At 42.0% G+C, this 72,089-nt stretch overlaps 1 long non-coding RNA gene and 1 pseudogene across 1 annotated transcript; both read left to right on the top strand.

Annotated features, from left to right (window-relative positions):
• Positions 1 to 33,907: 33,907 nt before the first annotated feature.
• LOC116359232 (uncharacterized) lies at positions 33,908 to 45,075 on the top strand. Its single transcript, XR_004206613.1, has 3 exons — positions 33,908 to 34,482; positions 41,082 to 41,165; positions 44,148 to 45,075. It is a non-coding gene; the product is annotated as an uncharacterized LOC116359232 (long non-coding RNA).
• An 8,634-nt stretch (positions 45,076 to 53,709) lies between these two features.
• Positions 53,710 to 56,002, top strand: LOC109876571 (dynein heavy chain 9, axonemal-like; annotated as a pseudogene).
• Positions 56,003 to 72,089: the final 16,087 nt, after the last annotated feature.

Raw genomic sequence — 72,089 nt, 5'->3', positions numbered from 1 at the left:
TGACTATCGTTATGTTTGGAGAAAAAAGGGGGAGGCTTGTCCTCTGGTCTGATGAAACTGTTTGGCCATAATGACCATCGTTATGTTTGGAGAAAAAAGGGGGAGGCTTGCAAGAACACCATCCCAACCGTGAAGCACAGTGGTGGCAGCATCATGTTGTGGGGGTGCTTTCCTGCTGGAGGGACTGGTGCACTTCACAAGATTGATGGCATCATGAGGGTGGAAAATTATGTGGATATTTTGAAGCAACATCTCAAGACATCAGTCAGGAAGTTAAAGCTTGGTCACAAATGGGTCTTCCAAATGGGCAATGACCCCAAGCATATTTCCAAAGTTGTGCCAAAATGGCTTAAGGACAACAAAGTCAAGGTATTGGAGTAGTCATCACAAAGCCCTGACCTCAATCCTATAGAAAATATGTGGTCAGAAATGAAAAAGCGTGTGCGAGCAAGAATGCCTACAAACCTGACTCAATAACACCAGCTCTGTCAGGAGGAATGGGCCAAAATTCACCCAACTTATTGTGGGAAGCTTGTGGAAGGCTACCTGCAACTTTTGACCCAAGTTAAACAATTTAAAGGCAATACTACCAAATACTAATTCAGTGTATGTAAACTTCTGTTCCACTGGGAATGTGATGAAAGAAATAAAAGCTGAAATAAATAATTCTGACATTTCACATCCTTAAAATAAAGTGGTGATCCTAACTGACCTAAGACAGGGAATTTTTACTAAGATTAAATGTCAGGAATTGTGAAAAACTGAGTTTAAATGTATTTGGCTGAGGTGTATGTAAACTTCTGACTTCATCTGTACATGGTTTGTTTGTTCCTTAGGAATATCTAGTTTTTTTCTACATCTTACAAAATACACTACATGACCAAAAGTATGTGGACACCTGCTTTTCGAACATCTCATTTCAAAATCATGGGCATTAAAATGGAGTTGTTCCCCCTTTTGCTGCTATAACATCCTCCACTCTTCTGAGAAGTCTTTCTACTAGATGTTGAAACATTGCTGCAGGGACTTGCTTCTATTCAGCCACAAGAGCATTAGTGAGGTCGGGCACTGATGTTGGCCGATTAGGCCTGGCTCGTAGTCGGCGTTCCAATTAATTCTAAAGATGTTCGATTAGGTTGAGGTCAGGGCTCTGTGCAGGCCAGTTAAGCTCTTCCACACCGATCTCGACAAACCATTTCAGTATGGACCTCGCTTTGTGCACGGGAGCATTGCCATGCTGAAACAGGAAATGGCCTTCCCCAAACTTTTGCCACAAAGTTGGAAGCACAGAATCTTCTAGAATGTCATTATTTGCCATAGCATTAAGATTTCCCTTCAATGAAACTAAGGGGACGAGCCCGAACCATGAAAAACCGCCCCAGACCATTATTCCTCCTCCACCAAACTTTACAGTTGGCACTATGCATTAGGGCAGGTGGCGTTATCCTGGCATCCGCCAAACCCAGATTCGTTCGTCGGACTGCCCGATGGTGAAGCGTGATTCATCACTCCAGAGAACGTGTTTCACTGCTCCAGAGTCCAATGGTGGCGAGCTTTACACCACTCCAGCCAACGCTTGGCATTGTGTTTGGTGATCTTAAGCTTGTGTGCCACTGCTCGGCTATGGAAACCCATTTCCTGAAGCTCCTGACGAACAGTTATTGTGCTTCCAGAGGCAGTTTGGAACTCGGTAGTGAGTGTTGCAACCAAGGACAGACCATTTATACGAGCTTCAGCACTCGGTCGTTCTGTGAGCTTGTGTGGCCTACCTGAGTCGTTGTTGCTCCTAGACCTTTCCACTTCACAACAACTGCACTTACAGTTGACCAGGGCAGCTCTAGCAGCGCAGAAATTTTACGAACTGCCTTGTTCGGATAGGAGGCATCGTAGGATGGTTCCACGTTGAAAGTCACTGAGCTCTTCCTTAAGGCCATTCTACTGCCAATGTTTGTCTATGGAGATTGCAAGGCTGTGTGCTTGATTTTATACAACTGTCAGCAACAGGTGTGGCTGAAATAGCCCGCATCCACTAATTTGAAGGGATTTCCACATACTTTTGTATATACTGTATAGTGTAATATATACAGGATGAAGTGATTCCCTCCACCATTAGTTGGGGTCTTGAATAAATATCTGTTTGTTGGAATATATAGACAGATTTTCCCCCGTTCCCTTTTCTCATTAATTGTGAGTGTATCAAATAATCCTGCTTTTCAAGAACATGGACACATTGATATGCAGCCATGTCAGAAATACTATTGTTCTGACCATGAGATTCTCTACTCACTTTTCCTTTGGTTTGATGGATTTATGACTTTATCATTACTCTCAGTGCTCTGTTTGTTACGTCTACACATATAGTCCAGCCACCCAATCCTGCTTGATTGAAGGGCTTCATTTCCTATGCGGCCATGTAAAGTAGACACCTTGAAATAGCACTGTGACCTTGCCTGATCCACCCCCCCCCCCCCACCCCCCTGACAGACAGACAGACACACCTCACACAGATAGGATTTCTCTGATAGCTTCATCTCACAGTGAGACTTGGGGTGATGTGGTTCTGTACACTGGGCTAATACAGAGTGAAATGTTCATCAACCTAAACTACTCCTGCTGCTGTTATCACGTGTTTCTATGTAACGTATCATTGTCTTTCAACTTCTGTTTTGGCAGAACGCACAGTATGCCACAAAAACTGTGAGTCAGATGTTTCTACAGTAGTCTTCGGGGAAATCTGTGGATAACACTGCAATGGTACACACGTGCACACAAACACACGTGCGCACAAACACACACGTGCCCACAAACACACACACACACGCACGCACACACACATGTACACAGGCATGCCCAAACACACACACACACACACACACACACACACACACACACACACACACACACACACACACACACACACACACACACACAAATGTACACAGGCACGCCCAAACACACAACACACACAAGCAGGTTGACATTTATTGTCATGAGTCTTGCCCTGGAGGCAGGACTGAGTTATTTTCCCTAGATGTGCCAGCTGCAAAGTTAATATTGTAAAAATTTACGAAAAAACAATGTGTCTATAGGGTTAGGCATTTGGGTTAGCAGAGTGGTTAGGGTTAGGCATTAGGTTTATCAAGAGTGGTTCGGGTTAGGCATTAGGGTTAGCAGAGTGGTTAGGGTTAGGCATTAGGGTTAGCAGAGTGGTTAGGGTTGGGCATTAGGGTTAGCAGAGTGGTTAGGCATTAGGTTTAGCAGAGTGGTTAGGGCTAGGCATTAGGGTTAGCAGAGTGGTTAGGCATTAGGGTTAGCAGAGTGGTTAGGCATTAGGGTTAGCAGAGTGGTTAGGGTTAGGCATTAGGGTTAGCAGAGTGGTTAGGGTTAGTCATTAGGGTTAACAGAGTGGTTAGGGCTAGGCATTAGGGTTAGCAGAGTGGTTAGTGTTAGGCATAGGGTTAGCAGAGTGGTTAGTGTTAGGCATTAGGGTTAGCAGAGTGGTTAGGGCTAGGAATTAGGGTTAGCAGAGTGGTTAGGGTTAGTCATTAGGCATTAGGGTTAGCAGAGTGGTTAGGGTTAGGCATTAGGGTTAGCAGAGTGGTTCGGGTTAGGCATTAGGTTTAGCAGAGTGGCTAGGGTTAGTCATTAGGGTTAGCAGAGTGGTTAGGGTTAGTCATTAGGGTTAGCAGAGTGGTTTGGGTTAGGCATTAGGGTTAGCAGAGTGGTTAGGGTTAGGCATTAGGGTTAGCAGAGTGGTTCGGGTTAGGCATTAGGTTTAGCAGAGTGGTTCGGGTTAGGTTAAAATCAGATTTTATGACTTTGTGGCTGTGCCAGCTAGACACCACTCTGCAGTGCTGCCTCCAGAACAACATTCATGATGAAAAACACTAACCTGCCACACACACATCCTGACCCATCCCGTAAAATGGCTCCAGTAGTGTTGTCAGGTGACATTGTTGGCATACTGCTTCCTGAGCCAGAGGGGACAGAAGTGGAGCGGTGCACTAGAGGGATGAGTGGCCCGCCTGGTGTCGTCTACCTGTCTGATTTACTGTTCTGCTGCATTTGAAGTGAGACAGGAGGAATTCACTCCACTGCTGTCTCCCTGTGATCACGGCTGCTAGATCACAGCTCAGGTGAGGCCCCTCACAGAGCACATCAACTACTGTCTCTGTCAGACTGACCTGGGTCTCTCACTGCCGCTGGACACTGCCGTGTGTGTGTCTGGTGTCTGTGTGTGTGTGTGTGTGTCTCTGTCAGACTGACCTGGGTCTCTCACTGCCGCTGGACACTGCCGTGTGTGTGTCTGGTGTCTGTGTGTGTGTGTGTGTCTGTGTGTGTGTGTGAGTGTGTGTGTGTGTGTGTGTGTGTGTGTGTGTGTGTGTGTGTGTGTGTGTGTGTGTGTGTGTGTGTGTGTGTGTGTGTGTGTGTGTGTGTGTGTGTGTCAGACTGACCTGGGTCTCTCACTGCCGCTGGACATTGCCGTGTGTTTGTCTGGTGTCTGTGTGTGTGTGTGTGTGTGTGTCTGGTGTGTGTCTCTGTCAGACACCTGGGTCTCTCACTGCCGCTGGACACTGCCGTGTGTGTCTCTGGTGTGTGTCTGTGTGTGTGTCTGGTGTGTGTGTGTGTGTGTGTCTGGTGTGTGTGTGTGTGTGTGTGTCTCTGTGTGTGTCTCTGTGTGTGTGTCTGTGTGTCTGGTGTGTGTCTGTGTGTGTGTGTGTGTCTCTGTGTGTGTGTCTGTGTGTGTCTCTGTGTGTGTGTCTGTGTGTCTGGTGTGTGTCTGTGTGTCTGGTGTGTGTCTGTGTGTGTGTGTGTGTGTTAATCCACAAATCCATGAATTAGAACGCACACACCAGACACACACAAGCACATTAGGATATCTAGTCCAAAGAGCCAAAACAACAGTCCAGATGTGAATTGAAACACCATAGCGGAGCTGTAAAAGGTGAGTGTGTGTCGTGAGAGAGCAGCCTGGAGCGTTTAGTACTGTAGTGTTTTAACCTGCTGTGAACTGGGAGACCAGACAGAGGGGGAGAGCCTGGCGTCAGCCATGTTTCTCTCTGTTGTCAGACCTGTTCTCTTCAGCACTAGAGACACAAGCCAATACATGCTGCTACATCTATAAGTCTTTCAGAATGAACTTTTCTTTCCACTTGGAGCTGTGTGAATTTCCCTTTTGAACGATTAGCTACATAGTTAACAACACTTCCAAAACAATGTTCTTAGTGTACCTACAACGTTATGGAATTTGGATATGGGATAGCATTACCTGTTCTGAGAACAAAGTATTTTACGGGATTCGATTTATAATATGTTTCATCTTATTGCAAAACACAAATGAAATCCTTCAGAATATTAACAGATGTGCCTAAATGATGTTCTGAAGGACCTCAAAGCTGCTATTTCTCATAAAGATGTTTTTTAATAGAAATATACATAATCATATATCATTTCATTGGTGAATCTTTTCCTAAAATGTATCTTCACTCCAAGAAGTATGTTGACATCCATCATCACATTGTTAAATCTGCCAACGTATTTTTACAACCTGTTTCTAACAAACACATCGTAACATGACTCCTTGACTCTTCCGGAGCATTCACACACATTTGGCAATGCATTAGACAGCCAATCAAATCAATCACCAATGGACATCTGTTTCCAGACAGCCTGATCTGGGCCACAGTTTGGTTGATTTGAGTCAATCAACAGACACATGGGTCAAAGCCTGCAATCTCTTCAGTCTCCCTCCAAACAGCCACACAGAGAGACGCCTGAGCTGTCTAAACCAGGATATCAGATCAGCTAATGGCTAATAGACACGATATTTCCTAGTGGGCTGGATGAAAGGCTGTGATTGCAGGGAGAGCATTTCCATTTTTGTCTCTGAGCAGGGATTTCAGCCACACTGATTCAGAGCCATTAGATACTGAGAGAAAACAGAACACAATCAACAACATCTCTAAAACTTTCACAGGAAATGAACATCTAACTGACTAACTGATTGGGAATAAGATGCTGGAGTAACAGAGCTGAGCTCTCTTAACAACTTTAATAGCAAAGAACGGTGAATAAATTCTGCTTTACGGTAACCAATCAACTGAATGTCCTGTGGATTGTTGGATCATCAGCATTCCTATCGGAGTCATTGTATCTATTTGCATCACAAATATGATGTAGGGGACAGGGTACATAAGATTATTAGCATATGTGACCTATTCAATACCATTCATCATGACGTAGTTGCTTGTTTGATGCATTTGCATGATGCAGAATCTTGCTTTATTGTTCTTAACAGATAATCCCCCAAACACTAAAAGGACATACAGACCAGATGTCTGTCTGTCTGTCTGTCTGTCTGTCTGTCTGTCTGTCTGTCTGTCTGTCTGTCTGTCTGTCTGTCTGTCTGTCTGTCTGTCTGTCTGTCTGTCTGTCTGTCTGTCTGTCTGTCTGTCTGTCTGTCTGTCTGTCTGTCTGTCTGTCTGTCTGTCTGTCTGTCTGTCTGTCTGTCTGTCTGTCTGTCTGTCTGTCTGTCTGTCTGTCTGTCTGTCTGTCTGTCTGTCTGTCTGTCTGTCTGTCTGTCTGTCCTGTCTGTCTGTCTGTCTGTCTGTCTGTCTGTCTGTCTGTCTGTCTGTCTGTCTGTCTGTCTGTCTGTCTGTCTGTCTGTCTGTCTGTCTGTCTGTCTGTCTGTCTGTCTGTCTGTCTGTCTGTCTGTCTGTCTGTCTGTCTGTCTGTCTTCTGTCTGTCTGTCTGTCTGTCTGTCTGTCCTGTCTGTCTGTCTGTCTGTCTGTCTGTCTGTCTGTCTGTCTGTCTGTCTGTCTGTCTGTCTGTCTGTCTGTCTGTCTGTCTGTCCTGTCTGTCTGTCTGTCTGTCTGTCTGTCTGTCTGTCTGTCTGTCTGTCTGTCTGTCTGTCTGTCTGTCTGTCTGTCTGTCTGTCTGTCTGTCAGATTGGAAATTGCCAAGGTGAAACATTTGGGATTAACTGGGATTGACTGTGAGATTGATTAAGAAATGCAAACACAGTCTTGTAAAAATGGTGGCATAAAGGTGATGCCATAATAACTTAAGGTGGAATTAAGTGATTGCTTTAAGGTAATTTCTTTTGGAGGTCTGTATGTAGGAAATGAGTCTAGAGGGGTGAATTCTTCTTTAATATGGCATGTTTCATCCTAAATCCTAATCATACTACACTGTTGCTACTACAGAATAACACAAGAAAAGTATCTTCCAGTTGTGAGGGGGACTTTATAATTATCTTACAATACTTTCTTACTGCTGTGGGTCTATGATGGGTTAGTAAAGTGTGTACATGCAGGTAGAGACCGATTACAGACATCTCTGCTGCTTGTCGTTTGGTGTCACCACCACAAAGTGTTACACTACTGCCTCCGCTGGAACTTATTTCCATACAGGTTTCTAAGCAACAAGATGTTTAGTTTGCTTTGTTGTTGTGTTGGACTTTTCCAGTTCATAATGTACACGTCTGGAATGCTGTTTCAGCCAATCAGCATCCAGGATCCAAATGAGGTTTTCTATGTATTCTAAATCTGTATTTGTTACTCCACCCTACACGTCCTCCATACTGGACTCTCTCTAGCAGTGGTGGAAAAAGTACCCCATTTTTAAAAAGTGAAAGTCACCCAGTAAAATACTAGTTGAGTAAAAGTCTAAAGTAAATGTAATTGGTAAAATATATTTAAGTATCAAAAGTAAAAGTATAAATCTACAACAACAACAAAAATTCCTTACATAAAGCAAACCAAACGGCACCACATTCTTGTTTTTTTTATTTACAGACAGGCAGGTGCATGGTCCAACACTTACATTTTATATTTTTTATTCCAAAGTATTTTTACTGAAGTACTTTACATCACTGCGAGAGAGTGACAGTATATGTAGACCCTGGGATGAATTGGTAACAAAGGTATTTTGGGTGTACCATAAAATAGCCTGTCATACCAAAACAGGATTGAAAGCTGATGATTTGCTTGCCCTGTAACATTGTTAGAGAGAACAGCTTGGCCCCTGCCTGGGCAGGCAGCTAGTTGGACATACTCTTAGGATCTGCTCCTCAGGAGACCAATAGACACTTTATGTGGGGATTTGAGACACTGACTTTATAGCTCTACTGTACAAAATACACTGTAAAACATTCATACAATATCCACTCACAGCACCGAGAAGGAGTTGGTTTTCTAATTAACACCACTGTACCCCAAAAATAAACTAATTTAACTGAGTGACACCAAGAAGTTGATTCACGGTTGGGATGGTGTTCTTCGGCTTGCAAGCCTCCCCCTTTTTCCTCCAAACATAACGATGGTCATTATGGCCAAACAGTTCTATTTTTGTTTCATCAGACCAGAGAACACTTCTCCAAAAAGTACGATCTTTGTCCCCATGTGAAGTTGCAAACCGTAGTCAGACTTTTTTTATGGTGGTTTTGGAGCAGTGGCTTCTTCCTTGCTGAGCGGCCTTTCAGGTTATGTCGATATAGGACTCGTTTTACTGTGGATACTTCTGTACTTGTCTCCTCCAGTCTGTTCATCTCTAGGAGACAGAACGCGTCTCCTTCCTGAGAGGTATGACGGCTGCATGGTCCCATGGTGTTTATACTTGCGTACTATTGTTTGTACAGATGAACATGGAACCTTCAGGCATTTGGAAATTGCTCCCAAGGATGAACCAGACTTGTGGTGGTCTACAATTTTTTTCTGAGGTCTTTTTTCTGAGGCTGATTTCTTTAGATTTTCCCATGATATCAAGAAATGAGGCACTGAGTTTGAAGTTAGGCCTTGAAATACATCCACGGGTACACCTCCAATTGACTCAAATTATGTCAATTAGCCTATCAAAAGCTTCTAAAGCAATGACACCACTTTCTGGAATTTTCCAAGTTGTTTAAAGGCACAGTCAACTTAGTGTATGTAAACTTCTGACCCACTGGAATTGTGATACAGTGAATTATAAGTGAAATAATCTGCCTGTAGACAATTGTTGGAAAAATTACTTGTGTCATGCACAAAGTAGATGTCCTATCTGACTCGCCAAAACTATAGTTTGTTAACAAGAAATTTGTGGAGTGGTTGAAAAACGAGTTTTAATGACTCCAACCTAAGTGTACGTAAACTTCCGACTTCAACTGTATATACCAAAGCAGTTTCTTAGGAATATTTTGAAGCGAATTTGGAACAGTTTACTGATTCTAAATCTACTATGTGATATCTGTCCTATAGTATTTATGATAATATACACTACCATTCAAAAGTTTGGGGTCACTTACAAATGTCCTTGTTTTCCATGAAAACATACATGAAATTAGATGCAAAATGAATAGGAAATATAGTCAAGACGTTGACAAGGTTGTAAATAATGACTTTTTAATTGAAATAATAGTGTCCTTCAAACTTTGCTTTCGTCAAAGAATCCTCCATTTGGAGCAATTACAGCCTTACAGCCTTACAGCCTTACAGCCTTACAGCCTTGCAGACCTTGGCATTCTAGTTGTCAATTCTTTGAGGTAATCTGAAGAGATTTCACCCCATGCTTCCTGAAGCACCTCCCACAAGTTGGATTGGCTTGATGGGCACTTCTTATGTACCATACGATCAAGCTGCTCCCACAACAGCTCAATAGGGTTGAGATCCAGTGACTGCTGGCCACTCCATTATAGACAGGATACCAGCTGACTGCTTCTTCCCTAAATAGTTGTTGCATAGTTTGGAGCTGTGCTTTGGGTCATTGTCCTGTTGTAGGAGGAAATTGGCTCCAATTAAGCGCTGTCCACAGGGTATGGCGTTGCGAAATGGAGTGACAGGCTTCCTTCTTCAAGATCCCTTTTACCCCGTACAAATCTCCCACATTACCACCACCAAAGCACCCCCAGACCATCACATTGCCTCCACCATGCTTGACAGATGGCGTCAAGCACTCTTCCAGCATTTTATTTATTTATTCTGCGTCTCACGAAAGTTCTTCTTTGTGATCTGAACACCTCAAACTTAGACTTGTCTGTTCATAACATTTTTTTCCAGACTTCCTCTGTCCAGTGTCTGTGTTCTTTTGCCCATCTTAATCTTTTCTTTTTATTGCTCAGTCAGCGATATGGCTTTTTCTTCTTTCTATCGCCTCTGTTTTGTGGGTACTATTTAATGAAGCTGCCAGTTGAGGACTTGTGAGGAGTTTGTTTCTCAGACTAGACACTCTAATGTACTTGTCCTCTTTCTCAGTTGTGCTTTCTATTCTGGTTAGAGCTAGTTTTCACTGTTCTGTAAAGGGAGTAGTACACAGCGTCAGTTTCTTGGCAATTTCTTGCATGGAATAGCCTTCATATCTCAGAACAAGAATAGACTGACGAGATTCAGAAGACAATTATGTGTTTCTGGCCATTTTGAGCCTGTAATTGAACCCACAAATGCTGATGCTCCAGATACTCAACTAGTCTAAAGAAGGCCAGTTTTATTGCTTCTTTAATCAGAACGACAGTTTTCAGCTGTGCTAACATAATTGCAAAAGGGTTTTCTAATGATCAATTAGCCTTTTAAAATGCTAAACTTGGATTAGTTAACACAACGTGCCATTGGAACACAGGAGTGATGGTTACTGATAATGGGCCTCTATACGCCTATGTAGATATTCCATTAAATGCATCCATTATATGCCGTTTCCAGCTACAATAGTCATTTATAACATTAACGATGTCTACCCTGTATTTCTGATCAATTTTATGTTATTTTAAATTGACAAAAAAGGTGCTTTTCTTTCAAAAACAAGGACATTTCTAAGCAACCCCAAACTTTTGAATGGTAGTGTACATGCATGGTCTGAGATGGAAAGCATATAGAACAGAGTCAAATAGAATAGAGAAGCCAACAGTAGAATAGAGTAGAATATAATAGAGTAGTGTAGAATAAAGTAGAGGAGAGGAGAATAGAGTAAAATAGAGTAGACCCTTGTAGAGCAGAGTAGAATAGAATAGAGCAGAATAGAGTAGAATAGAGTAGACCATAGTAGAGCAGAGTAGAATAGAGTAGAATAGAGTAGACCATAGTAGAGTAGAGTAGAGCAGAGCAGAGTAGAATAGAGTAGAGCAGAGCAGAGAAGAATAGAGTAGAATACAGTAGAATAGAGCAGAGTAGAATAGAACAGAGTAGAATAGAGTAGAGTAGAGTAGAATAGAACAGATTAGAGTAGAATAGATTAGAGTAGAATAGAGTAGAGTAGAGTAGAACAGATTAGAGTAGAATAGATTAGAGTAGAATAGAGCAGAGTAGAATAGAGCAGAGTGCAGTGTGGGGCGGCATATATATTTCTCATGTCATTGCTTACATGTATGCAGAAATAAGACCTTATAGATGCCAAGTCTTGGTCATGATATGGTTTCAGTTTTTTTTATGGACTAGTAACCAGACGGTTGCAAGATCAAATCCCCCAGTTGACAAGGTAAAAATCTGTTTTTCCGCCCCTGAACAAGGCAGTTAACCAACTGTTCTTAGGCCGTCATTGTAAATAAGAATTTGTTCTTAACTGACTTGCCTAGTTAAATAAAGGACAAATTAAAAAGAGCAGAGTAGAATACAGTAGAATAGAGCAGATTACAGTGGAATCGTGCAGATTACAGTAGATTAGAATAACAGATACACATTTGTGAGAGGAGCATCAACAGTGTTGACGGCTTCCCTTCCTTTTCCCTCTCTGTTCCCATAGGGAAGTAAAGCCGATAGATGACTGCTGTGAGATAGATAACCCTACAGTGACTTTGCATTAACATGTGTCAGATAAGAGACTTTCAAGTGTCTGGTGAGAACTAAATAATTAGCTATTGCCGCCCTTTAGCATTTGAATGGGCCCTTTAACTCTGAAAGCTCTCATTGTTTTGAGTAACGGCTCGGGCCCTATACCCTCAGTATCAGCTAAGTCTCCTATTGAAGAGGGAATCAGAAGAGAAACGTTTAAATGAAGGATAAGAGGTCCTGGTCTCTTTGTAGGTCAAGAGGCAGCGAGACCTGTTTTGTTGCCCATCACTAGATTGTCATTTCAATGGATTACTGAAGGGGTAAACAAAGTCATGCTGATAGCATCCTCACATCATGAATAAGATCAAATGTGTCTCACAAGTGCACAGAAGTTCTTTCCCCAAACCCTCATCATTGATCCCAGAATAGCAAGATAGGCTATCACATGAAGTCAATGACAATCCAAAATGAAGTGTCAACGCACTAGAGTCAACAGCACCCTGGAGTCAACACTCTAAGCAAGCTAATGAAGTGGAGGATGTGTCGAGGTGCTTCCACCCAGCACTGGATCTAATGCAATTCAATTCAATAGACAATACTATAGAGTCAACACACACTAAACAACAGTCATCAAGCAAATGAAATGGAGGAAGTATCAAGGACAAGGTGCTTCTACACATCACTAGGTCTACGAAGGCTCCAGCAATACTGTCCTGTATAAGGAGGCAGCCATGACCAGACAACTGTAAAGAATACCAACAGACAGCCATGTCCAGACAACTGTAAAGAATACCAACAGACAGCCATGTCTAGACAACTGTAAAGAATACCAACAGACAGCCATGTCCAGACTAGTGTAAAGAATACCAACAGCCATGTCCAGACAACTGTAAAGAATACCAACAGCCATGTCCAGACAACTGTAAAGAGTACCAACAGCCATGTCCAGACAACTGTAAAGAGTACCAACAGACAGCCATGTCTAGACAACTGTAAAGAATACCAACAGCCATGTCCAGACTAGTGTAAAGAATACCAACAGACAGCCATGTCCAGACTAGTGTAAAGAATACCAACAGACAGCCATATCTAGACAACTGTAAAGAATACCAACAGACAGCCATGTCTAGACAACTGTAAAGAATACCAACAGCCATGTCCAGACTAGTGTAAAGAATATCAACAGACAGCCATGTCCAGACTAGTGTAAAGAATACCAACAGACAGCCATGTCCAGACTAGTGTAAAGAATACCAACAGACAGCCATGTCCAGACTAGTGTAAAGAATACCAACAGACAGCCATGTCCAGACTAGTGTAAAGAATACCAACAGACAGCCATGTCCAGACAACTGTAAAGAATACCAACAGCCATGTCCAGACAACTGTAAAGAATACCAACAGACAGCCATGTCTAGACAACTGTAAAGAATACCAACAGACAGCCATGTCTAGACAACTGTAAAGAATACCAACAGACAGCCATGTCCAGACAACTGTAAAGAATACCAACAGACAGCCATGTCTAGACAACTGTAAAGAATACCAACAGACAGCCATGTCTAGACAACTGTTAAGAATACCAACAGACAGCCATGTCTAGACAACTGTAAAGAATACCAACAGCCATGTCCAGACTAGTGTAAAGAATACCAACAGACAGGCTTGTTTGCGCATCGTAGTTGAAGTCATTTAACAACATCACATTACTAGATTGCTGGATCATCATGGTTCGGTCATCCTGACCGTGATAACCAATCACATCACACCTGCTGGCATGGTTCTGTGAGCAGATGGTCTACAAATGAGACGACAGGCGTACAGGCCTGTACAATAGCTTTTAATAGGTACCTGAGCAGTCATACAGCCATCTGTACAGCCTGGGGTCCTACAGGGTATTTCAAACATGTACATGGACAGAGACTGTGGGCGAATCCCAAATGGCACCCCATTCCCTATATAGTGCACTACATTTGACCAGGGTCTATAGGGTACCCATAGGGCTCTGATCAAAAGGAGTGCACAATATAGGGACTCGGGTGGAATTTGTAACGCAGCCTGACAGATTGACAGATAGTGTAACTTTTAATGCTGACCCTCACTCTGAGGCAAAAATATGACAGTATTTACAGTATAGCTACTATAAATCAATGAGGTTATGTCAGTTAATTGTTTTCTGCAGTGCAGGGCCATACACAGATTAGGTGGATTTCTTTTTCCTAAAGTGTTAATCCCTAAATCTGTACAGGAGGTCAACGACAGGGCCAAGGCTGTTTGGGAGGTTTTGGAGTATAGTGTGTCCCTGTCGAGGGTGGTGTGGTTGATCATCTGTTCATAGAAACACTCAGAAAAAAGGGTTCCAAAATGGTTCTTTGGCTGTCCCCATAGAACCAATTTTGGTTACAGATAGAACTATTTTTGGTTACACGTAGAACCCTTTTGAGTTCCATGTAGAACCCTCTGTGGAAAGGGGCGTTCTACATGGAACCAAAAAGGGTCCTTCAAAAGGTTCTCCTATGGGGACAGTCGGAGAACATTTTTAGGTTCTAGATAGCACCTTTTTTTCTAAGAGTTTAGTTTGGTGACAACGTCAGATGGCGGATAATGCGGATAGCTTTAGCTGTACTGGACATGCTGCTTCCTTTTCCCCACAAATAATGAACTAGTGGCTGTGGTGTTTAGCTGACTAGAGAGAGCAACAGCTCCCTGAAGACAGAGACGGGGAGAGAATAAAAAGGTGGAAGACAAAATCAAAAGTCAGACTGATAAGTTCCCTGTAACCAAGGACATAAAAAATGCCAGCAGAGCCACATACCTCAGCTGATCTTATCATAGCCAAACCCTTATGTAAACCTATATCATTGAGTCATAGGTACAGATACAGGAACTGCAGAGGGTGTCATAAAGCTTACAGCACGTGTCTCTCCTGTCCTGCCCCACAGCATTCAACAGAACACAATGATGTCAGCGGTGGCAGATTGCTTTACCTAATTCACTCCTTTCCCCTGTCTCTACCATTAGGACCTTGCCTGAACTTCCATTGAATTGACAAATCTTCACTTGGGAGAACTGGGTCGGAGCTGCAGGGAGCCCCAAATTGAATTACATGCACATTTCTCAGTCACAAAGGAGAGCTATCACTAATTAAAACATGTGATTGATGAGACTGACGGTCCATGCTGGAGGAGGATAAATCACGCTCTTCACTTTGCTGCATTGGTTTCTATCTCATCTATCTACAACATTACCCACTGGTTGAGTCAGTGTTGTTTCCATGTCATTTCAACAACACTCAATGTCTTTCCTTCTGATAACGTTGAATCAACATGGAAAACTGATTCAAGTCATCAACGTGATGGAATTTGGAGAATTTTCCTCCTTTTTTTCCACCCCCAAAAACTCTATTTTGGTATTTTATACATGATGATGTGGCTGGTGACACTTTGATTCAATATCTTCAAAACTGGACTGCTGACATGCAACACATTTTCAGACTGTATGAACAGTGGATTCATAAAAAATGTATTACAAAAAAATACATATTTCTTTTGGACTGGATTTTCCCTTTCAACCTAAATCCAGTGACATGGTACACATTTTTGTTGATTTCACGTTTTAATTCATGTTAGTTGACAACAAGGTCATTTTTTAAATCAAAACTACATCTCATGCATTGGTTTCCATCTCCTCTCCTTGGTCAAAACAGAGCCAAACTGCTGAAAAAGGATCGCTGTATGTGCGGGTGAGTGAGTGCAAGAACTCAGCGCAAAATACACTGAGTGTACAAAACATTAAGAACACCTGCTCTTTCCATGACATAGACTGACCAGGTGAATCCAGGTGAAAGCTATGATCCCTTATTGATGTCACTTGTTAAATCCACTTCAATCAATGTAGATGAAGGGGAGGAGACAGTTTAAAGAATCATTTTTAAGCCTTGAGACAATTGAGAAATGGATTGTGTATGTGTGCCATTCAGAGGGTAAATGGGCAAGACAACGATGTAAGTGCCTTTGAATGGGGTATTGTAGTAGGTGCCAGGTGCACCGATTTGTGTCAAGAACTGCAATGGTGCTGGAGTTTTCACACAGCACAAATGTCGAACTCATTCCACAGGGGATGAGTATCTGTGCATTTTCGTTCCTCCCTTGTATTTAATTGATGAATTAAGGTCACTAATTAGTAAGGAACTCCCCTCACTTGGTTGTCTAGGGATTCATTGGAACAAAAAAACTAAAACCTGCAGACACTCGGCCCTCCGTGGAATGAGTTTGACACCCCTCCCTGTAGAGTCCATGCCCCGATGAATTGAGGCTGTTCTGATGGCAAAATGTATGTATTCTTCAGTGAGACAACAGAAACAAACAAACCAAATATGATTTGAAACTTCTCTTGTGTAGGTTTATACTGAGATAGATTATAAAGGAGATACACGGGAAAGTCCATTGTATATAATAGTGACCTGCTTTCTACACTCATGCTCTTAATTATGTTACCCAACAGGAACTCTGACCCAGTAAAAAGGCAAGCTGTCAAACCACCGTCCAGGGACAGCACTTAGTGTGTAATCACTGTCTGTCTAATGGCTTTAGAACTGAGCTAATGGCACACACACACACACACACACACACACACACACACACACACACACACACACACACACACACACACACACACACACACACACACACACACACACACACACACACACACACACACACACACACACACACACACACACACACACACACTTCCTATTCTCTGTACCTGCAGCTCTCTGATCAATGATGTCTGACTGTCCTGTTCTCTGTACCTGCAGCTGTCTGATCAGTGATGTCTGTCTGTCCTGTCCTCTGTAGCTACCTGCAGCTGTCTGATCAATGCTGTCTGACTGTCTTGTTCTCTGTACCTGCAGCTCTCTGATCAGTGATGTCGGTCAGTCCTGTCCTCTGTAGCTACCTGCAGCTGTCTGATCAGTGATATATGTCTGTGCTGTCCTCTGTAGCTACCTGCAGCTGTCTGATCAGTGATATATGTCTGTGCTGTCCTCTGTAGCTACCTGCAGCTGTCTGATCAGTGATATATGTCTGTGCTGTCCTCTGTAGCTACCTGCAGCTGTCTGATCAGTGATATATGTCTGTGCTGTCCTCTGTAGCTACCTGCAGCTCTCTGATCAGTGATATATGTCTGTGCTGTCCTCTGTAGCTACCTGCAGCTGTCTGATCAGTGATATATGTCTGTGCTGTTGTCTGTAGATACCTGCAGCTCTCTGATCAGTGATATATGTCTGTGCTGTCCTCTGTAGCTACCTGCAGCTCTCTGATCAGTGATATATGTCTGTGCTGTTGTCTGTAGATACCTGCAGCTCTCTGATCAGTGATGTCTGTCAGTCCTGTCCTCTGTCTAACCTCATCAAATGCTCTAATTGGCCAGCTAAGCTGAGGCCTTATGTGAGAGAGAGACCACAATGAACCTCAAGGGTGCTATCTGAGACACAGCCTATTCCATATGTAGTGCACTATTTCTTGCACTACATAATAGTGCACTACATAGTCCCATAGGGCTCCCTGGTCCAAAGTCCAAAGTGTACTCTATATAGGGAATAGGGTGTAATTTGGGACATAGATTCAGTAATTCTCTATCATCCTGTCCATCTATCCATCTATCTATCTATGACTGAATTATAAACAAGGTGCCAATCTTATCCATTTATGTGGGGTTGAGGCCTATAGATTTCTCCTAATGTATATAGGATCTGAATTATGGACTCAGCTCAACGTTAGACCCCTTTTGAGGGAGGAAAGTGGCTGTATAGCTGGAAAAACCTTTCCTGGAATTCTGATTCTTTCATCAATGTGGTTTATCAGTCCAATTCATCAAAATTGTGTAAACATGGTTGAATGCAATGTACTTTATAAACACAACACTTACATTAATTTACCATAAAGTACCAGAGGTGATTCAATAGTCCATTTTCAGAGGTGGCTATCAAGTAATCAACAATCTGTAGTCTCCTGTGATAACCTATGTCGTAACCAGAACAACCTCACTAGTCCATTCTGCCTAATTCTCCTTGCTAGCCTCCTGCCTCTCCTAGGTGGACCATTCCAGTGGTGGCTATCTAGCCAGCCTCCTGCCTCCTACAGTAGGTGGACCATTTACAGTGGTAGCTAGCTAGCTAGCCTCCTGCCTCTCCTAGGTGAACCATTCCAGTGGTAGCTAGGTAGCTAGCCTCCTGCCTCTCCTAGGTGGACCACTCCAGTGGTAGCTAGCTAGCTAGTCTCCTGCCTCTCCTAGGTGGACCATTCCAGTGGTAGCTAGCTAGCTAGCCTCCTGCCTCTCCTAGGTGGACCATTCCAGTGGTAGCTAGCTAGCTAGCCTCCTGCCTCTCCTAGGTGGACCATTCCAGTGGTAGCTAGCTAGCCTCCTGCCACTGCTGTTTCTGTCTTTGGACCCTCACAATAATTTGGCATCTCTTTAAAAGCGGCATGCAAGTCTGATCCTGTCAGTGGGTTTGGTTTTGTTCCTGCAGCCAATTAGCGGGTCCTGCCTTAGCCTGCAGCTAAAAGGAGTCTAATGGCCTGGGTATCCACCTGATAGGTGCAAGAGACAACTACCCACTGGGCTTTCATTTCACAGGAGGGGGTGGAGGAGGGGGAGACTTCTGAGCTTTTCACCATTACACAGGACTTCATTGTGACTGCTGGCCGTTTGATCTTAAAATAATTTACTTAATGATCTCACCGCGGGAGCAATTGGTGCTGCTCGATTAGTCTGCAAGGTCTAATGGACATGGGAAGAAATAGGAGGAAGGAGGGAGGGAGGGAAGGATAGAAGGAGAAAGGGGGGACAGCACAGTGAAGGGCTAAATGCTACCATTTTGAAACCTTGGGGAGCGATATTTTCTAGCGTCATGGAGAGACTGAGCTTGTGACTGTGATCAGGGCTTCCAGGTACATTTCTCTTCTTCTGAAAATAAATGCTACTGTTTTTTAAATATCTAACAGGAAGACAATTTGGAGTCAAAACAGTTTATTAATGATCAGATTGAAAATATTGGAAATATGTGGCTTCCAACCTGGGTAAAAAGAATGACATTTGGTAGAAAAGCACCAAAAACCATTGATCTGTGTGGTGTCTAACCCTGACACAATACATTCCACATTGACCTGTAGAACATGTCTTTGTTTGATGGTTCCCTGCCCTGTTCAAGCCCAATACATTGTCAGAGGAGGATCTTGGTTGGGTTTTGTCAGGCTAGAGCGATAGTGAATCACGTACGGTAATGAGGGGGATAACTAGTACACCGGCGCCCCCGTTATTAAAATAATTACATTTATGATCAGGATTTCCCCTGACAATTCCCCCCGTTTTATGGAATTGAATGAACAGCAATTAAGTTTAATGGGGAAGTTTAGAACTCATTTTAGTTCACAGGGGCAAATTGAATTAAGAGCGCCACATAATTGCAATAACACTGATTCGTCTCCCTGTTAACAAGGAACACCGGATGACTTAATAGAAAATTAAAACACTGTAATTTAACCTTTCGCTGTGTTGTACATACAGTGTGTCTAACTTACCGGTAGGATCCAGTCTTTTCTTCAGGAGCACTGCAGAGCTGGTAATGAATACTTCCACCTATAGAGACACACAAAGGAATCACTATTAATAAAGACTTCTCACCTTTATTGTGCAACGTATGAAGATATAAAGATGATATTATTTGACATTCATTACAGCTGGACTAAGAGCAAACATTTATTCACACCTGAAAGGAAAAACAAGAAAGATAAACATAGAACATGATGACCTCAAGCTCTAGGCATTTTGGGGTCACGGAGGAGAGAAGAGTTGAAAAGGTCATTGGACTAGTACTGTCCAATGAGGAGCCTGGAACTATGTATCTGCCACGGGGCCAGAAAGGCCTTCTAACTGACCCCTGTCCTTGGTTGGAACAAGCAGAGGGAAGGGGGAAGGGTTGGAGAGACGCACCCATTACAATATGGTTGGACTCGGGTAAATTGGTGCAGTTTATAGAAATCCCTCTGGCAAAGAAAGAAGGAGAGAGAGGGGTGGGGGTGGGGTCTAACATAGATGACTGTTATTAAATCACTGAGGAAGGTTGTTAGCGCACGTCAAGTTGTTTGCAACATGTCATGACAAAACCCAGACTCACTCAACCCATTAATTTGCACTTTAGTCTCCACAGTCACATTTTCTGAATGGAATTTTTTTGATAGGCACATAATCTGATGACATCACATTTGATCGACATTAATGTAATGTGGAAGCTGCCAGTTGACCGACTAGGTTACCATAGCAATAATTCATAGACATTGACAACAATTTATAAATCAAAATGGCTTGCCTGCACAAAGGGGTTGTTTTATGGTAATGTACAGAAAAATGTGAACATGTGTACATTTTGTACAATATTGTTATGTTTCACAGTTGTAATATCTAGGCTGCTATAGGGACTTAATAGACTAAGAAAGGGGAACAAGTTAATTAAAAAATAAAATGATAAGTCAACAACACAGTAACAATAAGTCAACAACACAGTAACAACAAGTCAACAACACAGTAACAATAAGTCAACAACACAGTAACAATAAGTCAACAACACAATAACAATAAGTCAACAACACAGTAACAACAAGTCAACAACACAGTAACAACAAGTCAACAACACAGTAACAACAAGTCAACAACACAGTAACAACAAGTCAACAACACAGTAACAATAAGTCAACAACACAGTAACAATAAGTCAACAACACAGTAACAACAAGTCAACAACACAATAACAACAGGTCAACAACACAGTAACAACAAGTCAACAACACAGTAACAACAAGTCAACAACACAGTAACAATAAGTCAACAGCACAGTAACAATAAGTCAACAGCACAGTAACAATAAGTCAACAGCACAGTAACAATAAGTCAACAACACAGTAACAATAAGTCAACAACACAGTAACAACAAGTCAACAACACAGTAACAACAAATCAACAACACAGTAACAATAAGTCAACAACACAGTAACAATAAGTCAACAGCACAGTAACAATAAGTCAACAGCACAGTAACAATAAGTCAACAACACAGTAACAATAAGTCAACAACACAGTAACAATAAGTCAACAACACAGTAACAATAAGTCAACAGCACAGTAACAATAAGTCAACAACACAGTAACAATAAGTCAACAACACAGTAACAATAAGTCAACAACACAGTAACAATAAGTCAACAACACAGTAACAATAAGTCAACAGCACAGTAACAATAAGTCAACAACACAGTAACAATAAGTCAACAACACAGTAACAATAAGTCAACAACACAGTAACAATAAGTCAACAGCACAGTAACAATAAGTCAACAACACAGTAACAATAAGTCAACAACACAGTAACAATAAGTCAACAACACAGTAACAATAAGTCAACAACACAGTAACAATAAGTCAACAACACAGTAACAATAAGTCAACAACACAGTAACAATAAGTCAACAACACAGTAACAATAAGTCAACAGCACAGTAACAATAAGTCAACAACACAGTAACAATAAGTCAACAACACAGTAACAATAAGTCAACAACACAGTAACAATAAGTCAACAACACAGTAACAATAAGTCAACAACACAGTAACAATAAGTCAACAACACAGTAACAATAAGTCAACAACACAGTAACAATAAGTCAACAGCACAGTAACAATAAGTCAACAACACAGTAACAATAAGTCAACAACACAGTAACAATAAGTCAACAACACAGTAACAATAAGTCAACACACAGTAACAATAAGTCAACAGCACAGTAACAATAAGTCAACAACACAGTAACAATAAGTCAACAACACAGTAACAATAAGTCAACAACACAGTAACAATAAGTCAACAACACAGTAACAATAAGTCAACAACACAGTAACAATAAGTCAACAACACAGTAACAATAAGTCAACAACACAGTAACAATAAGTCAACAACACAGTAACAATAAGTCAACAGCACAGTAACAATAAGTCAACAACACAGTAACAATAAGTCAACAACACAGTAACAATAAGTCAACAACACAGTAACAATAAGTCAACAGACAGTAACAATAAGTCAACAACACAGTAACAATAAGTCAACAACACAGTAACAATAAGTCAACAACACAGTAACAATAAGTCAACAACACAGTAACAATAAGTCAACAACACAGTAACATAAGTCAACAACACAGTAACAATAAGTCAACAACACAGTAACAATAAGTCAACAGCACAGTAACAATAAGTCAACAACACAGTAACAATAAGTCAACAACACAGTAACAATAAGTCAACAACACAGTAACAATAAGTCAACAACACAGTAACAATAAGTCAACAACACAGTAACAATAAGTCAACAACACAGTAACAATAAGTCAATAACACAGTAACAATAAGTCAACAGCACAGTAACAATAAGTCAACAACACAGTAACAATAAGTCAACAACACAGTAACAATAAGTCAACAACACAGTAACAATAAGTCAACAGCACAGTAACAATAAGTCAACAGCACAGTAACAATAAGTCAACAACACAGTAACAATAAGTCAACAACACAGTAACAATAAGTCAACAACACAGTAACAATAAGTCAACAACACAGTAACAATAAGTCAACAGCACAGTAACAATAAGTCAACAACACAGTAACAATAAGTCAACAACACAGTAACAATAAGTCAACAACACAGTAACAATAAGTCAACAACACAGTAACAATAAGTCAACAACACAGTAACAATAAGTCAACAGCACAGTAACAATAAGTCAACAACACAGTAACAATAAGTCAACAACACAGTAACAATAAGTCAACAACACAGTAACAATGATCTAAACACACAAATGGTGCAGATGTGTTTTTTTTTATCACACATTATGAAACTCATAGTTTAAAAAAAGTCATTTGAACTGTGACTTCTTCACCTATAAAATATTGTGGATGTTTCCATAAAATATATGTATCTCAGTGAAATATTGCAGTAGCCTCCTGCCAAAACACTCATTCACAAAAACAATCGTAAATCTTACAACAAAGCCGGAGGGGAATTTCACAACAATGGAATCGTTATTTCTCAACGCCAATTGTCCAGTTGAAGCTAAAGAGCTAAAAGGACCTAGCTCTGCTTTGCATGACAAAAAGGATGTGCTCTCCAAGCTTCAATGACCTTTTAAAGTAGACACCAAAGCAGCATAAGTGGTGGAGAGAGGGCAAACACTAGAGCTGTGAAAAAAAAACCTCTCTCCGTTTTGCCTTCTTGATTTTATGTTGTGACTTTCAATACAAATCGGGGGCAAAGGTCAGCTGGGTTACTCCATAAAGAGAGGAGAAGCTAAGCGGTATGTTGAACACTAGCCTACACTGCTTATCAACAAGACTGCTTGTCTAGATCTGGAGGTATAACATATTTATTCTCCAAACTAATTATCTACAGTATGTAGACAGGCACTCTTTGATATAGTTACCGATTGGTGATGAACTGTGCTCGACTTAGATCCAATTTTTATGTTATAAAAACAAATAACAAATGTTCATTTTACTGTGTTGATTATGTGATATAATTTACAGAAGCTGAGTTGATCCCAGATCATCATTTTATCTGATATGTTGATGTATTGTTCATCCTTGGTCGTCATTTTATCTGATTGGTTGATATATTGTTCATCCTTGGTCATCATTTTATCTGATTGGTTGATGTATTGTTGATCCCGGATCATCATTTTATTTGATTGGTTGATGTATTGTTGATCCCGGATTGTCATTTTATCTGATTGGTTGATGCATTGTTGATCCACAGACAACTAAATAAGGATGATCCAGGATCAGGTCTCTCTTGGAGAAATCAGGCTGTTCCCTACTACATATAGCGATGTATATACAGTTGAAGTCGGAAGTTTACATACACTTAGGTTGGAGTCATTAAAACTTGTTTTGTCAACAACTCCACAAGTTTCTTGTTAACAAACTATAGTTTTGGCAAGTTGGTTAGGACATCTACTTTGTGCATGATACAAGTAATTTTTCCAACAATTGTTTACAGACAGATTATTTGAGTTGTAATTCACTGTATCACAATTCCAGTGGGTCAGAAGTTCACATACACTAAGTTGACTGTGCCTTTAAACAGCTCAGAAAATTCCTGAAAATGATCATGGCTTTAGAAGCTTCTGATAGGCTAATTTACATAATTTGAGTCAATTGGAGGTGTACCTGTGGATGTATTTCAAGGCCTACCTTCAAACTCAGTGCCTCTTTGCTTGACATCATGGGAAAACCAAAAAAAATCAGCCAAGACCTCATAAAAAAATGTGTAGACCTCAACAAGTCTGGTTCATCCTTGGGAGGAATTTCCAAATGCCTGAAGGTGCCACGTTCATCTGTATAAACAATAGTACGCAAGTATAAACACGATGGGACCATGCAGCCGTCATACCTCTCAGGAAGGAGACGCGTTCTGTCTCCTAGAGATGAACGTACTTTGGTGCAAAAAGTGCAAATCAATCCCAGAACAACAGCAAAGGACCTTGTGAAGATGCTGGAGGAAACAGGTACAAAATTATCTATATCCACAGTAAAACAAGTCCTATATCGACATAATCTGAAAGGCCGCTCAGCAAGGAATAAGCCATTGCTCCAAAACTGCCATAAAAAAGTCAGACTACAGTTTGCAACTACACATGGGGACAAAGATCATACTTTTTCTTTCTGATGAAACAAAAATAGAACTATTTGGCCATAATGACCATCGTTATGTTTGGAGGAAAAAGGGGGGGGGGGGGGGCTTGCAAGCCGAAGGACACCATCCCAACCGTGAAGCACGGGGTGGCAGCATCATGTTGTGGGGGTGCTTTGCTGCAGGAGGGACTGGTGCACTTCACAAAATACATGGCATCATAAGGATGGAAAATTATGTGGATATTTTGAAGCAACATCTCAAGACAGTCAGGAAGTTAAAGCTTGGTCGCAAATGGGTCTACCAAATGGACATGACCCCAAGCATACTTCCAAAGTTGTGGCGAAATGGCTTAAGGACAACAAAGTCAAGGTATTGGAGCTGCCATCACAAAGCCCTGACCTCCTATAGAACATTTGTGGGCAGAACTGAAAAAGCGTGTGTGAGCAAGGAGGCCTACAAACCTGACTCAGTTACACCAGCTCTGTCAGGAGGAATGGGCCAAAATTCACCCAACTTATTGTGGGACGCTTGTGGAAGGCTACCGAAACGTTTGACCCAAGTTAAACAATTTAAAGACAATGTTAGCAAATATTAATTGAGTGTATGTAAACTTCTGACCCACTGGGAATGTGATGAAAGAAATAAAAGCTAAAATAAATCATTCTCTCTACTATTATTCTGACATTTTACATTCTTAAAAATAAAGTGGTGATCCTAACTGACCTAAGACAGGGACTTTCTACTAGGATTAAATGTCAGGAATTATGAAAAACTGAGTTTAAATGTATTTGGCTAAGGTGTATGTAAACTTCAGGCTTCAGCTGTATGTGGCATAGACTTACAGTATGTGTTGGGGGGGAAATCCTTCATATATGGGTGTTTGTATAATCGCTATCTGACTGTAGGGACCAATATGCATTTTAAACATGTATTGTCCCACCTCCCAGTACAGGCAGGCCAGAGGCACTAATCCTTGTGATGTAGCTGTGCCTAAAGACCACGAGGTGTGCATATTCAAACCTTGTACTGGGGCTCCAGTTCCTCAACACCTGCAATCCCCTCACCATCGAACACCCTGCAAACCGCAAGGAACATAAATCACTGTTTGTGAGCGGAATATCTCATCGAGGGCCAGCATTCCACAGCTTGCGCTGCGATTAGAAAACCAAAAGGGCACACGCTCTGACAAATGCTTCTACGCAAGGCCCCGAAGGAAGCCCGGAGTGTTGAGAGTCAGCCAAGGAGGCTCGCTCAGCTCTGTCATTTATAATGGGGTAGGACTGACAGCTGCCCCCAGGACATTACCGCTACAACCTCCAAACCACTGTGCCATCCCAATAACTACAAATGATGGCCCAAACAGCAGCGGAAGAGACGGGCTCGGGCTAATTGCAGGAAGCAATGTCACATCTTCATTTACCTGTTGGCTTTCTGAGATACACATTATGTATATATATATACATAATGTGTATCTCATGATGCTGCCACCCCATATATATATATATACAGTACATATACAGTGGGGCAAAAAAGTATTTAGTCAGCCACCAATTGTGCAAGTTCTTCCACTTAAAAAGATGAGAGAGGTAACGAGTAGAGGACAGAGGAGCCTCTTAAAGTAGAAGTTACAGGTCTGTGAGAGCCAGAAATCTTGCTTGTTTGTAGGTGACCAAATACTTATTTTCCACCATAATTTGCAAATAAATTCATTAAAAATCCTACAATGTGATTTTCTGGATTTTTTTTCTCATTTTGTCTGTCATAGTTGAAGTGTACCTATGATGAAAATTACAGGCCTCTCTCATGTTTTTAAGTGGGAGAACTTGCACAATTGGTGGCTGACTAAATACTTTTTTTGCCCCACTGTATATACTGTATATATATATGTTTTGATCGTGACGATGCCTATGTATGTTCGTTGAAACTTTTTCATCAGTTGTTTTTCAGGGTAATGCTGCAGCATGTTATGCATGGTGTGATTTGTCACTGTCTGTGGATGGATCTGATCTTATGATGATACTGGAGGGTTTGGAGATGATGGGAGTCAACACTGTGATAGAAAAGTATTGTTTTGTGTGTCCACTGTACAATTCATCTGTGGGTAGAAAGCTGTGATAAATATAGTATCTAACTCTGTAGTAAAGTCCTACTGTATCAATCAGACATTTGACAAGAACGTGAACAACGATGTAGGTAGAGGACATGCAAAGACATGACTCAAACCTCTCTACCTGCGGCCCAATATTGTCCTGTATGTTATACTAAAATAACACTGGAGAGATTTAATTTGCATTTATGGAGTGAATAATTACACAAGTAAGTCAGGTTAAGTCTGATTGACAGAACCATTGTCTCCGTGGGCCTCACTTCATTTAGACTCCTCCACAGTGACCCCATGCAGGTCTTATGACCACAGGGGTAGTGCCAGTCTCAGAGGATGCTGATTAAGTGGGATAAACCATCCAGCCCTTCAGACACAAGTGGACTGGGAATCCTCAGGAGTCCAGTCCCGTCCCCACAGGTCTCCTCCACAGTCTGGTCCCAGCCCCCTACGCCACCCCTTCTCTACCCCTCTCATGTCTCCCACCCCTCCTCTCCCCTCCCCTCAGTGTCCCACCCCTCCCCTCCCCTCAGTGTCCAACCCCACCCCTCCACTCCCTCTCCCCCCAGTGTCCCACCCCACCCCCCCTCTCCCCTCCCCTCAGTGTCCCACCCCACCCCTCCTCTCCCCTCAGTGTCCCACCCCACCCCACCCTTCCCCTCCCCTTAGTGTCCCATCTCCTCCCCCCTCCCCTCAGTGCTCCACCCCACCCCACGCCTCCTCTCCCCTCCCCTCAGTGTACCACCCCTCCTCTCCCCTCAGTGTCCCACCCCTCCTCTCCCCTCCCCTCAGTGTCCCACCCCACGCCTCCTCTCCCCTCCCCTCAGTGTCCCACCCCACCCCTCCTCTCCCCTCCCCTCAGTGTCCCACACCACCCCTCCTCTCCCCTCCCCTCAGTCCCACCCCACCACTCCTCTCCCCTCCCCTCAGTCCCACCCCACCACTCCTCTCCCCTCCCCTCAGTGTCCCACACCACCCCTCCTCTCCCCTCCCCCCAGTGTCCCACACGACCCCTCCCCTCCCCTCAGGCCCACCCCACCACTCCTCTCCCCTCAGTGTCCCACACCACCCCTCCTCTCCCCTCCCCCCAGTGTCCCACCACTCCCCTTAGTCTAAGTCCTCCACACCCCTCCACACACCAAACACTCCCCTGTGCAGTAACTGTGCTACCGTGGATCACTGTGCAGGACCGGCATGCCATGTCTTGGAAGGGTTGCTGTACAATAAATTATATTAGGCTATTACTAATGGCTCCATTTGATCAAATATATTTTCTTATATTTTCTTAATATTTTCTTGGGTTTTGAGATTCAGTTTTCAGTATTTTTTTTTTTAAAGAGAGCGACATGGAGTGATGTGAAATTCTAAGCGAATAAGATATGCATGTATCTTTCAATATTCTGGACTATTAAATTGTGAAAAATAGTTTTGTGTGACTCACATTAACGGACAATATACTGGTTAGGTCCTAATTCTAGAATATTATGTCTTTAATATATTTAGCTTATTTTGATTAAAGATTCAATTATAATTTTCTGACATCGTTTGGTGGGACATACCTGCAATAAAACAAATATTGAAAGCCTGTAAATGAATACTAAAACCCTTGAGGGCCCAGTGCAGTCAAAAAAGTGATTCCCAGTGTTTTATATTATTCACACTATGAGGTAGGAATAATACTGTTGAATTGTGAAAATGATGATAATTCCCTTTTAGTGTAAGAGCTGTTTGAAAAGACTGCCTGAAATGTCTAACTGTTTCGGGGAATGGAGTTTTGGCCTGCCTGGTGACATCACCAGGTGGTAAATTAGTTAATAGACCAATAATAATAATATATTTTCAGTTTTCCCCTCCCACTCAGACAGTCCTAGGAAATTATTGATTGAGAAAGCGCTTTTTGTTTATTTTTGAACATTTGAATTGAAAGCAATCACAGTAAGGTACTCAATTGTTACCAAGAAATGTTTTGATATTGAGATAAAAACGGCTGAATTGGATATTTAAGTAGCAGACATATGTCCAAACTATCAACTGTGCACGTTTAACACAAAACCATGGGATTATACCACAATAGTCAGGTAATGGGTGTCCTTAAATCTTTTGTATATTAACAGAGGAACACTTAAAACAAGCCTTTCAAGATAAGCGCCGGCTGTTGTACTGGAGCTTTACTCTGTCCCACAGGACAGCGTATCCATCAACAGATGCCCTCGGGTGTGGGATAACAAATTTGTTCATTCGGGGGCTTACATAACACAGCAGTAGCCTCATGGGAAACCTGCATGGGGCCGGATTTGACATGCTAGTCTCTCTGCTGTAACACAATTCCAGCGGTATAAAAAAAACGACCTCTTTGTTTGTTTGTTTATCAATATGGATTATTTTTAGTAAATGCATCGTTGATTTTTAGACTATTAGGTTTGATGTGGGCTCATATCTGCATTCATATCTATCGAGATGTTTTCCTTGTGTTTTTTTGTCTTTATAGACCCATTTAAAAATAATAATAATAATATGGGGATGTAAGGAATTCCATGATAAAATAAATAACCGAAATAAATAAACAAATACATACGCCAACATTAGTCTATACTAATAAATAATACTCATTCAGGTCGTTAGTAGGACTATTGACGTTATGCTGTTCAAATAGTACGATATTCACTTCTTTATCATTTAAAAATGTAACCTACATTTCTACATTAAAGTTACACAACCTGTGCGTGTAAAGATCAACTATTTCCATCGATAGCTACGGGCTTTCCGACAACCACATAGCCGTTAACATGTTAGGCTACACTTTCAGATTGATGGAATAGCGTCCAACTATGTTTGTGTTGTGTTGTGTCGTAGGCCTATCCGTCGGCCCTATTCATTTCATCACTGACATTGTCTTTATTAATTCACACATGGCACAATGATGCAGTTTATTATAGTATAAGGTTAGCCTACATTTGACTGCATTTTAGTGGCACTGCTGGCGTATAGACGTTTGCCTAATTGCTGTTAAAATAGACAGAGGCTACTGAAAAACACACCTCATCAATGTTGAAATCGCACAATCTGATCTAATAGGCCAGTTCTTGTTTGGATTTCATGTTAAAAACTCACCGTTGTATTTCACTCTGTTGCATAATGCGAGAGGAACTCAGAGGCATGAAAAAGTCAAGCGTTGTCTTGAGAGAAGTCTGCTAAAAGAGACAAAGCAGTGCCCTCTGCAGGACTTGATAGCTAACCTACCCAATGCAACGTCACAATTCTTCATAATCAAATGAGGCATCGTCTTGAGAGTCAGAAAACTGAAGGCTTTTATTTCCCTTTTGACGTGGTGACATGCCTTATCAAGAATAGGCAGACTTTTGGAGAGTACCTTTCTTCCAACTACAATAAAGTTTGTTATTATTTTAATTAATTTGATTTCAATGATTCATTTTAGCGATTCAACTGTTTCGTCATTTAAAAATCTAGTTAAATCCCATGAGACAAAGCCCCCTGATTCTCCAGACTGTTCAACACCCAAAACGTAAATAGAAAGCTAAGCACAGTCTAAATAGAAAGCTATAGGAAGCTAAGCACAGTCTAAATAGAAAGCTATAGAAAGCTAAGCACAGTATAAATAGAAAGCTAAGCACAGTCTAAATAGAAAGCTATAGGAAGCTAAGCACAGTCTAAATAGAAAGCTATAGGAAGCTAAGCACAGTCTAAATAGAAAGCTATAGAAAGCTAAGCACAGTATAAATAGAAAGCTAAGCACAGTCTAAATAGAAAGCTATAGGAAGCTAAGCACAGTCTAAATAGAAAGCTATAGAAAGCTAAGCACAGTATAAATAGAAAGCTAAGCACAGTCTAAATAGAAAGCTGTAGAAAGCTAAGCACAGTATAAATAGAAAGCTATAGAAAGCTAAGCACAGTCTAAATAGAAAGCTATAGAAAGCTAAGCACAGTCTAAATAGAAAGCTATAGAAAGCTAAGCACAGTCTATCCTGCTGGAGATGAACACTTGTGTGAAAGGCCGATGCGCCCTTGGTAGGCTGCCTATATCCTGCAGGGGGCATCCTTGACATGCTGTCTTACTCTAGCTATCTAGCCTACATCAAAGGTGAGGGTTGGTCTACTCAACACTTCCACGTGTTGAGTAGAACCGAGTTCTGAAAATAGGTAGCCTCCTCTGTAGCAACCCTGTTCATGCAGTGCCACAGGTACTGCAGGATTTTGTTCCAACTCGGCACCACACCTGACCAACTGAGCTAACTGATCAGTTCAGTGACTGCCTACATTCAACACACCTGGTCTTCCAGGTTGGTTAAATCAAACACATGAAGTGGCTGCAGTCCTCCAGGACCAGGGTTTCCTCCCCCTGGTGTAGCCTGTGTAAGAAAGGAAACACAACATAGGTCAGGTTGGTTAAATCAAACACATGAAGTGGCTGCAGTCCTCCAGGACCAGGGTTTCCTCCCCCTGGTGTAGCCTGTGTAAGAAAGGAAACACAACATAGGTCAGGTTGGTTAAATCAAACACATGAAGTGGCTGCAGTCCTCCAGGACCAGGGTTTCCTCCCCCTGGTGTAGCCTGTGTAAGAAAGGAAACACAACATAGGTCAGGTTGGTTAAATCAAACACATGAAGTGGCTGCAGTCCTCCAGGACCAGGGTTTCCTCCCCCTGGTGTAGTCTGTGTAAGAAAGGAAACACAACATAGGTCAGGTTGGTTAAATCAAACACATGAAGTGGCTGCAGTCCTCCAGGACCAGGGTTTCCTCCCCCTGGTGTAGCCTGTGTAAGAAAGGAAACACAACATAGGTCAGGTTGCTGTAATCTGGAAGTAGTAATGTTAATAATAATGAACTGCAGGCAAATTTGACAAAATGTCTGTCATTATTTGCAGGTAATTGCATTATTGACCACATCTCAAGAATTCAAGAAGACAAGTTCCCACATTCGTCATCCTCCTATACAGGACTCTTTATAATTGAGAGTGCTGAATTTGGAGATAATGGCAAAAACATATTTTCATGTTTGCATGATTCATAATCGCATTACGAGGGGTGAAGGTTCTTGGGTACATTTGTCTTTGCGTTGTGAAAATTGATAATCAATATGGTCATATTAACCTTAGTGATCATCAATATAACTCTGAAATGCATCGGCTTATGGGCTGCTAACCTTATCTAAATATATTACATTTCAGCACAATTACTACATGGATGAACTCACCACATGCATGTCTACTAGTTCTGCACTCACGTGCTAGTCGGAAGTCTGACATGACACTTCTCCGTTCCTCTCCTTATCTACCCTGACCAGTGTTAGGGCTTTAGAAGGCTGAGTTCAGCCCCTGTCACAGGACTGTCTGTTGCCATGGACATTGGACAGCATTGTACACACAAACCCCTGGGCCCCATAGTCCCAAAGGACTATTGCATTTAACAGTCTGATCTACATGTTGAATATTGTCCAAACACAATTCTACATCATTGCAGGTGAATTTATTCAACAAATTTACCCTGGATTGCAATTTAGGTTATTCCACTACCTACATTTGCCATGCTCTTTCTGTAGTCAACTAGTAATTATTATAAAATATTGTCAGGGTTACTTTCTAAATGTAATCTGTTACAGTTACTAATTACTGTACCTTTCCAAAATTGTAATTAGTAACGTAACGTTTGGATTACCCAAACTCAGTAACGTAATCTGATTACATTCAGTTACTTTTAGATTACTTTCCCCTTAAGAGGCATTAGAAGAAGACACAAATGTATGTTACCAATTGAATGATCTATTGCAGGATAAATAAATGTTAAAGTTTACATAGCTGGCCATATATGGATGTTACATTTTACTTTATGGGTTGGTTATGTAGGCCTTTTCTAACCCATCGCTTTCTACTACATATAATAATACAATTAAATTATATCTTTACATGAATATATATATATATATATATATAATTTATAAGTCCAAAAATGTATGTAGCAACTACAGATGGCCCCATTAAGTCTATCAAAAGTGTGTAAGTTTGAGCATGTGTGCATTAGGCCTATGGATGTATCTTATCAGCATGAATTAGATTGAGCAATATAAGCCAGTGGTGTAAAGTACTTATGTAGTACCTTAAAGTATTTTTACTTAAGTAGTTTTTTTTGTGTGTCTGTACTTTACTATTTATATTTTTGACAACTTTGACTTTTACTCCACTACATTCCTAAAGAAAATGATGTACTTTTTACTCCATACATTTTCCCTGACACCCAAAAGTACTCATTACATTTTGAATGCACAGGGAAATGGTCCAATTCACAGACTAGTCAGGAGAACATCCCTGTTCACCCCCACTGCCTCTGATCTGGTGGACTCACTAAAGACAAATGCTTTATTTGTAAATGATGTGTTGGAGTGTGCCCTTGACGATACATAAATAATGATAAAAAACAAGAACATTGTGCCGTCTGGTTGGCTTGATATAAGGAATAAGAAATGATTTATATTTTTTACTTTTGATACTTAAGTATATTTAAAACCAAATACTTTTAGACTTTTACTCAAGTAGTATTTTACTGGGTGACTTTCACTTTTACTTGAGTCATTTTCTATTAAGGTATCTTTACTTTTACTCAAGTATGACAATTGAGTACTTTTTCCCCCACTGATAAAAGCCGCACTTTTGTTATTTATATGATCCGCACTATGCAGATGTGCACGAGCGCATTTCTTCACTGGCTGTCCACTGGTTTCAAAACAATGATTGATAGGCAGCTTAAACTTCTTGAATTCAACCATTACTGGGTTCAAAAACACATTTAGATTTGTGAACAGCCATCCACAACAACCACAATCCGTAAGGCGCAAATAGCTAAATGAGAGAGCAGCAGTGCGATTCACATCAATGCGCTATGTAGATATCAACAATAAGTGAAATCTATATCGCTGTAGACTACACCACAGCTGTCATCCTTACCTCCAAGCGTTTATTCAAATTGTATAATCTTTGGATGCCGACAGCAGTCGCACCAATGGAAGACATAGCTTGGACTGTAGCCTATAAAATGCTATTGCTGCTCTTTTCCCGCGATCCATCAAACACATTTGGTGTGTCAACACAGTGGTCTCTGAGTTGTGGTCAGACTCGCTCAAGTGGAACCACCTTAAATTTGCGATTTTTTTCAATGCTGATTTGAATGTCATTGAGAAAACAGAGGTGTCAAAAAAAAAAATTCGTAAACATATTTTCTGAATTTAAAAGTAATCCTCGAAGTAATCATCTAGTTTTTCAAAAGTATCTGTAATCTGATTACAATATTTTTGCTGGCAATGTAACGGATTACAGTTGCCGTTTTTGCAATCTCTTACATGTAACATATTACATGTAATCCGTTACTCCCCAACCCTGAATATGGTTTGAAAAAAACTACAACTACTGAGCAATTTGGAAAGATTTGTTTTTCCAGGAGTGGTTTTCTCTTTGAAGATACAAGGAAGTTTGAGCATCTGTATAATCGTCGGCAAGGAAACGAGACGCTGCACAGCAAAGGAAAATCTTGCGCAGGAGAGCATACATACATACCTCTCACGTCAATCATGATTAGTTCGTGAAATAGTCAGAAACTGTTACATACTTTCCCGCGGATTGAAGTAACGCTATATAGTGACACAAGTTTGAAGTTTTAGTGACAAGGAATTGTCAGGATGAAACATGTCTGTCGAGGAGAATATTCCCCCCTTTTAGGAGGATGACAGAGTAAAGTTTATAAAAACAAACGTTTTGTCGGATTTTGGAAGTGAGGCAGGAAACCTGGGAGAAGAAGTGTGTTACAGTCGAGGAAAGCCAGACCGTTCTGAAAGGTGTCTTCGAAAAGCAAGGTATTGTTTTTGACTCTACCGTCGACTGGTGCTCCCCGAGGTGAGGCTGGCAGGTTACTCAGTCACTTTAGTACTTGAATGTGTTATTAGTGCTGTAAACACATTTTTGTTTTGGGTCGATGAGCAAGGAGACTGTAAATAATAGTTTTACTTGACTATGTTTTTTTTACAGTGGAACATTGTCATGGCTATTGCCTGTAATTTCTAACTATTTTGTAAATCAATCTTTAGGCCTTACCTGCTTCTAAAGACAAATAATGTTATGTTCTCAAGAAGAAAGCTGTGTCCATAATTGCTGAAAACTGCAGGAAACTTTTTGGCTTGGTCTCCCAGCCTCTTCTTCCACAGATGTCATTCACTGTTGAACAGGTAATCAAGCGTTGTTGTTTTGACCCAGTCCCCAATCCATATTACAGTCAGTCAGTCAGTCCACTAAATGATACTGACCTGAATTATGTTAAATAATTAAACAACTAGCATGAAATAAGGTTAGACCTATATTGATAGATTACAGGGAATATTTGTCACCGCTTGTTTATACCAAAGACCAGTAAACATTGAGAGATTTTGCCTTCTCTATTTGGTCAAGGTGACAAAATATCCACATGTAGTCATCATATTAAGATGTAGTCAATGACTACAATACATGTGTGTTTATCCATAAGACCAAAGACATGAACAGATCGAGAAGGTCTACTTTGTCAAGGTGTGTGTGCCACTACTGTCCAACGAGAAGAACCATCACACGTGGCCGCATTTGATGTCACAAGACCTAGTTGGTCATTCAGAGAACATGAGGAACAAGGTGTCCGTGGTTAGGGGACAGTTCTCTGGGAAAACGGTCCTCCCCATCCCAACCGCTACAGCCAGGATAGAGGGCTCTCAGAGGAACATCAGAACATAAGACACACTCCAAGGGGTCCTAATACGGGCTACATCCCAAATGGCACCCTATTCCCTAATAGCTCACTGGTTCAAAGTAGTGCACTATATATGGAAAAACTTGGTGCCATTTGGGGCAGCTGCTGCATTACTACAGTATTCAATGTCTGAGTGATTTTAGGGCATTTATCTTCTGAATCAGGCATGATAGCCATGACTGGACAGTGGTCCATGCCATTGAGTCTATGGTGATCAGCTGGACCCATCTGGTCCAGAAGATCATTGAAGGAGGATTCTGCTGAGCTGCTTCTGAAGTGTTTGAAGCCAGGGCCTAGTGCTGAGCTGCTTCTGATGGATCTGAACCCAGGGCCTAGTGCTGAGCTGCTTCTGATGGATCTGAACCCAGGGCCTAGTGCTGAGCTGCTTAGGATGGATCTGAACCCAGGGCCTAGTGCTGAGCTGCTTAGGATGGATCTGAACCCAGAGCCCAGTGCTGAGCTGCTTCTGATGGATCTGAACCCAGGGACTAGTGCTGAGCTGCTTCTTAAGAGTCTTAACCCAGAACCCAGGGCCCAGTGCTGAGCTCAACTTCTGGACCTCCAGGAAATATCATATACTCAGCATATCCCAGCAGGTACAGTGTCCCTCATATGAGATGCCATATTTCAACATCCGCTCTCTGGACTTCTTTGTGGAGAACATGGCTGGGGGAGGACCAGGGTGGAGGCAGCAGGCTCCTCTGTTTGAGTCCCACATGGTGCTCTCCCCTCCTAGGCCCGTGGTGCCCTTCATCCCCTCCCTGGAGAAAGAGGCTGGGTACGGCATGTATGAGCTGCTGGAGGGCCTGGTGGGGGATGTGCTTTAAGACGTCAGTCTGGGTGAAGAGGGTGGCAGAACACCTAGACATGGAGAGCTATCAGGTATCTAACTATCATCAGATTTCAGCTGTTAGGACTTGGCTGGGTTAGATAGATGTTTACTGGTCTGGTGGTGTCATGGTTTGGTTAGATAGATGTTTACTGGTCTGGTGGTGTCATGGTTTGGTTAGATAGATGTTTACTGGTCTGGTGGTGTCATGGCTTGGTTAGATAGATGTTTACTGGTCTGGTGGTGTCATGGCTTGGTTAGATAGATGTTTACTGGTCTGGTGGTGTCATGGCTTGGTTAGATGGATGTTTACTGGTCTGGTGGTGTCATGGCTTGGTTGGATAGATGTTTAATGGGGATCCTAATAAAATGCCTCTATGGACATGTGTTGACCACTGAGGAGGTTGAGGCTTATGGAGAGGACGTGTTTCCAGACAACCCACCTACTATTGACAAGTTCAAGGAGCAGGTGAGACAAGTTTGTGGATATACTGTGTGTATCCACTTCGCAAGTGTAACTGGTGTGAAATGGCTCGCCCTCTGCAAGGGCTGTGGCTTTTGTGGAGCAATGGGTAATGGTGCTTCAACGGTGACTGTTGATGTGTGCAGAGGGTCCCTGGTTCGAGTCCAGGTAGGGACGAGGAGAGGGAGGGAAGCAACACTGTTACGTTGATGCTGTTGACCCGATCACTGGTTACTGCGGAAAAGGAGGAGATCAAAGGGGGGGTGAGTGTAACCAATGTCAAATGGCTAGCTAGTTAGCGGGGTGCACACTAATAGTGTTTCAATTGGTGATGTCACTTGCTCTGAGACCTTGAAATAGTTGGGGCTGTGGCTTTTGCTTCGAGGGTGTCCGTTGTTGATGTGTGCAGAGGGTCCCTGGTTCGGGGGAAGGAGAGGGACGGAAGAAACTGTTACACAAGCAGTCTCCCAATTTGAACATTTGACTACATTTTAGGACATTGTAAAGCTCTACAGAGACTAGGGTTGCAAAATTCCAGTAACTTTATTCAAAATTCTGTTTTCTTTTCAGTAATCCGTTTTGGATGATTCCCGGTGTTCCTGTTTATTCTGGGAATTTTCCAACAGGGATTTCTGGGAAACCAGGGAATTTGGGGAGATCTACAGGAATGTTCCAACCCTAGTATACATTTTAAAAGACTGCAATACTCAAATCTGTCACTAAATTAGGTGATTTCTAATTCAGTTTCTGCTTGATTTTCCAGATTGACTACTATGAAGCTGGTGGACGTTAGAGTGTTTGGGGGATGGTTCAGAGTAGATATCAAGTCATTCAAGATCAGTCTTCCGAATATCATTAAGAAGCGGAGCTGGATGTTCAAGGAACATCTTATGACATACGTCACTGACAGGTCCTCTGACAGAACGTCTTTTCATTTATCTAGCAGAATTCAATGTGTGCTCCTCCCAAGTGTGTGTTGTCAGGAGGGGTTGGGTTCAGCAGCAAAATAATTTCCATCACAACAGCAAACAAAAAAAACTACATTGCTTCTTGGTGGATTTCTGATCGGGAGAAAAACATTGTTTATTGGTGGAGCTATGATCAGGAGAAAAACATTGTTTATTGGTGGAGCTATGATCGCGAGAATAACATTGTTTATTGGTGGAGCTATGATCGGGAGAATAACGTTGTTTATTGGTGGAGCTATGATCAGGAGAATAACGTTGTTTATTGGTGGAGCTATGATCAGGAGAAAAACATTGTTTATTGGTAGAGCTATGATCAGGAGAAAAACATTGTTTATTGGTGGAGCTATGATCAGGAGAAAACATTGTACACACTTCAGAGGCTATTTACTGTTTAAGACTTGACCTCTAATTTAGTCAGCACTATCTACTGTTTAAACATTACATCCATGGTTCCCCTACCCTCCCAGTCTGGATGAGCTGGAGCAGTTTGTGCGGGCCAAGACGAGGGGCTGAGGCAGGCTGTGTCTGAGGGCGATCGTGGTGTCTTAGTGGAGGGGATGGGACACCTGCTGGCGGTCAGGGACAGACAGGCTGTTTGACCTGGATAACACCATAATATAACCCCAGACCTGTGGAAGCCCTCTCCTCTGTAGGATAACAACAGAGCTGTTGAAGCCCTCTCCTCTCTCTTTAGGATAACACCATAATATAACCACAGAGCTATGGAAGCCCTCTCTTCAGGATAACACCATAATATAACCCCAGAGCTGTGGAAGCCCTCTCCTCTCTCTTTAGGATAACACCATAATATAACCACAGAGCTGTGAAAGCCCTCTCCTCTCTCTTCAGGATAACACCATAATATAACCACAGAGCTGTGAAAGCCCTCTCCTCTCTCTTCAGGATAACACCATAATATAACCCCAGAGCTGTGGAAGCCCTCTCCTCTCTCTTTAGGATAACACCATAATATAACCCCAGAGCTGTGGAAGCCCTCTCTTCAGGATAACACCATAATATAACAACAGAGCTGTTGAAGCCCTCTCCTCTCTCTTCAGGATAACACCATAATATAACCCCAGAGCTGTGGAAGCCCTCTCCTCTCTCTTCAGGATAATACCATAATATAACAACAGAGCTGTGGAAGCCCTCTCCTCTCTCTTCAGGATAATACCATAATATAACAACAGAGCTGTGGAAGCCCTCTCCTCTCTCTTTAGGATAACACCATAATATAACCCCAGAGCTGTGGAAGCCCTCTCCTCTCTCTTCAGGATAACACCATAATATAACCCCAGAGCTGTGGAAGCCCTCTCCTCTCTCTTTAGGATAACACCATAATATAACCCCAGAGCTGTGGAAGCCCTCTCTTCAGGATAACACCATAATATAACCACAGAGCTGTGGAAGCTCTCTCCTCTCTCTTTAGGATAACACCATAATATAACCCCAGAGCTGTGGAAGCCCTCTCTTCAGGATAACACCATAATATAACAACAGAGCTGTTGAAGCCCTCTCCCATCTCTTTAGGATAATACCATAATATAACCCCAGAGCTGTGGAAGCCCTCTCCTCTCTCTTCAGGATAACACCATAATATAACCCCAGAGCTGTGGAAGCCCTCTCCTCTCTCTTTAGGATAACACCATAATATAACCCCAGAGCTGTGGAAGCCCTCTCCTCTCTCTTCAGGATAATACCATAATATAACCCCAGAGCTGTTGAAGCCCTCTCCTCCCTCTTTAGGATAACACCATAATACAACCACAGAGCTGTGGAAGCTCTCTCCTCTCTCTTTAGGATAACACCATAATATAACCCCAGAGCTGTGGAAGCCCTCTCCTCTCTCTTCAGGATAACACCATAATATAACCCCAGAGCTGTGGAAGCCCTCTCCTCTCTCTTTAGGATAACACCATAATATAACCACAGAGCTATGGAAGCCCTCTCTTCAGGATAACACCATAATATAACCCCAGAGCTGTGGAAGCCCTCTCCTCTCTCTTTAGGATAACACCATAATATAACCCCAGAGCTGTGGAAGCCCTCTCCTCTCTCTTCAGGATAACACCATAATATAACCCCAGAGCTGTGGAAGCCCTCTCCTCTCTCTTTAGGATAACACCATAATATAACCACAGAGCTATAGAAGCCCTCTCTTCAGGATAACACCATAATATAACCCCAGAGCTGTGGAAGCCCTCTCCTCTCTCTTTAGGATAACACCATAATACAACCACAGAGCTGTGGAAGCCCTCTCCTCTCTCTTTAGGATAACACCATAATATAACAACAGAGCTGTGGAAGCCCTCTCCTCTCTCTTTAGGATAACACCATAATATAACCACAGAGCTATGGAAGCCCTCTCTTCAGGATAACACCATAATATAACCCCAGAGCTGTGGAAGCCCTCTCCTCTCTCTTTAGGATAACACCATAATACAACCACAGAGCTGTGGAAGCCCTCTCCTCTCTCTTTAGGATAACACCATAATATAACAACAGAGCTGTGGAAGCCCTCTCCTCTCTCTTCAGGATAACACCATAATATAACCCCAGAGCTGTGGAAGCCCTCTCCTCTCTCTTCAGGATAACACCATAATATAACAACAGAGCTGTGGAAGCCCTCCTCTCTCTTTAGAATAACACCATAATATAACCCCAGAGCTGTGGAAGCCCTCTCCTCTCTCTTCAGGATAACACCATAATATAACAACAGAGCTGTGGAAGCCCTCTCTTCAGGATAACACCATAATATAACCCCAGAGCTGTGGAAGCCCTCCTCTCTCTTTAGAATAACACCATAATATAACCCCAGAGCTGTGGAAGCCCTCTCTCTTCAGGATAACACCATAATATAACAACAGAGCTGTGGAAGCCCTCTCCTCTCTCTTCAGGATAACACCATAATATAACCCCAGAGCTGTGGAAGCCCTCTCCTCTCTCTTCAGGATAACACCATAATATAACAACAGAGCTGTGGAAGCCCTCTCCTCTCTCTTTAGGATAACACCATAATACAACCACAGAGCTGTGGAAGCGCTCCTCTCTCTTTAGGATAACACCATAATATAACAACAGAGCTGTGGAAGCCCTCTCCTCTCTCTTTAGGATAACACCATAATATAACCCCAGAGCTGTGGAAGCCCTCTCCTCTCTCTTCAGGATAACACCATAATATAACCCCAGAGCTGTGGAAGCCCTCTCCTCTCTCTTTAGGATAACACCATAATATAACCACAGAGCTATGGAAGCCCTCTCTTCAGGATAACACCATAATATAACCCCAGAGCTGTGGAAGCCCTCTCCTCTCTCTTTAGGATAACACCATAATATAACCCCAGAGCTGTGGAAGCCCTCTCCTCTCTCTTCAGGATAACACCAGTGTGTCCCTGGTAACTTCAAAACGGTCCCATTAAGGCCCCCCATTCATTCATTTGTGTATATTTATCTATGCAGTGCAGTGTGGAGGTCTGGACAATGACCAAGTGGAGGGAGATAAACATGGACCAGATGGGCGCAGAGCTCAGGAGGTTTGTCAAGGTGACATCATCTACCTACCTAATGCCTCAACACACACACACACACACATACACATATCACCCTCCACATCTCTTCTGCAGTATATTCTGTCATTATGCCCTATGTGTTAGCAAAGAACTAGATGCCTTAGTGTTGTCATCACTATCTACCCTCTGTTTGTGTAGGACATCTGTGAACTGTACAAAGAGGGACGTGTATCGTGAGTTAGATCTCTATGTGTAGAACCTGTTGACATCACTGTGGGCTGTCAGCGAGCTGCAGAACCAGGCCATACGGCAACGCAACAGGGCTCAACTCGCCATCACCGCCAAGGTGACAGAGGGAACTAGCACTGATCTGACAAGAGATTCAATAGAGATGTGTCCCAAATGGCACCCTATTTCCAATCACTTTATAGTGCACTACTTTTGATTCAGGCCTATAGGGGTCTAGGCAAAAGTAGTGCACTATAAATGGAAAAGGGTGCCATTTGGGATACAGCCTAGGATAGATCCACGCATCCCAATTAGAGGTCGACCGATTATGATTTTTCAACGTCGATACCAAGTATTGGAGGACCAAAAAAAAGCCTTTCTTTTTTTAATCCTTTTTTTTACATTTGATTTATTTATTTGTAATAATGACAATTACAACAATACTGAATGAACACTTAATATAATACATCAATAAAAATCCATTTAGCCTCAAATAAATAATGAAACATGTTCAATTTGGTTTAAATAATGCAAAAACAAAGTGTTGGAGAAGAAAGTAAAAGTGCAATATGTGCCATGTGAAAAAGCTAACGTTTAAGTTCCTTGCTCAGAACATGAGAACATATGAAAGCTGGTGGTTCCTTTTAACATGAGACTTCAATATACCAAGGTAAGTGGTTTTAGGTTGTAGTTATAGTATTTATAGGACTATTTCTCTCTATACCATTTGTATTTCATATACCTTTGACTATTGGATGTTCTTTATAGGCACTTTAGTATTGCCAGTGTAACAGTATAGCTTCCATCCCTCTCCTCGCCCCTACCTGGGCTCGAACCAGAAACACATCGACAACAGCCACCCTCAAAGCAGCGCTACCCATGCAGAGCAAGGGGAACAAGTACTACAAGTCTCAGAGCGAGTGACATTTGAAATACTATTAGCGCGCACCCGCTAACTAGCTAGCCATTTCACATTGGTTACACCAGCCTAATCTCGGTAGTTGATAGGCTTGAAGTCATAAACAGCTCAATGCTTGAAGAGCTGCTGGCAAAACGCACGAAAGTGCTGTTTGAATGAATGCTTACGAGCCTGCTGGTGCCTACCACCGCTCAGTCAGACTGCTCTATCAAATATCAAATCATAGAATTAACTACAACATAATAACACACACAAATACGAGCCTTTGGTCATTAATATGGTCGAATCCGGAAAGTATCATTTCGAAAACAAAACATTTATTATTTCAGTGAAATACGGAACTGTTCCGTATTTTATCTAACGGGTGGCATCCATAAGTCTAAATATTTATGTTACATTGCACAACCTTCAATGTTATGTCATAATTACGTAGAATTCTGGGGAATTAGTTGGCAACGAGCCAGGCTGCCCAGACTTTTGCATATACCCTGACTCTGCGTGCAGTGAACGCAAGAGAAGTGACACAATTTCACCTGGTTAATATTGCCTGCTAACCTGTATTTCTTTTAGCTAAATATGCAGGTTTAAAAATATATACTTCTGTGTATTGATTTTAAGAAAGGTATTGGTGTTTATGGTTAGGTACAGTCGTGTAACGATTGTGCTTTTTTCGCAAATGCGCTTTTGTTAAACCATCCCCCTGCGTTGCATTTCAAAATCAATGCAACGCAGGACACTCTAGATAAACTAGTAATATGAGAGGTGATTGTACCATTCCCTTAAGGAAAAGCACGTTTAGTCAATCTGCTTTCTCTGCGAGAGCTTCCTATATCTGGAATACACTGCCAACAGACACACATACAGTGGGGCAAAAAAGTATTTAGTCAGCCACCAATTGTGCAAGTTCTCACACTTAAAAAGATGAGAGAGAGGCCTGTAATTTTCGTCATAGGTACACTTCAACTATGACAGACAAAATGAGAAAAAAAAATCCAGAAAATCACATTGTAGGATTTTTGATTAATTAATTTGCAAATTATGGTGGAAAATAAGTATTTGGTCAATAACAAAAGTTTATCTCAATACTTTGTTATATACCCTTTGTTGGCAATGACAGAGGTCAAACGTTTTCTGTAAGTCTTCACAAGGTTTTCACACACTGTTGTTGGTATTTTGGCCCATTCCTCCATGCAGATCTCCTCTAGAGCAGTGATGTTTTGGGGCTGTTGCTGGGCAACACAGACTTTCAACTCCCTCCAAAGATTTTCTATGGGGTTGAGATCTGGAGACTGGCTAGGCCACTCCAGGACCTTGAAATGCTTCTTACGAAGCCACTCCTTCATTGCCCGGGCGGTGTGTTTGGGATCATTGTCATGTTGAAAGACACAGCCACGTTTCATCTTCAATGCCATTGCAGATGGAAGGAGGTTTTCACTCAAAATCTCACGATACATGGCCAATAAATTCATTAAAAATCCTACAATGTGATTTCCTGGATTTTTTTTCTTCTCATTTTGTCTGTCATAATTGAAGTGTACCTATGATGAAAATTACAGGCCTCTCATCTTTTTAAGTGGGAGAACTTGCACAATTGGTGGCTGACTAAATACTTTTTTCCCCCCACTGTACCTGCACCACCTATCACACTTTTTGAACTCAATATTCTACTGGTATTTATGTATTCATTTGTGATGCTATCCTTGATATGATCCTGTTATTGTCACATGCTAGACATGCACATATGTGTGCCCATGCATCTATCAATCCAATGTTATCATGATTTGTTATCAGGGATATTATACTTTAGTAATCCACAATGACCTGGTGATGTAATAGTCTAATAATTAAATTTGTCTTCCATATTCCTAGATACCTTGTAACTGGCGATTCCTTCAAAATGATTGCTTACAGTTACTGTGCAAGGTTGGGTGACCAGGGCCATCTGGGACTGCCTCCTGGAGGAATTCAGGTGTGTGAAGGCTACCTGTGTTCTGCATAACTTCATGAGGATAGACACAAGGACCAGGAGGGGATCTGCAGCTTCCGCTGTGTGTCAGAGGAGAAGTCTGCTGTTCTGCAGGATGTTTCAAAGATGGGGTCCAACAACCAGCAAGAGAGGCAATCCATGTGCGGGAGATCTGCACCTCCTACTTCTTAGACGAGGTTGCTGTTCCCTGGCAACACCATAGACTACACTATGCACAACCAAAGGCTCTTTTAAGAGCCATTCACATTGCAAAATTAATATTCTTCCATTTACTTGGCTATGTCAACTGCAGTTATTAAAATCCCAGTTTCTCTCCCTTTCTACTTATCAGGTAAGGGTTTGACGTCTGTACAAAAACAAAAACAGGCTATTTTAAATCACCCATATTGAAAAAATGTACAACAATTAGACACCCTATAACCCACACACTCATGTATAAATCTGATTGACGGATTGTGTTGTGCAGTAAGCAGGCTCGGGTGTATAACTGTGGCTCCTTCCACCTTCAAAGAATAGGCAAGAGGGCCAACCATGGAGAATAGGCAAGAGGGCCAACCATGGAGAATAGTACGACACCTCATTATTTCTGTAACTACTCTGCATTGTTTGTCCGTTCATGTTTTTCAGCATAAAGTGCTCTGCAGACACTTTCCCTTTGTCTTTTACACCTCTCTAACTGCCCCCTCTTTCCTCCACTGTTGTATAATGCACAACAGATGTGCATGGAAGTACAGGTTGAACTTGTATTTATAATGCTTGTATTTATAACATTTGGATAATTAACTTCCTTCAATAAAGCGTTTCATATTCTCTACTGGTTGAAATTAAGTGTCATTTAATGAAGTACTACACCTATCCTGTTATCAGATCAATGCAGATGAAGGGCATTTGATATGGAGATGAACCGGTTTTAGAGTATTTACATGATGTATAGGAAGTGTAGGGTACTGTTTAAAATATATATATTTATGTATATTTGAATTACAAATCCGCCTTTAATTAGTTAAATCCTATTTCTAGGCTATTAGTTACAATGTGTAACCATTGACATCCCAGGACCAGGATTGGTAAACACTGCTGAAGTGTGTAATTGTAATACATACACCGCATCGCCACATAACACACAGCATCATACAAAGACTAGAATGTGATACTCCTGATATTGGATATGACTGAAAAATAATCTCAAAGACATTCATACCTGAACTGCACCTTTATTTGCCAAGGTAGAGTACATGATCAGTGAATATATTCAATGTACAGGCTACAATGTGGGGATCTCATGCATGGTAATAACTACATGTATATACAACTTGCATCCTTGGCACAAAGTTAGATTATATTCTACTCAATCCATAGGCTTCATTAATGTCATTCAGACTGTTTTGAAGTTGATACAACTGGCTATGATAGCTGAGGCTCATAGCTAGGTTCTGAACTAATATGTATACCAAATGATTGGGTCCATACACAGATTGGCTAGATAACGTAAACTCACCCCATTCCGTACAAATGTGCACAACCGCAACATTCAAACGAGGCTACAAAGAAAACTAGCGACTGTGTTGACGTCAAAATCTGGGGTGTGAACTAGGTTTCTATTCAAGCGTTGGTCGACATGGTAATGGCTCTATAGTATTGGAGAAAAGTTGAAAAAACTGACCCTCCGTTACATCGAGACGTGTCATGTCATAACGTACAGCACTCTTAAAGCTACTATTTCGGTCTTATAGTCTCTCTCCACCAGGTGTAGCACTTCATCATCCTTTAAAAACAAGACATGGACAGTGACGGGGGTAAAGGGGGATGCCTAGTCATTTTTTTCGTCATCATTGCATGCGATCATCATTCTCAAAGCCGCTGTTTACTTCTAAGATCACTAGCACTGCCCTAAAAACCCAATTTAAAATTCAACACAAACCTTCAAATAGGTACAGTGGGGCAAAAAAGTATTTAGTCAGCCACCAATTGTGCAATTTCTCCCACTTAAAAAGATGAGAGAGGCCTGTACTTTTCATCATAGGTACACTTCAACTATGACAGACAAAATGAGAGAAAAAAAATCCAGAAAATCACATTGTAGGATTTTTTATGAATTTATTTGCAAATTATGGTGGAAAATAAGTATTTGGTCACCTACAAAACAAGCAAGATTTCTGGCTCTCACAGACCTGTAACTTCTACTTTAAGAGGCTCCTCTGTCCTCCACTCGTTACCTGTATTAATGGCACCTGTTTGAACTTGTTATCAGTATAAAAGACACCTGTCCACAACCTCAAACAGTCACACTCCAAACTCCACTATGGGCAAGACCGAAGAGCTGTCAAAGGACACCAGAAACAAAATTGTAGACCTGCACCAGGCTGGGAAGACTGAATCTGCAATAGGTAAGCAGCTTGGTTTGAAGAAATCAACTGTGGGAGCAATTATTAGGAAATGGAAGACATACAAGACCACTGATAATCTCCCTCGATCTGGGGCTCCACGCAAGATCTCACCCCGTGAGGTCAAAATGATCACAAGAACGGTGAGCAAAAATCCCAGAACCACGCTGGGGGACCTAGTGAATGACCTGCAGAGAGCTGGGACCAAAGTAACAAAGCCTATCATCAGTAACACACTACGCCGCCAGGGACTCAAATCCTGCAGTGCCAGACGTGTCCCCCTGCTTAAGCCAGTACATGTCCAGGCCCGTCTGAAGTTTGCTAAAGAGCATTTGGATGATCCAGAAGAAGATTGGGAGAATGTCATATGGTCAGATGAAACCAAAATAGAACTTTTTGGTAAAAACTCAACTCATCGTGTTTGGAGGACAAAGAATGCTGAGTTGCATCCAAAGAACACCATACCTACTGTGAAGCATTGGGGTGGAAACATCATGCTTTGGGGCTGTTTTTCTGCAAAGGGACCAGGACGACTGATCCGTGTAAAAGAAAGAATGAATGGGGCCATGTATCGTGAAATTTTGAGTGAAAACCTCCTTCCATCAGCAAGGGCATTGAAGATGAAACGTGGCTGGGTATTTCAGCATGACAATGATTCCAAACACACCACCCGGGCAACGAAGGAGTGGCTTCGTAAGAAGCATGTCAAGGTCCTGGAGTGGCCTAGCCAGTCTCCAGATCACAACCCCATAGAAAATCTTTGGAGGGAGTTAAAAGTCTGTGTTGCCCAGCAACAGCCCCAAAACGTCACTGCTCTAGAGGAGATCTGCATGGAGGAATGGGCCAAAATACCAGCAACAGTGTGTGAAAACCTTGTGAAGACTTACAGAAAACGTTTGACCTCTGTCATTGCCAACAATTGCCAACGACACGATTGGTGGCTGACAATACTTTTTTGCCCCACTGTATGTAATGACACATTATATAAGCTCTTTATAGTGCTTTATTTACATTTTAGAGGCGATAAGTAAAACAGATCGAGTGTGAAAAAAAGCTATTTTCCCGCACAACATTTCTCCTTCTCACTATCGCGCATTAGTTTCGCTTCCCCACCCACCATTTAAAAAAAGACCCGACGGGGCTCATTGCCTGCTTGCATTATGCAGAAACGGGCAGCGTTTAGGTCATGTAATTGATTCTGTTGGAAAGGGAGAAATTGTGCTTTACATTGATATTAGCATTACAGTTGTATTAAAGTATTACGTTTTTGGGGCGCTAAAATAAGGGCAATTGTACGGACCATGGCGATGTACGAGTTTACGTTAGCTAGCTACACATCCATAGGCATACAGATAATTTTTATCCTCCACTTCACAATAAGCAAGAACATAGCTATGCTATTTCATCTATCTGCATTGCATGGCAAATATCAGCAAGGCAAGCTTACAAAATTGTACATTCAATTCGCAGTAAATGCTTCAGCTAGCTAGATTCTTTACATCCACTGTTTTAACAAGACGAGAGTCTGGTTTCCTGGTTGTTTCAGGAGTCCATAAAACAGTAAACAACCAGAATTACAATTTCATACTCCTGTCACAACACCCATAAAGCTGTCAGCTAGCTTTCTAAATCTCAATTTTCATAAATTAACTTTATGATTAAAAAAAACATGCATAATCGTTTGTCTCTACATTATCTAAAATATTCCTATCAACTGTAAAAAAAATTGCATGATTCTTATATATATGCACTTACATTTGTTAGCATTCAAGTATTTTTGTCAGCCATTTTAGCTGAAGAAAGTCTCCAGCCTTAGGTCTCATAGCGTCAAATTCATCATGGGAACTACTCTATATGATTGGTCATCGCCCAGTGGTCGCCACTGGTGATTTGCATGAAGTTGGGAAAAGTTGATATTTTTCACCGCTTCCCACGCCACCTTCGCACCGCCAAAAGATCCCCAGCTCTCTCCACTTCTCACCGCTTTCCTTCCATTTAAATGTGGCAGGGTAGCCTAGTGGTTAGAGTGTCGAACTAGTAACCGAAAGGTTGCAAGTTCAAATCCCCGAGCTGACAAGGTACAAATCTGTCGTTCTGCCCCTGAACAAGGCAGTTAACCCACTGTTCCTAGGCCGTCATTGAAAATAAGGATTTGTTCTTAATTGACTTGCCTAGTTAAATAAAGGAAAAATGAGAAGCGGTGTTTTACCGTGTGGCAACCTGTGCTAGTGTATCATGCCCGTATATCACTAGCGCGTGCAGTAGCCTCCCCCAGGTCCTAGTGCCCACTTTTAAAATGAAACAAAAAAGATATCACAGAGAAAATATATTGACGGATATATGTATTTATTTAGGGGGGGCTAATGAATATTTTAGGCCTAGCGACGTCCCTCCAATACTCTGTGTAGTTAATAGACTACAGTACCCTACAATATACAATACTCTGTCTAATTTATAAACTACAGTACCCTACAGTATACAATACTCTGTATATTTAATAAACTACCGTACCTAACAGTATATAATACTCTGTATATTTAATCAACTACAGTACCCTATGGTATACAATACTCTGTATATTTAATCAACTACAGTACCCTACGGTATACAATACTCTGTGTATTTAATCAACTACAGTACCCTACAGTAAACAGTACTCAGTGTATTTCTGTCTCTGCAGGAGTTGATGTTGGACAGCGCCAAAACAATAAACCCCCATCTGTTTGAGAAACTAGAAGATCTTCAGAAAAGGTTCACATGGTCAATCACTTTGAAGATATAAATGTTTTTCGTAGCCTTTATCCGTCTACGAGGACCGCCCCCAGGATACAGTGGTTGTTAGACTACTCAGGCCAGGTAGCTCTCGCTGGCTCTCAGGTCTGGTGGAGCAACGACGTGAGAATGGTATTTCAGAGGCTGGAGGACGGGTTTGAGTCGGTGCACAAAGACTACAAGAAGAAACGGGTGACGTGTGGCTCCATGTAGGATCCTTTTGATTAAGATCCAATATTGTAAACACAAAACATTTTTTGTTAGAGCTCAACAAAGAATGTACAGGTGCATTAACCATTTTTAATGGCTGTCAAATTTGAAATGATGGAAGTTGCAGGCCTCAATCTTCCTCTGCTAGAAGACACAGACCCAGTAGTTATCATACCTTTCCATCCCATTATTACCTCCCAGAGGTATTATATTCTCCTTCAGTCTATGCACCTGTAGTGGGGGTGGGGACAGGGACAGGTGGAGGTGTTGAATGTAGCTGTCAGTCAGAAACATGGACACCTGCTCTGTTATCTCCTTTCATAGCCCCAAATACCACTCTGTTCACTATGGCTATAGGGCCTCATATGGCTTGGGTAGTAGTGTACTAGTGTACATAGGGAATCGGGTGTGATTTGGGCCTGTAGAGTGTGTCTGTAGAGCCGTGTTGGGAGGCTGAGGGAGGCTCACAGAGGGTTGTTCTATATCAGTGTTGTCACTGTTGTCAGCAGTATGTGGTTAAGGTTAGCACGTCCTTGGTCGTGATGGGCTGTTTGAATAATCTCCTCCTTCTGCATCCCAAATGGCAACCTATTTCCTGTATAGTGCACTACTTTTTACCAGGGGATCCATAAGGCTCTGGTCTAAAGTACATCACTATAGGGGATAGTGTGCCATTTGAGAAGCAGCCCCTGCTCCTCTTCAACCTACAGACCCACTGCTGATTAGATCCCCTGACATACTAGACTGGTGATGAATGCAAGCTGCTGTCCCTTGGTGTTTTACACCAGTTGGTCAAATTTTTGTTTGTTTACTTGACTTGTGGGGACTTCTGGTTCCCCACAAGTATAGACACACACACACACACACACACACACACACACACACACACACACACACACACACACACACACACACACACAGACTCCCTCACCCTTCAAGGCAACACTTTGATGAATGAGGTGTGTTCTTATTTTACCGGTATTCTACTCCAGAGGTGAAATGACCTGCCTTTGTGAAAGCGGTGTACTGCCTGATGAAAATGTAAATGTAAACATCTATCCATCCATTAGTTTATCCATTTATTTTGTAGATATATTTTCCTTAATTATTTTCCTCTACCACCCCTCCCCTAATTGGAGTAAACTAATGGACAACAATTAGGTTTCTAATTGTATTATTATATTATTGAGTAATTGACTGTGACTTTTCAAATCACCCATCAGTGCTATTTGCAGAGTTATCTCCAGGTAAATTTTGCAATTCTTCAGCCATTCCTGAACCTTCTACCAAAAACAAGCTACATATGGACAGTATCAAAATAAATGATCTAATGATTCTGTCTCTTCGCAGCAAACTTGCAGAGCTGAGCTGGTTTTATTCCCCATATACAGTGCCTTGCGAAAGTATTCAGCCCCCTTGAACTTTGCGACCTTTTGCCACATTTCAGGCTTCAAACATAAAGATATAAAACTGTATTTGTTTGTGAAGAATCAACAACAAGTGGGACACAATGATGAAGTGGAACGACATTTATTGGATATTTCAAACTTTTTTAACAAATCAAAAACTGAAAAATTGGGCGTGCAAAATTATTCAGCCCCTTTACTTTCAGTGCAGCAAACTCTCTCCAGAAGTTCAGTGAGGATCTCTGAATGATCCAATGTTGACCTAAATGACTAATGATGATAAATACAATCCACCTGTGCGTAATCAAGTCTCCGTATAAATGCACCTGCACTGTGATAGTCTCAGAGGTCCGTTAAAAGCGCAGAGAGCATCATGAAGAACAAGGAACACACCAGGCAGGTCCGAGATACTGTTGTGAAGAAGTTTAAAGCCGGATTTGGATACAAAAATATTTCCCAAGCTTTAAACATCCCAAGGAGCACTGTGCAAGAGATAATATTGAAATGGAAGGAGTATCAGACCACTGCAAATCTACCAAGACCTGGCCGCCCCTCTAAACTTTCAGCTCATACAAGGAGAAGACTGATCAGAGATGCAGCCAAGAGGCCCATGATCACTCTGGATGAACTGCAGAGATCTACAGCTGAGGTGGGAGACTCTGTCCATAGGACAACAATCAGTCGTATATTGCACAAATCTGGCCTTTATGGAAGAGTGGCAAGAAGAAAGCCATTTCTTAAAGATATCCATAAAAAGTGTCGTTTAAAGTTTGCCACAAGCCACCTGGGAGAAACACCAAACATGTGGAAGAAGGTGCTCTGGTCAGATGAAACCAAAATTGAACTTTTTGGCAACAATGCAAAACGTTATGTTTGGCGTAAAAGCAACACAGCTCATCACCCTGAACACACCATCCCCACTGTCAAACATGGTGGTGGCAGCATCATGGTTTGGGCCTGCTTTTCTTCAGCAGGGACAGGGAAGATGGTTCAAATTGATGGGAAGATGGATGGAGCCAAATACAGGACCATTCTGGAAGAACACCTGATGGAGTCTGCAAAAGACCTGAGACTGGGACGGAGATTTGTCTTCCAACAAGACAATGATCCAAAACATAAAGCAAAATCTACAATGGAATGGTTCAAAAATAAACATATCCAGGTGTTAGAATGGCCAAGTCAAAGTCCAGACCTGAATCCAATCGAGAATCTGTGGAAAGAACTGAAAACTGCTGTTCACAAATGCTCTCCATCCAACCTCACTGAGCTCGAGCTGTTTTGCAAGGAGGAATGGGAAAAAATGTCAGTCTCTCGATGTGCAAAACTGATAGAGACATACCCCAAGCGACTTACAGCTGTAATCGCAGCAAAAGGTGGCGCTACAAAGTATTAACTTAAGGGGGCTGAATAATTTTGCATGACCAATTTTTCAGTTTTTGATTTGTAAAAAAGTTTGAAATATCCAATAAATGTCGTTCCACTTCATGATTGTGTCCCACTTATTGTTGATTCTTCACAAAAAAATACAGTTTTATATCTTTATGTTTGAAGCCTGAAATGTGGCAAAAGGTCGCAAAGTTCAAGGGGGCCGAATACTTTCGCAAGGCACTGTATATACAGTATATATATATATAACATTATATTGTTTCCAAGAATTTTGTATAGTAATTTACATTGAAAAACTCAGACTTGAATCCAGCTTTGTTTTGTGTATCAGTTCATAAACCATGTGCCATTGAATTGGTACATCAAAAATCTCCTCCCAACTATTTTGCAGTCTATATGGCACAGCTGTACATTGTTTGGTCCTTAAATGAAATGGGTATACGTTTTTATTTATCACAATTTTCTTTAGCCAATGTTGGTCTTTAATACAGGGCCAAACAGGGCCAATACAGGGCCAAACAGGGCCAATACAGGGCCAAACAGGGCCAATACAGGGCCAAACAGGGCCAATACAGGGCCAATACAGGGCCAAACAGGGCCAATACAGGGCCAAACAGGGCCAATACAGGGCCAAACAGGGCCAACAGGGCCAAACAGGGCCAAACAGGGCCAATGCAGGGCCGACAGACAAGTTCCTTACTCCTCCCCCTTCCGCTTACCTCTTCCATTTTTGTGGTAATGCTGCAATTAGATGTCATTTTGAATAAAGTAGACATTTCCATATATTTTAGCTGCATGTGTGACATAAATCCACCAGTCCTATTTATGATATAATTTACAAAGATTATACCGTAAAAAATTCAAATGTTGTCCAAAAATATTGTGTTTTTTAAAATCAATTAGTATATTTGAGTTTAACCATAATATTTTTTTGTAATATATGTTCTGTCTTTTCTGGTGGATTAAACTGAAATTGCAACCAACTCTCTATTTCTTGTTTTTAAAACACTGATATTCTGGAGATTGTTTCATTTTCAGATAACTGAAAGTGAGCGGTTGTAATCTGAATAAAGGGAAAAGGCCGTTCTTGAACATGGGGTGAGACATTCTTACTAATCTGTTAGAGAGCCAGTTTGGATTTAAGTATAACTTTTGTATGACTGATGCCTTTAGTGAGAGGTCTAATGCTTTAATATTGAATCATTTCTGCCCTCCCAATTCATAATCATTATATAAATAGGCCTGTTTCATTTTGTCTGGCTTTTCCGTTCCAAATCAAATGGAATATGTTTTTACAGGTGACCAACAGGCAGGCTTTCTACTGGCTGTCTCATCTGATGCATCGCTGGGACGAGCAGTAGAGACACTGCCTGGCTAACATCTGTGATGTTCAGTTCTTCTACTCCTACCAATACCTGGGGAACACCCCTCGTCTGGTCATCACCCCCTCATTGGCCGGTCAGTACCTCAACCTAACCCTATGTTCATGTCCAGTTCAACCCTAGCCTCAACCACAGCCCTAATCCTCAACCCTAAATCTAACCCAGTCAAGTCATCAGTCCCCTCACAGACTGGTCCATAACTCTCCCCCTAAATCTGTACTGTCATCTCTCAGTTTATTTTGTTCATCTTGTCATTAGGTTTATTTCATGTTTACAACTGTGTTGCTATCAATGCTGATTAGAATACCAAATATTATCTCATTGTACTTTTATTTTGTATCCTAAAGAATATAATTATTCAGTAGTCAGGAATAGAGAGCTGTGATTAATGATCACTTTGTTGTTCTCAGTGTGTGATGTTGTTGTTGTTGTTGTTGTTGTTGTTGTGGTGGTCATGTGTAGGTGCTACATCACTCCGACCCAGTCTCTCCACCTGACTAAGAGTGGGACCACCAAGGACCGGGGAGGGGCCCTGGGCATCATGGTGTACGTCTTCAACTGCTCTGAACAGATGGACCTCAAGGTTAGAACAAGGCCACATTTGTTCCTATTTTTTGTTTTCTTGTCTTGACTTGTTTTTCAGTTGGAATATCACCAGTCACCACCTCCACAATATTGTGTTTTCATAATCATTGATGTTCAGTAGTTCTCCCTCTGCACTTGAATAGTTCCTTGTGCATGTTGTATAGCACCCAGGCGGTGTTTGTAATGTCATCCCCTGTCATGTCCAGCCTATAGGGAACATCTTTAAGGGCCTAGACTGGAGGGCCTACTTGATGAATTCAACTGTATCTTTGTGGAGGGCCTGTCAGTGGTAGCTGTGTAGGTCAAAACCATTCAGACTGCCATCCGCAACAATAGGAAGTGGTGGGGACTGTTTTTATCATGTGAACACAGGGTTATGTTCAACAGGGTGAATATGTTTTCAAATGGGGAGGTACAAGCCAAATGTTTTCCTTTTTCTGTTGCAAAACATTTTGATACGGTTTACCCTATTGAACATGACCCTGGTTCTTTGATTTGCACACAACACTACAAATCTGGATTGATTGTTGATGTTAATGTTCCTTAACCTTCTGTGTACAACACCAAGAGAAATTCCAAGCAACATCTGTTGCATGGCAATACTGTTTTCTGATTCAGATCACAACCGGAATACCATGTTATATATAACTTATCATCAGACACAACTGATAGTAGGGATCTTCATCACCATGAACCCAGGCTACGCAGGCAGGATGGAGCTACCATTCTCTCACCGTATTATTCTCTCTTCAGGTAGAGCTAGCTCAATTTGGGGAGGCAGGTAGCATAGTGGTTAGAACGTTGGACCAGTAACCAAAAGGTGGCTAGATCAAATCCCCGAGCTGACAAGGTAAAAATCTGTCATTCTTCCCCTGAACAAGGCAGTTAACCCACTGTTCCTATGCTGTCATTGTAAATAAGAATTTGTTCAAAACTGACTTGCCTAGTTAAATAAAATGAAGATTCTCTCACCATATTATTCTCTCTTCAGAGAGCTAGCTCCATTCTCTCACCATATTATCCTCTCTTCTGAGAGCTAGCTCCATTCTCTCACCATATTATCCTCTCTTCTGAGAGCTAGCTCCATTCTCTCACCATATTATCCTCTCTTCTGAGAGCTAGCTCCATTCTCTCATCATATTATCCTCTCTTCAGAGAACTAGCTCCATTCTCTCACCATATTATCCTCTCTTCAGAGAGCTAGCTCCATTCTCTCACCATATTATCCTCTCTTCAGAGAACTAGCTCCATTCTCTCACCATATTATCCTCTCTTCTGAGAGCTAGCTCCATTCTCTCATCATATTATCCTCTCTTCAGAGAACTAGCTCCATTCTCTCACCATATTATCCTCTCTTCAGAGAACTAGCTCCATTCTCTCACCATATTATCCTCTCTTCAGAGAGCTAGCTCCATTCTCTCACCATATTATCCTCTCTTCAGAGAACTAGCTCCATTCTCTCACCATATTATCCTCTCTTCTGAGAGCTAGCTCCATTCTCTCACCATATTATCCTCTTTTCAGAGAACTAGCTCCATTCTCTCACCATATTATCCTCTCTTCTGATCTGTGATCTGTGTGTCTCCAGACCACGCGCCATGGTGGTGCCTGACATTGAGCTGATCTGTGTGTCATGGTGGTGACTGAGATTGAGCTGATCTGTGTGTCTCCAGACCGCGTGTCATGGTGGTGACTGACATTGAGCTGATCTGTGATCTGTGTGTGTTCAGACCACGTGTCATGGCGGTGACTGACATTGCGCTGATCTGTGAGATCATGCTGTTGGCTGAAGGCTTCCTCAGTGCCAAGCTACTGGCCAAGAAGTTGATTACCCTGTACACACTCTGCAAGGAGCTGCTCTCCAAAAAGGTACCTTTAGTACTACACCATACTGCATTACACGCGCGCGCACACACACACACACACACACACACACACACACACACACACACACACACACACACACACACACACACACACACACACACACACACACACACACACACACACACACACACACACACACACACACACACACACACACACACACACACACACACACACAGGGATTGATAGTCCGGCCCTGCGCTAGACTAGTGTCCTGTTCAGGAGGTGTACTGGTACATCAAGCTGCCTCACTACAGAAACAGGAGATAGACTAGTGTCCTGTCCAGGAGGTATATTGGTACATCAAGCTGCCTCACTACAGAAACAGGTGATAGACTAGTGTCCTGTCCAGGAGGTGTACTGGTACATCAAGCTGCCTTACTACAGAAACAGGAGATCGACTAGTGTCCTGTCCAGGAGGTGTACTGGTACATCAAGCTGCCTCACTACAGAAACAGGAGATCGACTAGTGTCCTGTCCAGGAAGTGTACTGGTACATCAAGCTGCCTCACATCAAGCTGCCTCACTACAGAAACAGGAGATAGACTAGTGTCCTGTCCAGGAAGTGTACTGGTCCATCAAGCTGCCTCACTACAGAAACAGGAGATATGCTCCTGCTCCTATAAGCCGTTACATCTATCACAAGCCAAGGCTCATGCACCAATCCCCCACTACATCAATCCAATCCTCTATTATCACACACCAATCCACTACAACACACCAATCCACTATTACAACACACCAATCCATCACTACATCAATCCAATCCACTATTGCAACACACCAGTCCACTATTATAACACACCAATCCACTATTACAACACACCAATCCACTATTACAACACACCAAACCACTATTACAACACACCAATCCACTATTACAAAACACCAATCCAACACTACAACACACCAATCCACTATTACAACACACCAATCCACTATTACAACACACCAATCCACTATTACAAAACACCAATCCACTATTACAAAACACCAATCCAACACTACAACACTCCAATCCACTATTACGACACTCCAATCCACCACTACAACACTCTAATCCACTATTACAACACTCCAATCCACCACTACACCATACCAATCCACTATTACAACACACCAATCCACTATTACAACACACCAATTCACTATTACAACACACCAATCCACCCCTACAACACTCCAATCCACCACTGCAACACACCAATCCACCACTACACCATACCAATCCACTATTACAACACACCAATCCACTATTACAACACACCAATCCACTATTACAACACACCAATTCACTATTACAACACTCCAATCCACCACTACAACACACCAATCCACCACTACAAAACTCCAATCCACCACTACAACACTCCAATCCACCACTACAACACACCAATTCACCACTACAACACTCCAATCCACCACTACAACATACCTATCCGCTACTAAAACACTCCAATCCACCACTATAACACTCCAATCCACTATTACAACACACCAATCCACCACTGCAACACACCAATCCACTATTACAACACTCCAATCCACTATTACAACACTCCAATCCACTATTACAACACTCCAATCCACTATTACAACACACCAATCCACCACTACAACACACCAATCCACTATTACAACACTCCAATCCACTTTTACAACACTCCAATCCACTATTACAACACACCAATCCACCACTACAACACACCAATCCACTATTACAACACTCCAATCCACTAATACAACACTCCAATCCACTAATACAACACTCCAATCAACCACTACAACACACCATTCCACCACTACAACACACCAATCCACTATTACAACACACCAATCCACTATTACGACACACCAATCCACCACTACAAAACACCAATCCACCACTACAACACACCAATCCACCACTACAACACTCCAATCCACTATTTCAACACTCCAATCCACTATTACAACAATCCAATCCACTATTACAACACTCCAATCCACCACTTCAACACACCAATCCACTATTACAACACACCAATCCACTATTACAACACACCAATCCACCACTACAACACACCAATCCACCACTACAACACACCAATCCACCACTACAAAACTCCAATCCACCACTACAACACTCCAATCCACCACTACAACACACCAATTCACCACTACAACACTCCAATCCACCACTACAACACACCAATTCACCACTACAACACTCCAATCCACCACTACAACATACCTATCCGCTACTAAAACACTCCAATCCACCACTATAACACTCCAATCCACTATTACAACACACCAATCCACCACTGCAACACACCAATCCACTATTACAACACTCCAATCCACTATTACAACACTCCAATCCACTATTACAACACTCCAATCCACTATTACAACACACCAATCCACCACTACAACACACCAATCCACTATTACAACACTCCAATCCACTTTTACAACACTCCAATCCACTATTACAACACACCAATCCACCACTACAACACACCAATCCACTATTACAACACTCCAATCCACTAATACAACACTCCAATCCACTAATACAACACTCCAATCAACCACTACAACACACCATTCCACCACTACAACACACCAATCCACTATTACAACACACCAATCCACTATTACAACACACCAATCCACCACTACAACACACTAATCCACTATTACAACACTCCAATCCACTATTACAACACACCAATCCACTACTGCAACATACCAATCCACTATTACAACACACCAATCCACCACTACAACACACCAATCCACTATTACAACACTCCAATCCACTATTACAACACACCAATCCACTACTGCAACATACCAATCCACTATTACAACACACCAATCCACTATTACAACACACCAATCCACTATTACAACACACCAATCCACTATTACAACACACCAATACACTACTACAACACACCAATCCACTATTACAACACACCAATCCACTAGTCTTTCTCTGTAGTCTCTCTCTGTTGTCTCTCTGTAGACTCTGTAGATTCTCTGTAGTCTCTCTCTGTAGTCTCTCTCTGTTGTCTCTCTCTGTTGTCTCTCTGTAGCCTCTCTGTTGTCATGAGAGGCTACTGTTGTCTCTCTGTTGTCTCTCTGTAGACTCTCTCTGTAGTCTCTCTCTGTAGTCTCTCTCTGTTGTCTCTCTGTAGCCTCTCTGTTGTCATGAGAGGCTACTGTTGTCTCTCTGTTGTCTCTCTGTAGACTCTCTCCGTTGTCTGTAGACTCTCTCCGTTGTCTCTCTGTAGTCTCTCTCTGTAGTTTCTCTCTGTTGTCTCTGTAGATTATCTGGAGCCTCTCTGTTGTCTCTCTGTAGCCTCTCTATTGTCTCTCTGTTGTCTCTCTATTGTCTCTCTGTTGTCTCTCTATTGTCTCTCTGTTGTCTCTCTATTGTCTCTCTATTGTCTCTCTATTGTCTCTCTGTAGCCTTTCTATTGTCTCTCTGTTGTCTCTCTGTAGTCTCTCTGTTGTCTCTCTGTAGCCTCTCTATTGTCTCTCTGTTGTCTCTCTGTATCATGTAATTAACTAGCAGCACAGCCAGAGTTTCAGCACAGAGTTCTGGAAAACCTCCCGGTTACAGTTGATGTTTTTATTGTAGCCTACATGGGAATAATATCTTTCCGTTGCAGCTTTACCTTCCTGTTGCAACTTTACCTTCCTGTTGCAACTTTACCTTCCTGTTGCAGCTTTACCTTCCTGTTGCAGCTTTACCTTCCTGTTGCAGCTTTACCTTCCTGTTGCAACTTTACCTTCCTGTTGCAGCTTTACCTTCCTGTTGCATCTTTACCTTCCTGTTTCAACTTTACCTTCCTGTTGCAGCTTTACCTTCCTGTTGCAGCTTTACCTTCCTGTTGCAACTTTACCCTCCTGTTGCAGCTTTACCTTCCTGTTGCAACTTTACCTTCCTATTGCGGCTTTACCTTCCTGTTGCATCTTTACCTTCCTGTTGCATCTTTACCTTCCTGTTGCATCTTTACCTTCCTGTTGCAGCTTTACCTTCCTGTTGCAGCTTTACCTTCCTGTTGCATCTTTACCTTCCTGTTGCATCTTTACCTTCCTGTTGCATCTTTACCTTCCTGTTGCAACTTTACCTTCCTGTTGCAGCTTTACCTTCCTGTTGCAACTTTACCTTCCTGTTTCAACTTTTCAAAGAACATCGGAATACACGTTTCAGTGAGAAAGACACCATTCTTTGAAAAACAATGACAAGAAATGAACAATGCGGCCGTATTAAAAATGTCTGAACGCATCAGCGAGCATGAGAGGGTAAAGCCACACATCATGAGGTCATAGTGGGGGTCCCTAGCTAGGACGGAACAAAGCCCTGCCACTGTGTCTGATTACCATCTAGCACACCACATAGCAGAGGGTGTGGGTGTAAAAGCACAGACTCTAGACTCTCAACCCACGCTCTATTGCCTCCTCCCAGTCCTCCTGCCCACAGCTGCCTGCCTGCTGCCTGCCGCCTCTGGCTGAGCTGTAATTAGCAGGGTTTTGTTCCCACCTAACGACGCTATTATCCCCGAACAGTGGCGGTGTACACGGGAGACATAAGACATTATCAATTATGAACAACTCACTGACTTGGTGTCGGTCAATACATGGCTTTCAAAGTGAGTGATATAACTGTGCTGTAACCATTTCTGTGTTCACACTTCACTCTTTTCTCAGTTGTTTTCTACGGCTGCTGTACTGTAGGCTGCTCTGGTGCACACGGCTGAGACGGCGCATCTGAGGTACTTTATGGATCTGTTGCTGGAGAGGGTCCAACCCCTGATGCTGGTGGGGAATGCAGGCGTGGAGAATACTTCTCTGGTCAGGAATCAGGTAGACCACCTGACAAATATCGACATGACCACTGACCCTCAACTACTACTGCACCTCCCTCATGCTGCAGAGTGAGTGACACAACATTTGGTTATTTTTTTACTTAAGCCCTTGGCTCCTATTAGGAGCATAGGCCATTGACGAATGTCCTCCATCTCACTCAGTTCTGGTCAAGTTCCTCCTGTGTTGAAGCTGTGCTTTAAGGCAACAGGCTGTGATGAAAAAATGCTTCACGTCTAAGATATGCAGTTGTAAGATCCAGATCTCCAATCAGAACAGAACAGCAGCACCATCTGCTGGTGTTACGAGGAGAACGAGTAGAGATGGTGAGGTGACAAAGAAAAGTTATCTGTACTGTCCAGCAGTGTTTCCCAACCCTGGTCATCCAGTAACTCCAACACAACAGTTTTGTTGTAGCCCTTGACAAACGCACCTCATTCAACTCATTGAGGGCTTAATGATTAGTTGACAAGTTGAATCAGGGGTGCTTGTCCAGAATCACAATAAGAACATGTACTGTTGGGGGTACCTGAGGACCAGGGTTGGGGAACACTGCCATTTAGGCCAGGGGTATTCACCGCTTACCCTACGAGATCCAGAGCCTGCGGGTTTTCTGTTCTACCTGATAATTAATTGCACTCACCTGGTGTCCCAGGTCTAAACCAGTCCCTGATGAGAGAGGAACAATGAAAAACTGCAGTGGAATTGGCTTCAAGGTCCAGAGTTGAGTTTGAGGGGTATAGGCCAGTACTAGTTTGATCATTTAACAATTCCACTTGTTCATCTTCTAAAAGGGCCAACAGGAAACACTTTGGTTGTTGGTGATCTAACAGTACTCATCAAAATATAGTTCATCAGTGACTTGGGGTGTTTTGGTAACTTTGATGTCTGATGTTCCCAGGGTGTTTTGGTAACTGTGATATCTGATGTTACCAGGGTGTTTTGGTAACTTTGATGTCTGATGTTACCAGGGTGTTTTAGTAACTCTGATGTCTGATGTTACCAGGGTGTTTTAGTAACTCTGATGTCTGATGTTACCAGGGTGTTTTAGTAACTCTGATGTCTGATGTTACCAGGGTGTTTTAGTAACTCTGATGTCTGATGTTACCAGGGTGTTTTAGTAACTCTGATGTCTGATGTTACCAGGGCGTTTTGGTAACTGTGATATCTGATGTTACCAGGGTGTTTTGGTAACTGTGATATTTGATGTGACCAGGGTGTTTAGGTAACTGTGATATCTGATGTGACCAGGGTGTTTAGGTATAGTATGCTCTCACTAATTCTCCCGTCTCCATCCTTCCCTCTGATAACACAGGCGAGAAGCCCTGCACACTGTAATGCCTCTTATACCCTCTTTGATTGTAAGATCAGAATGAAATGTTGCACTTCCATTTTATCAGAAGTGTGATTTGTGTTGTGTTAGTTTTGTATAGTCAAGCTGTTGCCCCACTCTTTCCTACTGCAGGTACGACAGGCAGAAGATAACCCTAAATGAGATCCACCACTGTCAGTATGTTGCCTGTATGAAACCTACTTCTGGGAGCTTCACCATCAACCCTGGACTACAGGTACTGACCAGGACTAGCTCAACTCCACTGGTATATTCCAACTTAGACTCCAGGTACTGACTAGGAATGCCTAGACTCCAGGTACTCACTAGGAATGCCTAGACTCCAGGTATTGACTAGGAATGCCTAGACTCCAGGTATTGACTAGGAATGCTAGACTCCAGGTACTGAGTAGGAATGCCTAGACTGACTAGGAATGCCTAGACTCCAGGTACTGAGTAGGAATTGTAGTCTCCAGGTATTGAGTAAGAATGCTAGACTCCAGGTACTGACTAGGAATGCTAGACTCCAGGTACTGACTAGGAATGCTAGACTCCAGGTACTGACTAGGAATGCTGGACTCCAGGTACTGACTAGGAATGCTGGACTCCAGGTACTCACTAGGAATGCCTAGACTCCAGGTATTGACTAGGAATGCTAGACTCCAGGTACTGAGTAGGAATGCCTAGACTGACTAGGAATGCCTAGACTCCAGGTACCGAGTAGGAATTGTAGTCTCCAGGTACTGAGTAAGAATGCTAGACTCCAGGTACTGAGTAGGAATTGTAGTCTCCAGGTACTGAGTAAGAATGCTGGACTCCAGGTACTGACTAGGAATGCTGGACTCCAGGTACTGACTAGGAATGCTAGACTCCAGGTACTGACTAGGAATGCTAGACTCCAGGTACTGACTAGGAATGCTAGACTCCAGGTACTGACTAGGAATGCTAGACTCCAGGTACTGACTAGGAATGCTGGACTCCAGGTACTGACTAGGAATGCTAGACTCCAGGTACTGAGTAGGAATGCCTAGACTCCAGTAACTGACTAGGAAGGCCTAATAGCTAGCTACCTTTGTTTTCTTTTTCCTTAGCTAGCTAGCTTTCAGCTGACAGGTGTTAGCTAGCTACAGAGACTACTGGACAAGCAAGCTAACGTTAGCTAGGTAATGCTAGGTAATCAATTGATTAACCTCAGTTTGAATACCACCATACAGTTAGCTGTGTGATTTAACATTGATTTAAGGTTAGGGTTAGATTTAACATGTTACTGCAGTGGGCTAAATCAGGGTCACACAGTGTTTCTTGTCTTCAACAAATCTACTTTGAAACAAAAGTATACACCTCACATACTGTATGGGCTTTAAATAAAAAAGACACCTGTACCATGTCAATTATAGAGTTGAAATGTCTTACATTTTGAGTTTGCATCCCAATATTACACTTTATATACATCACGGAAGGCTGAAATATAACAAAACCATTTGACATAAAAACACTGGATTTTTTTGTGGTTGATTTTTTTTTCATAATTATGAAAAATAGGAATAACATTCCACCCATAAGACCACTAGAGGGTTATTTGGTAATTTGATTGCAGGAAAGGGTTTTAACACTGCTAACCGAACCTTAAATGGAGACCAAAAGCTCATTTTTGCTTTCATGATTTATTAAAATAGGCCAGCTGCAAAGTCAGAATTGTCTATCTAAGGGGAAATCGCTCAGTTCTGCCTCCAGGGCAAGACTCATGACAATAAATGTAAAGCGGCTCTGATTACAGCTCTACACAATCATATATACCTTAAAGCAGTCAGGTATGTATTCACCCCACCACTGTTCCTCCTGACCAAGGTGCTATTAGGGCCCAGGACTAGCAGTCATCTGTCAATGTGTTTGGCTGTATAGCGCAGCAACATCCATCTCCGACTAACTCTGCTGTCTCACCTATTGATTACCACCTAAATACATCTGTTTCAAAACAAAGTTTCCAGAACAGCTTCAGCTGGACCAATTTGGGATGATCGGGTTTTGGTAGCTAAGCAATGTAATCGAAAACGATTCATTTGAGTGCAACACCTAAAATGTATCACTTTCTGTGTGGAATTAATTTTGTGTTGAAATGAAATAAGATCTTAGGATACATACAGATGCTCTTAATCCAAAACATGTTATTTAATGTAAGGTGAGTATTGGGACACGTAGCAAAGTGGGAGACTTAAGCTTTGTAATGGATATCTTTAAATGTGCACAATAACACAACCTACAGTTGATGCCTGTGTGTTAGTGAGAAAGTATGTGATGATAAACCATTGGTTCAATGGGTACGACGTCATCATTGTGGGCGTGGCACCCCGTGTAATGACCTGCGTCCCCAGAGGCATAACAGTACGTCAAATGACATAGTGTTCAGAGGTAAATAATGTGAAGGTTATAAACAACTAAGAAAGGATATTCAGTGTCTGACTACAACATATTTTGTATGTAATTGTGAATCAAAATGACTGTAAATGGTTTTCTTACTAATCTCACCTAATTTTGAATGTTGACATTTTGACAGTGTCCCAGTATGCCAATGGCCTACTGTGAAATTGGGACATCCTGTTAGTGTCAAACTGGGACATCCTGTTAATGTCAAACTGGGACATCCTGTTAGTGTCAAACTGGGACATCCTGTTAGTGTCAAACTGGGACATCCTGTTAGTGTCAAACTGGGACATCCTGTTACTGTCAAACTGGGACATCCTGTCACTGTCAAACTGGGACATCCTGTTACTGTCAAACTGGGACATCCTGTTACTGTCAAACTGGGACATCCTGTTACTGTCAAACTGGGACATCCTGTTACTGTCAAACTGGGACATCCTGTTACTGTCAAACTGGGACACCCTGTTACTATGAAACTGGGACATCCTGTTACTGTCAAACTGGGACATCCTGTTACTGTCAAACTGGGACACTGCTCTCGGTCATTTTAATTGAGATTTTTGTTGGGGGGGGGGGGGGGGAATTATGAAATGCTTGCTTTTGTAACAGAAATCAATTTTCTAAATAGGATCAAATGTTCAATTTCATTAATAAAATCTGCTATCAGCTAGCTTACAAGTGAAAGCTATTATAGCTGCATATGAACTTTTAAAACAAACTACAGGATCGGTGGATCCCCTTGCAGGACGGTTGAGGCTAATGCGATTAGCATGAGGTTGTAAGTAACAAGAACATTTCACCGGACATAGACATATCTGATATTGGCAGAAAGCTTAAATTCTTGTTAATCTAACTGCACTGTCCAATTTACAGTAGCTATTACAGTGAAATAATACCATGCTATTGTTTGAGGAGTGCACAGTTATGAAAAGTTATTAATGAACCAATTAGGTACATTTGGGCAGTCTTGATACAACATTGAACAGAAATCAATGGTTCATTGGATCAGTCTAAAATGTTTGTCTGAAACACAACACACTGAATGTTGCCGTTATCTACTACTAAAAGCCATAAGCCATGGCACAATATATCCAAGGTGCCACAGTATCAAAGCTGATACTGAATTAACAACAAATTGGATAACTGGACTAGTGTAACCTGAGGGATGAACCCAGGCTTAATGCTGGAGAAACCAACGTCTTGACCATTAGACCAAGAGGAAATACCCTATTGGCCCTAGGGCCAACAGTGATTTTGAAGTCGCCGGCGGGGCTACCCATCACAATGAGCATCCGCGACTGACTCATGTCTGCTACACTAGCAGGCACCAGATTTGCTTTGAACTGACTCATGTCTGCTACACTAGCAGGCACCATATTTGCTTTGTCTGCTACACTAGCAGGCACCAGATTTGCTTTTAGGGCCACGTTTTCTCAGACGACATAACAGGTGTCAAAATGGATCATAGCAATTGCAGATCAACTTTTATCTGAAATGAACAAACATTCACACTCTCTTAATGCCAAATGGTGCACTATTCCCCACAGAGTACACTACTTTTGACCAGAGTCCTATGGGTCCTTGTCAAAAGTAGTGCACTACATAGGGAATAGGGTGCCGTTTGGCGTATAGGCCATCTCTGAGAAGATTTTGTATTTTTTTATTTTACTTTTATTTAACTAGGCAAGTCAGTTAAGAACAAATTCTTATTTTCAATGACGGCCTAGGAACAGTGGGTTAACTGCCTTGTTCAGGTGCAGAACGACTGATGATGATCCGTGAGGGTGAAGGAGGAAAGATAAGAAACGTGATTTATAATAACAAATGACAAAAAATGGAGATCACAACCATTTGTACCTGTATTGTTTAGCAAATGACTTCCTTCCTCAGCACTAATTGCAGCGATCACTTATGCCGCGTGGCGAACTGTCACGTCGGCCTGCGTGTAATTACACCGAGAACAACGCTTCATTGCCCCCCTAATGAATTCTCTGTGTAAGCACATACAGGTTAGTGTTTGGTTAACATAATGAAGGACATTCGTTTTTGGGGGGGCAGAATCTGAGGAGATAATTGGTTGTGACCGGAGTAATAGGAAGAGAAAAACACATTATGTGTTGTTAGTGTGAATGAGGGGCATAACAGTATAATAATGACAGTCAAGTTCTTCCACACAGATAGACAAACCATTTCTGTATGGACCTCGCTTTGTGCACGGGGGAATTGTCATGCTGAAACAGGAAAGGGCCTTCATCAAACTGTTGCCTCAAAGTTGGAAGCATAGAATTGTCTACAATGTCATTGTATACTATAGGGTTAAGATTATCCTTCACAGGAATTAAGAGGCCTAGCCCAAACCATGAAAAACAGCCCCAGACCATGAATTATCCTCCACCAAACTTTACACTTGGCATTATGCATTTGGGCAGGTAGCCTTCTCCTGGTGTCTCCCAAACCCAGTTTCGACTGCCAGATGGTGAAGCGTGATTCATCAATACAGAGAATGCATTTTCACTGCTCATTTCCACTGCTCATTTCCACTGCTCCAGAGTCCAATGGCAGCAAGCTGACGCTTGGCATTGAGCATGGTGATCTTAGGCTTGTATGCGGCTACTTGGCCATGGAAACCAATTTCATGAAGCTCCTGACGAGCAGTTCTTGTGCTGACATTGCTTGCAGAGGCAGTTTGAAACTCGGTAGTGAGTGTTGCAACCGAGGACAGTCGATTTTTATGTGCTGCGCGTTTCAGCACTCGGTGGTCCCGTTCTGTGAGCTTGTGTAGCCTACCACCAGAATCCACTCATTTGAAGCGGTGTCCACATCCTTTTGTATATACAGTGTATGATAGGAATGGAAATGATATCATTTTTTAAGTGTGGAATATTTTACTGCATACGAATTGAACATTTACTAACTGTACTTGTTTTGCTTATCGAAATAACTTGTATTACTATTTAAAAAACACAAATGTATGTAATTGATCAAAATATATTGTCTTAACACAAATCTCATGTCTTGGATGAGTTTCCAATTGACACTAATTGACCCTTCGTTAAGCCCCACCCCAGAATTTGTGGCAACCAATCGCAGCGCACGTCAGACAAGCTCACATTTTAAACGCATGGAAGCCATTGAGGGCATTGTAAAGACAGAGCAAAAACAAATAGTTTAAATGGCTAATAACAGTGCACCAGGAGTACTTGCTACAGAGCCTGTAGGAGTATTTTTCGAATGCTACATTGTTTGCTAGCTCCCGGTCTAAGTTACATTGACCACACAACATTGCTAAAGCTGGCTAGCTAGCCAGTTAATATAACTAGTTTTTTCTAAATGTCTGTTGGCTAACTTAGTTAGCAATGTTATGAATATAACTCTCATCTACTGTTGACATCAGGATATGATTTGAGAGCAGTAGTTAGCCCCAAAAGTGGTTAGTAGTAGGGGTGTGCCGAGTATCGTAACGGATATGGAGAATTTTGCGAATACGATTATGACAAGTCTTTTTTTTGTATTATCCTTGGTCAGCCAGGGCGCATCTCTCTTTCACTCAAACAGTGTTAAGCGCTGTGTGCTCTAAACAACTATTAGCTTGTCTATCGTTAAAGAAACAGGTGGGGTATTGGTTGAGGCTGGTGCAACGATTGAATTGGATTAGAAAATGCCGCTCTCATTTCCCCCCGACAGAAACACGTGCGGCTCTTAATCACTCACACAGTGAGGGGCACAAGTCCCCCTTCTCAAAACATTGTGTGTGAATCATAATCCGTGACTAGTCATTGTTGTTCTAGCTATCAATCTAGTTATTGTCTGTAGACTTTTCTGAGGCCATATGTTTGTCTGTCTACTTAGCACTGTTTAGAAGTTTACTGCTTTGTCTGTTCCTATAAATATTCCATTGCTGACGACGTCTGTTATGTCGTGATCTAAGCCCATGCTTGCTTGCTATTTTTTATTTATTCTCGCCCAGGCATGTTTCCTGAGCGACAGATCATTAGAAAATAAAATAAAAAATCAAATCAAATGTATTTATATGGCCCTTCTTACATCAGCTGATGTCACAAAGTGCTGTACAGAAACCCAGCCTAAAACCCCGAACAGCAAGCAATGCAGGTGTAGAAGCACGGTGGCTAGGAAAAACTCCCTAGAAAGGCCAAAACCTAGGAAGAAACCTAGAGAGGAACCAGGCTATGAGGGGTGGCCAGTCCTCTTCTGGCTGTGCCGGGTGGAGATTGTAACAGAATATGGCCAAGATGTTCAAATGTTCATAAATGACCAGCATGGTCAAATAATAATAATCACAGTAGTTGTCGAGGGTGCAACAAGTCAGCACCTCAAGCACCTCAAGAATAAATGTCAGTTGGCTTTTCATAGCCGATCATTCAGAGTATCTCTACCGCTCCTGCTGACTCTAGAGAGTTGAAAACAGCAGGTCTGGGACAGGTAGCACGTACTGTGAACAGGTCAGGGTTCCATAAAAGCAGGCAGAACAGTTGAAACTGGAGCAGCAGCACGGCCAGGTGGACTGGGGACAGCAAGGAGTCATCAGGCCAGGTAGTCCTGATAGTCCTGATTTGAAAATAAAATAAAATAAATGAAGATCTAAATCTGTGGAATAAATACAGGCCGCATTAGTCTACCTTCATATAAATCTGTGTCTGGAATAAATACAGGCTCCATTAGTCTACCTTCATCTACATCTGTGTCTGGAATAAATACAGGCTCCATTAGTCTACCTTCATCTAAATCTGTGTCTGGAATAAATACAGGCTCCATTAGTCTCTCTTCATCTAAATCTGTGTCTGGAATAAATACAGGCTCCATTAGTCTACCTTCATCTAAATCTGTGTCTGGAATAAATACAGGCTCCATTAGTCTACTTTCCTCTAAATCTGTGTCTGTAATAAATACAGGCTCCATTAGTCTCTCTTCATCTAAATCTGTGTCTGGAATAAATACAGGCTCCATTAGTCTACTTTCCTCTAAATCTGTGTCTGGAATAAATACAGGCTCATTAGTCTACCTTCATCTAAATATGTGTCTGTAATAAATACAGACTGCATTAGTCTACCTTCACCTAAATCTGTGGAATAAATACAGGCTGCATTAGTCTACCTTCATCTAAATCCGTGGAATAAATACAGGCTGCATTAGTCTACCTTCATCTAAATCCGTGGAATAAATACAGGCTCCATTAGTCTACCTTCATCTAAATCTGTGTCTGGAATAAATACAGACTGCATTAGTCTACCTTCATCTAAATCTGTGGAATAAATACAGGCTGCATTAGTCTACCTTCATCTAAATCCGTGGAATAAATACAGGCTGCATTAGTCTACCTTCATCTAAATCCGTGGAATAAATACAGGCTGCATTAGTCTACCTTCACCTAAATCCGTGGAATAAATACAGGCTCCATTAGTCTACCTTCATCTAAATCTGTGTCTGGAATAAATACAGGCTCCATTAGTCTACCTTCATCTAAATCTGTGTCTGGAATAAATACAGGCTGCATTAGTTTACCTTCATTTAAATCTGTGTCTGGAATAAATATTTAGTTGATAATTGAATAGGACTAAGTAAGTAAATAATTTGCATTTTCATCTGTCGGGGTCATTTATCTTTGAACAATGTGTGTGAATGAGTGAATGTGTGTGAATGATGAACTCTAAGTGATAGAGCAGTAATGTAGACCTGAGGTATAGCCTTTACCTGCATTTAAAACGCTTTTCCGGGTTTTCCGATCACCAGTAAATCCGATTACGAGTATCGAGTGTGATAAAACGGATACAATTACGAATACGAGTATGACGAGATCGGCACACTCCTAGTTACTAGGTTTGGTTGCATGGTGACGGTGCATTCAGAACCATCCAGTGGCTAGACACACTACAACCTTCATTTTACCAGGTTCCTGTGAAGCAACTGTAATGACAGTCCACCACAACCACCCGATTAAATTATCGGGTGCCACAACATACCCAACAGTTTGAGATCATTGTGAGGGGATTTTCCCAGTGGTTCATATGGGGAAACGGGCTTCCAGGGAAAATGTAACTGAGGTTGCAACAGTAACCAAGGGTGGGCGGGTCTTCACTACAGGTGAAAGGCAGCTGCTGTAAGAGCTTCTCTACAGGTGAAAGGCAGATGCTGTAAGTGAGCTTCTCTTCAGGTGAAAGGCAGCCGCTGTAAGAGGGCTCCACTACAGGTGAAAGGCAGCCGCTGTAAGTGAGCTTCTCTACAGGTGAAAGGCAGCTGCTGTAAGTGAGCTTCTCTACGGGTGAAAGGCAGCTGATGTAAGAGCTTCTCTACAGGTGAAAGGCAGCTGCTGTAAGAGAGCTTCACTACAAGTGAAAGGCAGCTGCTGTAAGTGAGCTTCTCTACAGGTGAAAGGCAGCTGCTGTAAGAGAGCTTTTCTACAGGAGAAAGGCAGCTGCTGTAAGAGAGCTTTACTACAGGTGAAAGGCAGCTGATGTAAGAGTTTCTCTACAGGTGAAAGGCAGCTGCTGTAAGAAAGCTTCACTACAGGTGAAAGGCAGCTGCTGTAAGTGAGCTTCTCTAGGGGTGAAAGGCAGCTGATGTAAGAGCTTCTCTACAGGTGAAAGGCAGCTGCTGTAAGAGAGCTTCACTACAAGTGAAAGGCAGCTGCTGTAAGTGAGCTTCTCTACAGGTGAAAGGCAGCTGCTGTAAGAGAGCTTCTCTACAGGAGAAAGGCAGCTGCTGTAAGAGAGCTTTACTACAGGTGAAAGGCAGCTGATGTAAGAGTTTCTCTACAGGTGAAAGGCAGCTGCTGTAATAGCTTCTCTACAGGTGAAAGGCAGCTGCTGTAAGAGGACTTCACTACAGGTGAAAGGCAGCTGCTGTAAGAGGACTTCACTACAGGTGAAAGGCAGCTGCTGTAATAACTTCTCTACAGGTGAAAGGCAGCTGCTGTAAGAGAGCTTTACTACAGGTGAAAGGCAGCTGATGTAAGAGAGCTTTACTACAGGTGAAAGGCAGCTGATGTAAGAGTTTCTCTACAGGTGAAAGGCAGCTGCTGTAAGAGGACTTCACTACAGGTGAAAGGCAGCTGCTGTAAGAGCTTCTCTACAGGTGAAAGGCAGCTGCTGTAAGAGAGCTTCACTACAAGTGAAAGGCAGCTGCTGTAAGTGAGCTTCTCTACAGGTGAAAGGCAGCTGCTGTAAGAGAGCTTCTCTACAGG

The sequence above is a fragment of the Oncorhynchus kisutch genome, unplaced genomic scaffold, assembly GCF_002021735.2.
Source record: "Oncorhynchus kisutch isolate 150728-3 unplaced genomic scaffold, Okis_V2 Okis02a-Okis13b_hom, whole genome shotgun sequence".
In the NCBI taxonomy this organism is placed as follows: Eukaryota; Metazoa; Chordata; class Actinopteri; order Salmoniformes; family Salmonidae; genus Oncorhynchus; species Oncorhynchus kisutch.
Note: the sequence above shows the minus strand (reverse complement) of the source record. Positions and strands in the feature narration are given on the sequence as shown.